The sequence below is a fragment of the Setaria viridis genome, chromosome 9, assembly GCF_005286985.2.
Source record: "Setaria viridis chromosome 9, Setaria_viridis_v4.0, whole genome shotgun sequence".
Taxonomy (NCBI): domain Eukaryota; kingdom Viridiplantae; phylum Streptophyta; class Magnoliopsida; order Poales; family Poaceae; genus Setaria; species Setaria viridis.
In genome coordinates this window covers 24,384,396-24,456,001 of record NC_048271.2, presented here as the reverse complement: position 1 = coordinate 24,456,001, position 71,606 = coordinate 24,384,396, and the positions used below count along the sequence as shown (strand labels likewise).

Genomic DNA, 71,606 nt, shown 5'->3' with positions numbered 1-71,606 from the left:
TGAAGAACCAAGACAATATAGGGGCATACTCGAAGCTCCAAGATGAAACAGGGATGCAGCCGAAGGTAGTCGTACAGCCTCTGCGGAAGGCCCACATCACCGCAGAGCTCATCCAAAACCCTCGCACATCAATGATCTTAGAGAAACATTAAATCACAACCGTGATGCTCGAAATATAATTTACAATCACCACCATGAACGTGAAGTGGAGGGAGATGACAATGACCACTTCCCCGCTTTCACAAGACGAATCATGAAGACTACTCTTCCGGAGAAATTCAAACCAATGGGCATCACTAAGTATGATGGCAAACAAGACCCAGTTCAGTGGCACCACTGCTACTCACTAGTAGTCCAAGCTACAGGTGGAAACGATGATACAAAGGTCATCCACTTTCCCGTATGCATGGAACCCGTGCCACTAACTTGGCTCGAATATTTGAAGCCTAACTCCATTGACTCATGGTCTGATCTAAAGAAAGCTTTTACAAGCAACTACATCGGAGCTACGTAGCGCCCTGGAACCAGAATTGACTCAGCTCAGGTTAAGCAGCAAAAGGATGAATTCCTACGCAACTACCTACGCCATTTTTTCGACAAAAAGGCTACAATTGTCGACATCTCAAAAGTAGACGCGATAGAATGTTTTCAAAATGGCCTCTAGGACCAACGCATGTTCCAAGACTTTGGCAGACGCCGTCCAGCGGATATCAAAGAACTCAAAATTATGGCTCAAACATGGGCAGACGAAGAAGATAAGGAACGCGAAAGGTTCAAGTCACATCGCAATTGTGGACGTGACAACAATAACCAAGGTAACAATCAAGAACAAGACAGAAACCGCAGCAGCGATCAAAACTACTCGGGCAATCAGAATCGCAAGCTTAAACCAGACAATACCGTTGTAGCAATGTCAAACTCAAGCAAGAAAGGACCAAACAGATGAAATGATGGCCCTTCATTCAATGAACTACAATGTCCATGGCACCCACACAGCAAGCACACTGCAATAGACCGCTACAGCCTTCGTAGAGTTATGCAAGAGTTGCCAGAACCTCCCTCCAACAACAATAACAATAACAACAATAAGGACAAAGGCAAGGGCAATAAAGACAAGTTCCACACAACGTCTAAAACTGTTGTTGACGCAAGATTTTGACACGTATGGAATAAGCGTCAAGGAAGGAGAAGACTGGATGATGTGGCAGATTAAAAAGGTCACGACTAGGAATCGGCCGATTGGTGCTACAGTTGGAGATCGGCCGATTGGTGCTACAGTATTTTGGCAGATGGAGTTGGTGGAGATCGGCCGATTGGAAGGCTGGAGCGATTGGGCCAATATGAGCTTAAAAGTGGGTCAGAGGAAGAAGATAGAGATTGGCCCACAGGAGTATAGTAACAAACTCCGATACGAGTTGTGTTTGTAAATATTCATTTTCGTTTAAAATTAGAGATAGATCCTAGTCGGTTAAGAAATTGGTTGTAACAGGCTATAAATAGCCATCTTTAGAGATTTGTAGAACAACACATAAATCAATACAACAAATCTACTTTTTCATTGCACTTTACTTTCAAGTCAGCGACTTCGCCAATACTTTTCTTCTTTCACGAGTTCCTACGGGTTGGCAGGGCTGCATCGACACGACCTCCGGCCGATTCTGTAAGTTCCGCTTATCGAGTAATATCTAAGCTTTAACTTCAGGCGCATCGCTGTCGTTTCGTTTAGATTTATTCACCAGTTATCGATATTTACTAGAATTATAGGTTTTATCTGTTGTTCTAGTTTTATCATCAGTTATCCAGATCACCATCGCTGAGAACTCGAGCAAGATGTCCGATATGGTTCAGCAGTCCGTCTAGCAGGCCTTCATTGATCAATCCCTGGTGATGGCTAACACGGTATACAATGCCGTCATCAGCTCCCTAGCCAATGGTGTATCTCAAGGATATCAGGGGCCAGCATACGCCCCGTCCATTACGGCCCCGGTCAGGAGCTCTGCAAGCACATCTCACTCGGCTCCTCAGCTGATGCCAACTCAACATGAAGGACACAATGCTTCACTGCCTTCAATCCATCCAGGATACAACGGTGCACTATGCTTTCAATCACAAGCGTCACCGCAGCCTGCTCAAGTTTCCTCCGTGCAATCATTGCCATCAAACTCAGTGCCTTGGGGGGGCACCATAGACAACGGCCGTTCTGAATCAATCGACCGGCTATGGAGGATCGCCGATCTAGGCACCATTCCAATCGGCCGTCCGGCCGACGGTTCCACATTATCAACCTGCGACGTCAGAAATCGGCAGGGGGGCAGACGCTGCTGAGGGGCTCCGAGGTGCGGCGCCGATGATACTGTATGTTGAGACGGTCGGTTCGCTGCGCCACCAAATGTCAACCACTCAGCCGGCCACGTTACCGCAGAATCCGCCGCACGCTTTGATTCATCACCCGGTCATCCCGCCGCCGATCCACTAACACGTGCCAATTCCCCAACCAGTAATTCATCAATAGTAAGTAGACTGGGCGGCAAGGATAGCGGAGGTGATTCAAGATCAGTTCGAGTTGAAGCCGAAAGTACAAACTTACACGTACAAAATGCCATACCCGCCTGCCTACGATTTACTGCCGTTTCCCCATCGGTACAAAGTTTCTGACTTCACCAAGTTTTCGGGGCTAGATGACACCTCAACTGTCAAGCATGTAAACAGATTCATCATCCAATGCGGGGAGGCGGCTACACAGGATGCTCTGCGGGTGCGTCTGTTCTCATCGTCCCTGTCCGGGTCGGCTTTCCAGTGGTTCACTACGCTACCGCCCAATTCCATAGTTACCTAAGCTAACCTGGAGAAGCAGTTCCATAAATACTTCTACGGGGGAGTCCATGAGATGAAGCTCTCAGATCTGACCAGCCTCAGGCAAAGGAGCGACAAGCCAGTGTCCAATTATGTGCAGAGGTTCAAAGAGGTCAGAAACAAGTGCTACACCCTAGTCCTGACCGACGCGCAGCTGGCCGATATTGCCTACCAAGGCCTCCTGCCGCACATCAAAGAGAAGTATGCTTCCCAGGAGTTCGAGAGCCTGAGTCAAATCGTTCACCGATTGGCCGGACAAGAAGTACGCCCTTTTGATCAGCGGAGAAATTTTCAGAAGGTGACGTATTGAGAGGGATCTGAGTCTGAGGAGGAAGCGGAAATCGGCCTAGCAGAATGGGTTAAAGGAAAGAAGCCGATATCGTGTCCTTTCGAGAAAAAGGAACCGGAGGCATTCGGTTTTGACACATCAAAGTCCGACAAAATTTTTGACCTACTTCTCCAAGAAGGGCAAATCAAACTATCACCCTATCATACGATCCCATCAGCCGAGCAGCTAAAAAGATGAAGTATTGCAAGTGGCACAATGCCACGTCCCATGACACAAACGAGTGCAAGATCTTCCGTCAGCAGATACAATCGGCCATTGAGCAAGGTAGGCTCAAGTTCGAGGTCCCGACAAAGCCAGCAAAGCCGATGAAGATTGATCAACATCCTTTTCCCACTAACATGGTTGATACAGGAAGAAACGCGCTTCAAACCAAGGTGCTGACGTCAGAATCGGCTAAAAGGAGTGGAGCTGTGAACCCCAGAAATCTGGCTTCTGTGGAAGATGTCAAGGGGAAGCGACGAGTTGACGATGAGGGTGAAGGATCAGAAAGGTCGCGCAAGCCTATTACTTCCCAATTTCTACTCGACAAATATCAGCGGCAAAAGGAAAGTTTGAGATATCGCGAAGAAATGATACGACGACACGAAAATCATTGGTGATGCCTGTTCTTCATCCATTGCTGGGAAAATAACCTCAGGTTGCCATCGGCCGATAATTGCCCGGAGTGCAGCGGTCCATATCGCAATAACCGCCCGTCCAAGAGGTCTCGCTCTAGGGACAGAGGATTAGAGCCAATCAGCAGAAACTTGCACGAGCAAGAGGATCGGCGCCTTTCAGTGCGTGATCAGCTGGGGGGCAAAGTTGATCGATATGATCGGCCAAGGGACAGACGCGAGCAATATGATAGGCCGGGGGGCAGATCTGACCAGCACGACCGACCAGGGGGCAGAGTCAGCGCGCACGATCGGCTGGAAGAGATGGACGATGCCTGGGTGTCAGATGAAAATCCCCTGGGACGGGAACCAGACTGGGAACGCACCAGACCGCCGGCCAAACTGGTGAACCCCAGGTGGTGCGCTGACGGATTGACCAAATCCCAAAAATGAAGAATCCAACCCTTGCGCCAATGGGAACAACAGGAAGAAGAGCAGAATCAGATGGTGGATAAGAAGGATGACAGGTCTCGAGTCTGGCACCCTAAAAGAAACAACAATGAGGAAGATGGCAGCCATGAATCGACAGCTGACGTCAGCATGGTGTTCATCTTGCCGATGGAGTTCATGGCTCCCACCGATCGGTATGACACGACGAAGATGGAGGAACAAATGGCGCAATTGGCTTTGGAGCTGATGACGACCACTTTTGAGAAACCCGAAGATGAAAAGTGACAACACCTCAAGGCACTGTTCCTCAAAGGACACATCAACGGTCGACCCGTTACCCGGCTACTAGTAGATGGAGGCGCTCCAGTCAACATCATGCCGTACGCCATGTTCTGAAAGCTGGGTAAAAGTGATGAGGATCTAACTAAGATAGACATGATGCTCAAGGACTTCGAGGGCAACGTGTCTCCCGCGCGCGGGCGCTCTGTGTCGACCTCACCATCGGCAGTAAGACCCTTCCCACTACCTTCTTTATTATTAATGGCAAAGGGTCCTACAATATGTTGCCCGTCTACAATGCATCAATGCCTCATACAATGGGTTGGAGACAATATCGAAATAGTCACCACCGATTCTGCCTACAGTGTTGCTGCGGCCAATACGCAACAGTGGAGCTACGAACACATCAAGTGCATATCCGGAAGAACTTGGGACACCGACTTTCTAAAAGTGTCTGATTTTGGCCTACAGCCGATCCGAGCAGTCGACTCTGAAGATTCAGATTAGATGGATCAGTTCGTCTGAGAAGATGTGAAGCTGGGGCACGGGTTTACATCGGCCGATTCATTAGAGATGATAGATCTGGGTGATGGTACCAAACCGAGGCCGACGTACATTAGTGCTAACTTGGATCAAGAATATAAGTGTAAATTGACAAATTTATTGAAAGAATATAAAGGTTGTTTTGCTTGGGAATATCATGAGATGCCTGGTTTAGACCGGTCCATTGTTGAACACCGATTGCCTATAAAGCCGAGATATCGGCCATATCAGCAGCCCGCGCGACGATGCAATCCTAAAATTCTACCTGACATAAAGGCCGAAATTACAAGACTGATTGAAGCAAAATTTATTCAGTAGTGCCGTTACGCCGAGTGGATCTTTAACATTGTACCCGTATACAAGAAAAATGGAAAGCTGCGCGTATGCATTGATTTCAGGAACCTTAATCAGGCCACGTCGATGGATGGGCATCCAATGCCGATAGCAGACGTGTTGATAGATGCCGCCGCAGGACATAAAGTCATCAGTTTTATGGATGGAAATGCTGGGTACAATTAGGTATTAATGGCCGAAGAAGACATTTTGAAAACGGCTTTCAGGTGTCCGGGCCACCTCGGTTTATTTGAGTGGGTAGTAATGACCTTCGGATTGAAGAACGCCGGTGCTACATATCAACAGGCTATGAATTACATCTTCCACAAGCTCATCGGCGTCCTAGTAGAAATCTACATCGACGATGTCATGGTCAAATCAAAAGGGCATCAAGAACATCTGGCCGATATGCGAGAAGTATTGGAATGCACGAGGAAGCATGGGTTGAAAATGAACCTGAACAAGTATGCATTCGGCATATCGGCCGGGCAGTTCCTGGAATTCATGGTTCACGAGCGCAGGATAGAAGTCAACCGAAAAATCATAGCGGCCATCAATAAGGTTGTAGCCTCGCAGAAGAAGACTGAGTTGCAATCCCTAATCGGCAAGGTTAACTTTATCAGGAGATTCATATCCAATTTGTCCGGGCATATTCAAGCCTTCACGCTATTATTGAAATTAAAGCCCGACCAGGAATTGGTGTGGGGAGAGGAGCAGCGGAAAGCACTGGAAGACATCAAGAAATACCTGATTTCGCCACCTATATTGGTCCCACCACAAGCTGACAAGCCGTTCAAACTTTACTTATCGGCCGATGAACAGGCTATTGGATCGGCGCTGGTGCAGGAGTTCGAATGAAAGGAACGGGTAATATATTATGTTAGCAGAAGACTTCTGGACGCTGAAACAAGATATTCACCGGTAGAACGGCTATGCCTGTGTCTTTATTTCTCATGCACCAAGCTTAGGCACTACCTTTTGTCGGCAGAGTGCATAGTCGTATGCAAGGATGATGTGGTAAAGTACATGCTGTCATTGCCGATTTTGAAAGGATGAATTGGAAAATGGATCCTAGCCCTGTCAGAGTTTGACCTAAGGTACAAATTGGCCAAAGCTGTCAAGGGTCAAGTCATGGCCGATTTCGTGGCCCAGCACTGTGGACCAGAAATTACCATTGTTGAGCCAGCTCCGTGGACTCTATACTTTGATGGTTCGTCATGTGGCACCGGATCGGGAATCGGCATCGTTCTCATATCACCTCGGGGGGCAAGTTATGATTTCTCTCTGCCGATAGAAGCTTCCGCGACCAATAATCAGGTGGAATATCGAGCTGTCCTAAAAGGCATTCAATTATTGAGAGAGATCAAAGTCGACACTGTGGAGATTTTTGGGACTTCCATGCTCATTGTAGACCAGCTAACATGAAGATCGAAATGTAAAGATGATGTCCTGAGGATTTACTGCGAAGATTGTCTCCAACTTTTAAAAGAATTCAAGACTGCAGTTATTGAGCATATTCCCAGAAATTATAATGAAGAGGCCAATAGGCTCGCCCAACATGTGTCCGAGTATCGGCCGATTCAGGGCGCCATGACTTTGGAACTCTCGGTCGATGATTTGCGAAAGGAGATCGCTGATTACTTAAGGGATCCGTCCAAGAAAGTGGATCGGCGAGTACGTTTTCAAGCCACAAAGTATGTACTACTCGATGATGATTTGTTTTACCGAACGATTGACGGAGTTCTGCTCAAATGCCTGGGGACGGAAGAAGCAAAGATCCTAATGGGAGAAATCCACGAAGGCATGTGCGGAGCTCACCAATCGGCTCATAAAATGAAGTGGATGATTAGGAATAACGGATATTATTGGTCGACGGTACTCGAAGACTGCTTCAAATATTATAAAGGATGTCAGGACTATCAGAAGTTTGGTAATGTATAACGTGCGCCGGCATCGGCTATGAATCTGATAATCAAGCCATGGCTGTTCAGGGGTTGGGGAATAGACCTCATCGGACAGATTTATCCTCCGTCAAGTAAGGGACACAAATTCATATTGGTAGCCACTGACTACTTTAGCAAGTGGGTAGAGGCACTTCCATTGAAGGCCGTGACATCGGCCGCTATGGTCGATTTTGTGAGGGATCACATTGTTTATCGTTTCGGTATTCCTCAAACCATCACAACAGACCAAGGGACGATGTTCACTTCGGGAGAATTCGAGGAATTCACGATCGATATGGGAATCAAGTTGCTGAATTCTTCTCCATATAATGCTCAAGCTCACGACCAAGCTGAATCATCCAATAAGGGGATAATTAAGTTGATTAAAAGGAAGATTGAGGAACAACCTAAGAAGTGGCACTTATGCTTGACCGAGGCTCTATGGGCTTACAGGATAGCCTGTCACGGGGCTACTAAAATATCTCCTTATCAGTTGGTGTATGGTCACGAGGCAGTGTTGCCTTGGGAATTAAGGACAGGGTCAAGACGCACATCGCTTCAAGACCAGTTGATAGCCGATGACTATTCCCTCCTCATGAAAAGAGAGCTCGATGATTTGGCAGGACAACGATTAAGGGCTCTGATCAGCATTGAAGAGAATAAAAAGAGGGTGGCCAGGTGGTACGACAAAAAGGTCAAAGTCAAGCAATTCTCCCAAGGAGATTTGGTATGGAAGTTAGTGCTGCCGATAGGATCCAAGGATCCCAAGTTCGGTAAATGGTCGCCCACTTGGGAAGGGCCGTATAAAATCGGCCGATGCGCTCCGGGAAACGCATACATACTGGAGACGATCGAAGGAGAAGAATTCACAAGGGCCTTGAATGGGAGGTACCTGAAGAGATATTATCCTAGTATATGGGTTGACGCATAACTAAGTTGTGAAGCATATCAAGACGGCATGGCCAATTCCTATTAAATCTTATAGCTGATGCAAAGATAAAATCGCCTTGAGAACAAAACATTCGTTCGAGTTGGCCGATTATTGTTCAATGTGAACGATGGGGTACACGGCCGAAACGGTACAAGTCACCCTTAGAACAAAAGTACCAACACATCTATTAACCATGCTTTTTCTTAAGCTCCCTCTCTACCCGACCTAATTCTATCAAGAGGCAGGTGCTCCTTTCCTCCAGATCCTTCATCGCGGCTTCAGCCTCAACTTGGCGTGGAAGAGGATGGCTCCGATCTAACGGGGGTTGAGACGTTCCCGCCGCGGTGTCTTCAAGGGTGACTGGGCAAGGGAGTGGATGACTCCTTTTGACTGATGGCCGCCTGTAGCAGTTGGCGTCGTTGTGGTCGCAGATATGCCGGACTTCAGCGAGGATGTGGTCCCTAAGTTCTTCGCAATGGGCTCTTATCAAGTCCTTGTCCTCCTGCGACAACGGTTCATTGAAGTGCATGATCTCGATCGCTCATTCCAGTTCGGGACTAAGGCGTCTCGGCTGAAAATTGACAAGCAACCTCTCGACGTCAGACTGATCAAAATGTCAAGTCAGGGAATAAAGGGTGAAGGAAGGATCCAGTACCTGGTTGACGGAAGAGGAGGAGAAGGAAGAAGACAAAGAAGACATCTTGGTGAATAGTCCGATGGTATGAACTACTAGACAAGAAGAGGACGAGCGAGGCGAATGACTCGGGAAGTAATATGGGGTCTCGTACTTATAGAAAGAAAATGGGCAAGAGTTTGGTAAGATGCGTCCCATCGGAGTAAAAGGGGTAGTAAATGAAAGGCCGCCACGAAGGATGGGTCAGAATTGGATTCATGTGTCAAGCGGTCAAAAGACTTTAATATTTTTACAGAGCAGCCAGCACTTTTACAGTTCATCCAAGGAGAGCATTGATGGCCGCAATCGCTCGTTGCCTAACTTGATTGGTCGAGTCTAATATTCGCTGGTCGTCATCGGCCGATCCTGGGACTTCTGGCATATGGAGATGGAGTCTGATTGCTTCATGGGCCAGGTTTTGTCTCAACAGTTCGGCGATGACAGAGGGGAGGTCTTGGAGTCTCTTCTCTTCAACGGCTATGTCCTTGGTCACCTACTCCATCTCCTTGGCGAGCTCTGCCCTTCGGCGCTTGAGGCGGTCTATAGCAACAACGATACCCGGGTGGGAACTTTCAAGAAAGTTGATCTGGTGATGTACGTCTTGGGCTCGGTGCTTGTAAGAGTCTTCCTCCTCACGAGCTTTAGCTAGCTTGGCACGATCGGACATGTGACGCAAAGCCCTGAACACTGGGATCCGCATTGATTCAATGTATGCAGCTGGCGCTAGAGCTTCTTCTGCCTCTTCTGGGACTTAGCCACTGATATCACTGAAGAGCTGCCGAATCGGCGAAGCGTCCTCCACCAATCGGCCAATGTCTTCCTGAAGGAGGGTCCGTATGCTCTCAAGTTTGGCGCGGACGTCATCAGGGGTTGAGCTCTAGGTGACCTGACGTGAAGCAACCTCCTCGTCATCAGAAAGTGCGAGCGCGAAGGAGAAGAGACTATTGTTGGGAGTATCTTGTTCCTGCAGGAAAGAAAAATAATAAGCATCGATTAGCTGACGGTAATAGGAAAATCGACCGATTCGGGTGACAAGTCTCTTACCTCTTTGAAGCGGATTTCTTCTGTTTGAGTCAATGAGAGTGCTGCTCTTGGTTCAGGAACAGGTGCGACTGACTCATTAGAAGAGGAGGACTCAAGAATTATTGGCGTCCTGCTCAGACCGGCCTCCTGGAAAGGTACGAGGAGCAAGTTCTTATGAGTATGATACAAATGTTTAGATCTGATGACATGTGGTGATTGCCGTACCTCTGTGGTTTCCCTGGCCGATGGCTATTGAGAAGGTACATTTGACGTACCAAGGGTAGCCTGCATCAGAATCGGTCAAGCTTTTGGTTAAGTATCAAAAAATTGAATGAAGGGATTCTTTAACTCAGTGGGAGGAGTTACTGTTGCTCCGATTTTTGCTTGGGGCATTGTCGATTGCTGCGGAGGCACCGGGGCGTTTTGGGCGGCCTAATGTAAAGAAGTTAGTATAGGAAGAATACTCAAGAGGATGTGGACACAAGGTTACCTGAATGGCTTCTAATAGCAGTGACGCAGCGGCCGCTCCAGCCTCTGTAGTAGCTTGGGGATCGACCTCCTCGATAACCGGGAGGATCGGTGCAGCCAAAGTTTCCGCCGATGCCACATCAGACTGATCGGCTGATTTCGTGCGGGCATGCACTCGGCGGCTTGTCTTCTTGATGGTTTTCTTTGGTGTTTTCTTCAATCGGCCAGTGGTGATATCATCAATGGATGGGGCGTTATGGCCGATGAGTGGGAATTCCGTATACGGGTAACGGTTCTCTATCGGCCTGCCACTCCAGCTGCGTTTTGGGGGAAGTTGACTCCCAGACTATAAAAGAAAGCAAGAGTTAGTGACAAATTTGTAGCATAACAAAGAAAATAACATCAAAATCGGCTGAAGAAAAAGCAATACCTCTGCACTCGGGTCGATGTTCTCAAGATCTAGATCATTGCAGTATGTCGCGGGGGATGCACAAAATAGATGTTGCTTCCATTCTGCCCACTATAATTTGAATGGTTGGACAGCAAAAGGAGCTACTATCTAGTCGTTCAGATCAATGGTGCTGGAATCAGGCACTCGGTCGCACAGCCGACTATAGTCAAGGCCCTTGGTGAGCCCGTCTCGGAATTTCACGCGACCGGCAAAATAGACTCGAATCGGCAGCTGACCTAGGCCGAACTGCCGTGCCGCAACTAATGGGTTATTAAATTCATAAGTAAGGGCATCCTTCCCCGAGAAAACGTTCGCCGGTAAGATCCCCAGCTTAATCAAGACGTCCATGAGATCATTATCAAAGGTGTTGGACGTCGAATCGTAACAGAAGGGGAGCTCAAAAAGCGGCTCTGTCCTCTGATATGGGTACCAACTGGTGGTTTCCTCACTGAAGCCATTGTAGAAACATCTGAAGTACTAGGTACTTTAGTGGCAATGAGCTGGCAACCAGGGAGGACTGATGCTGCTTCGCCGAAAGAAGTGCATCGGCGCCGTACGGTGGAGTTTTCTTCCGATTCAATGTTCGGGAAGGTCATGTGCTCCACCCGATGCTGAGAGATCTTGCTCATATACAAGTTGAGCCAGAGATTGATGAACCACTAGGGGCCACCTGGGTTTCCAATCGGCTCTCCCTTGGATAGTTTGACACCGATTTGGTGCATCATGTGATAGGCCGATCCCAGCAGATGTTTCCCGAGGGGGATAGAGGCTCCTCTTGATAATGCTTTGGCCAAAGCTTGTATGTTGGAAGACGGACCAACTGCCCTACCACAGAAAAGATGTTTTTCCAACCACATCAACAGGAAGGCCGCGTATTCTCTCTCTTAAATGGCCCCGGTCTTCATGTTGTTCTTGATGTACCCCTTCCACCCACCGATTGCTTTTGTCTCCAGCCGATGGGTCAGCTTGACCAGATAATGGAAGGGGGTATCGGGAGAAGAAATGTCAAGGCCGGTCAACATTACAACATCGGCCAAAGTGGGGGTCATAGGCCCATGGCCGAAAAGGAAAGCGTTGAGGGCGTCAGACCAGAAATAGGAGGCCGTCATCACCAAGGGCTCATTTCTCTTCATTTGAGACAGAGAGAGATTGATACATTGGCCGATTTTTCGTTCATCCCATTGAACTCTCTTGGAGTTGGCTATCCTTTGGTACCATTCTTTCCATCCGGGGGTTTCATTCGGCCAACATCTAAAGGTGCCTGACCACTAATCCAATTCCATTGGGGATTGTTTAAATGGGATTCTATGAGTTTCTAAGTTTATCAGATTGGTTGGGTCTGGATTCCCCATAGGACCTAGACAGATGAGGCCGGGGGCTTCGGAAAGGCGAATGGTGATTTGATGTCTAACTGCCTAAAAAAAAGGTAAAAAGGGAAGAACTAACAATGGATCTAAAACAAATGCTTGGATGGTAAAACAAAAAAGAAAAGTTCTGGGTAGATACCTCCGGGATGAAAGTCATCGTCGCCGATGAGGCTGCTGGTGGAGCTACCGCCGCTGAAGCCGCCGGTGGAACCTCTATCGCCGATGGACCTGTTGCTGCCGCCGCTGCCGTTGGAGCTACCGCCGGGGTTTCCGTTGCTGGTGAGGTTGCTGATGGTGCCACCGTTGGGAAGATGGAGCAGAATGCGGATGAAAAGGGGGTCACCGAAAGATGTGGTTGGAAACCAAAAGGGTGCCGGGAGAAGATGGAAACTAGTGCGTCAAGAAAGGAAGTTACTGGCTTGTGAAGAAGAAGTGCGGAACATGCCAGTATTTAAAGACGGTCCGAGAAGGGGTAAAGGCGGGATTTTTACAGCGTCGTTTACACGAATTTTGAGGGAGTGGTTGTCTCAGGCGCCTGTTTCGAAACGATTGCAATCATCAGGTAGGAGATCACGAAACGGGAGGATATTTGTAATGCGTTTGTTTCAGAGGAGATGTTGAAAAGAAATTTCGAAGTAAAAGCTATGTTTTACTCCGAAACTGGGGGGCATGTGTTGACGCCAGATTTTGACACGTATGGAATCGGCGTCAAGGAAGGAGAAGACTGGTTGATGCGGCAGATTAAAAAGGTCACGATTGGGAATCGGCCGATTGGTGCTACAGTTGGAGATTGGCCGATTGGCGCTACAGTATTTTGGCGGATGGAGTTGGTGGAGATCGGCCGATTGGAAGGCTAGAGAGATTGAGCCAATATGGGCTTAAAAGTGGGTCAGAGGAAGAAGATAGAGATTGGCCCACAGGAGTATAGTAACCAACTCCGATACGAGTTGTGTTTGTAAATATTCATTTTGATTTAAAATTAGAGATAGATCCTAGTCGGTTAAGAAATTGGTTGTAACAGGCTATAAATAGCCATCTTTAGAGATTTGTAGAACAACACATCAATCAATACAACAAATCTACTTTTTCATTGCACTTTACTTTCAAGTCGGCGACTTCACCAATACTTTTCTTCTTTCACGAGTTCGTACGGGTTGGCAGGGCTGCATCGACACGACCTCCGGCCGATTTTGTAAGTTCCACTTATCGAGTAATATCTAAGCTTTAACTTCGGGCGCATCGCTGTCGTTTCATTTAGATTTATTCACCAATTATCGATATTTACTAGAATTATAGGTTTTATCTGTTGTTCTAGTTTTATCATCAGTTATCCAGCTTGGGATTTGAACTGTTGGCTTTGTTACTGTTATTTTCATTCATCATTATCAAATAGCCAATTAGATCTATTTCAAGTGTTGTTTTCGTAGCTTTGTCTAGTCTACTCTAAGTAGTTTTCTTTACAATCGCTACGTGGTTGTCGGCTGTATTATAGACAATTATCTTTTTATAGCAAATTGGCCGATTCACTGATACGCTCCTCGAGATCGGAACTCTAGCCGATCGGAACCCCTAGAATTTGACACATTTTCTTCCTTGCCAATCAACAGGTCAGATTGGCTGGCACGCCGCGCGAACCGCACCAGGGTGATCACCCGAATAGGAGCTAAGCAGATTCTCATGGGTTGTGTGTCCGACGCTGAGGGTCAATGAGCTGACTTTTAGTGCCAACAACTGTCAATGTCATTTTTGGCGGAATTCCAGGCACTACCTCTAAGCGATCCAACAAATTAGTACTCAGGGAAATCATGGCTATCGAACCAGCCACTCCCACTCCTCTCAAATGGTCTGAGGTACCCATTACCTTCCTTCAGCAGAAAGGATCAATGGACCAACTTCTTAGAATCAGGACGTTTCCCTCTAGTACTAGACCCAGTTGTTGCAGGCTCAAGACTAACCAAAGTACTCATCGATGGCGGCAGTGGACTCAACGTCATTTTCGCTAAGACTCTAAGAAAGATGGGCCTCGACATCACTGAAATGCTTACCCCAATGGATTCTCCCTTCTATGGAATCGTCCTAGGTGATGCAGCTATCCCACTAGGACAAGTCGTCTTACCTGTCACCTTCAGCACCAAAGAGCATTACCACACAGAGTAAATCAAGTTTGAGGTGGCTGACTTCGAGACTTTTTACCATGCCATCCTTGGAAGACCAGCCCTGGCCAAGTTCATGGCCATCCCATACTACGTGTACTTGCTAATGAAAATGCCTGGACCGAAAGGAGAACTATCTCTTCATGGAGACCTGCGATGATCATATGAATGTGACATGGAAGTTGTTGAGATAGCTACAACTACTCAAGTTCCCAGCTCCATGCAACAAGTTTTCACTACGTCAATGAAGCTCATCCTGGCAGAACTCAAAATTCCAGAGAACAAGTCGGGAGCTACAAATCAAGCTAGCAAATGACAAGGACTTCAAAGCCATTGACCTCAAGACTGATGACTCATCCAAAACAGCCCTAATTGGAACAGAGCTCGATCCTAAATAGGAAAGTGCACTCGTCAATTTTCTTCAGGCAAACCAAGACATTTTTGCGTGGAAACCAGCCGACATGCTAAGTGTACCCAAGGAACTGATCAAGCACTCACTTAATGTTGATCCTAAAGGTACTCCCAAAAGACAGCGCCTACAAAGATTCGCCCAAAACAGAAGAGATGCAATTAAGAAAGAGCTAGCTAAATTACTTGCGGCAGGCTTCATAAAAGAAGTTTTCCACCCTGATTGGCTAGCCAACCCAGCTTTAGTTTGAAAGAAGAATAACAATGAGTGGAGGATGTGTGTCAACTACACCGACCTTAACAAACATTTCCCCAAAGATCACTTTGGACTTCCTAGAATCAACCAAGTAGTCGACTCCACAGCTAAATGCGCACTACTCTATTTCCTCAATTGTTACTCGGGATATCACCAGATAGCACTTAAGGAAGAAGACCAAGCTAAGACTTCGTTCATCACCCCTTTCAGAGCATTCTGCTACTAGACAATGTCCTTTGGGCTGAAGAACGCAGGTGTGACTTATCAATACGCAATTCAAATGTGCTTTAAGAAACAACTACACCGCAACGTAGAAGCCTACATGGATGATGTAGTAGTCAAAACCAGAAATCTAGATGATCTGATCGCAGACTTAGAAGAAACTTTGACAAACCTGCGAGCATTCTGATGGAAATTCAATCATACCAAATGAATTTTTGGCGTACCATCAGGGAAACTACTCGGGTTCATCATCAGCCATCTAGGCATCAAAGCAAACCCTGAGAAAATCTCTACCATTACTAATATGCAAGCCCCATCCAGCATAAAAGATGTGCAGAAGCTCACAGGCTGCATGGCGGCCCTAAAGAGATTCATATCAAGACTTGGAGAACGAAGTCTACCCTTTTTCAAATTACTCAAGAGACAAGATAAGTTTCAATGGACATAGGAGGCGGATAAGGCTCTGTTATAGCTGAAAGATTTCCTATCAAAGTCATCGATCCTCACAGCTCCAACACCAAACGAAGACTTGCTCTTGTACATCGCTGCAACCACTCATGTTGTCAGCACAGCAATAGTAGTCGAAAGGTCTAAACCAGGCCACGTCTACAAAGTCAAGAGACCAATATACTTTGTCAGTGAAGTACTCTCAGACTCCAAGACACGATAACCGTCAGTCCAGAAGCTACTCTACGCCATACTACTCACTTCCAGGAACACAGCATATCCGTCATCATTGATTTCCTGCTCGACAAGATCCTCCACAATCGGGACGCCATGGGTAGAATATCAAAATGGGCAGTAGAACTCGGAGCATTGTCCTTGAAATTTCAACCCAGAATAGCAATTAAGTCCCAAGCTCTAGTCGACTTCATGGCTGAGTGGAGGGAAAACCAATTGCCTACACCGGTGGAACGCCCTGAACATTGGGTCATGTACTTTGATGGATCACTCAAGCTTGAAGGAGCTCGTGCAGGAGTACTCTTAATATCCTCAATAGGCGAACAACTCAAGTACGTTCCTCAAATCTTTTGGGAAGCATCAAATAATGAAGCCAAGTACGAAGCACTACTACACGGTCTTCGCCTAGAAATTTCAATACGTATCAAAAGATTATTAGTCTACGGTGATTCATCAGTACTCATCAATCAAGTCAATGACAAGTGGGACCACAACAAGGAAAAACATGGACGCATATTGCAAGGAAGTCCGTAAACTAGAGAACAAGTTCTCAGGCCTCAAATTTCACCATATGGTTCACAACAACAATGTTGCTGCCGACATCTTATCCAAAATGGGTTCAACATGTGCGGAAGTCCTAGCAGGCATCGTTGTTCATGAACTTCGCAAGCCATCCATAACAGAACAAATAGATCCAGCAACCACCAGTAAGGGTCCACCAGAACTTGACCGGGAGATCATGATGATCGAGATAGACTAGAGGACTTCTTTTATCGACTACATTAAGGAGCACAAGCTACCTTCCACAAGATGCAGGTAGAACAAGTCTCACAGCAAGGGAAAAGCTACATTCTAGTCAGAGATAAACTCTACAGAAGAGGAGCATCCTCGGGAGTACTCATGAAGTGCATCACTCGCGAAGATGGCAAGAATATCTTGGAGGAAATATATAAAGGAATCTGCGGGAATCACGCATCATCAAGAACAATAGTAGGCGAAGCTTTCAGAGCAGGATTTTATTGGCCAATTGTGCTGGAAGATGCAGAGGAACTTGTCCGCATATGTCAAGGCTGCCAGTTTTTTGCCAAGCAACAACATGTCCCTGCCTACAAACTCATCACCATACCTCCAATATGGCCTTTCTCATGCTGGGGGCTCAACATCATTGGTCCGCTCCCAATAGCCCCAGGAGGATTCAATCAAGTACTCATCACCATTAATAAGTTCACCAAATGGATTGAGGTAAAACCAGTCACCTGCTCCAAGGTTGACAGGGTTCTCGACTTCCTGGATGAAATAGTTCACCGCTATGGTTTTCCAAACAGAATTATCACAGACCTGGGCTCAAATTTCAACAATCATGAGTTCTAGGAGTACTGCGAGAATAGTGGAATCAACGTTTGCTACGTCTCTGTCACTCACCCAAGAGCCAATGGCCAGGTTGAGCGTGCCAACAGCATGTTACTTGAAGCTCTCAAGAAAAGGCCGCACGACATTGGTAACACCAAAGGAGGCAAGTGGCTCAAAGAACTACCCAACATTCTCTGGGGGCTACGTACTCAATCGTGCAAGCCTACTGGGCAGTCACCCTACTTCCTTGTCCACGGGTCAGAAGCCATACTCCCTACTGACGTCATGTGGAGGTCCCCTGCGGTCGAGCAATACGATGGAGGGGCAACAGAGGAAACAAGGCGCTTAGACCTCGATAGCTTGGAAGAATCACGCTGTGCAGCACTCGTACAGTCAGCAAGATACCTTGAAGGACTACGAAGTTACCACGATCGCAACATCAAAGAACCTTGTTTCAACATTGGCGACATGGTCCTCAAGTGCATTGAAGACACAATGGGGCTACACAAACTCAACTCACCATGGGAAGGGCCTTACGTTGTGTCCAAAGTCACAAGACCAGGATTGTACCAGCTACAACAACTATCCGGCGAAGAAGTAGCAAACTCCTGGAACATTGAGCACTTATGTCGCTACTATCCATAGTCAGCAGACTAAGCGGCACTATACTCAAGCCACCAGCCTCAATCTTTCATTTTTTATTATTAAATTTCCTTTTGGCAACTACCGACTACTCGTCTTTGCCTACAACTAGCGGCTCGCAAAGGCGGGTCAGTTGCAACTTGAGCTACTCAGCTCTACGAGCCTCTGCACTCTGATTCCGACTTGTTTCAACAAGTTTAGCGGCTTGCAAAGTTGGGTCAGCTGCAACTTGAGCTACTCAGCTCTACGAGCCTCTGCGCTCTGATTTCGACTTGTTTCAACAAGTATAGCGGCTCACAAAGGCGGGTCAGCTGCAACTTGAGCTATTCAGCTCTACGAGCCTCTGCGCTCTGACTTTAACTTGTTTCAACAAGTCTAGCAATTCACAAAGGTGAGACAGCTGCATCTTGAGCTATTTAGCTCCATGAGCCCTAGCACTCTGCTTTTGACTTGTCCACACATGTCTATATGAGTTCTCTACAACTCATACAGTGGCTTACAACTGCAATTTGAGCTATTTTTGGCTAACATGTCTGCACGAATTACTCAGTTCCACAGGCATCAATTTGTCACAACAGATAGATAAAGAGTACACAAAACTACTCATCTCATTTCTCACATGCAATCTTCGTATTAACGAAATTTTGCAGGATTACAATAGCTAACTCCACTTTAAGAAGTCGTAGTGTTCAGAGTACAACATAAGTGCACAACAATGACTGCAAGCAACTGCCTACTAGCAGTTATAATAGAAGTCCCAGGCTTTTATTATATCACAAGGATACACTTGAGCCTGGTGACTACCCACAGATCATGAGGAAGAGACACCAAGAGGCGGGGAGTGCACGCAAGGAAGCTGCGCCTAGGCAGTTGTGCCCTTCTCCTCCCCTTGGCGGGCACATAGATAGAGACTGGGGCTCCACGCACTCTAGTCTTGCTGCCCTCCATTAACACCCTTTCCCCTCTACAAGTACTCGGAACTGGACTTCAAGTACACATCGTGTACTTGAGTCCCATCCTAAGACGTTGCAGAGAGAGTGAGCAGTCGGCACCACGCCTCCATCCTCGACCAGACAACTGGATAAAGACCGTGAAGCTCATCATCCTTCACTCATGAGCTTCAGCATGGTTACTACCAGAGAGCAGGGGGAAAGACCAAGCACACAGCAAATCCTCCTATTAGGATTCCTCTAGCATCACAGTCATCTCTCCTAGCATGAAGATTTGTGGAGGGAATGTTGAACCTCACTACGAGGAATCTTCTAGCACGGGGGAACTCATTGGAAATTTGCTATTGTAAAAAAGAAGGAACCTAAGGCCAACCATCGCTATAATAGGATCCATGTTTCAGCAACGGCAGCTTGGAGGATTATTTATAGCTGGAAGGCAGGAAACATAGCGCACCCGTGACTACACAGTAACTCGACTTGTCCTTCACAAGGACAAGACCCACGTGAAAGCCTGCATGAGCAGAATCAAAGCTTGCATGTGAATCATTCAGGACACAAACCGACAAGTCCTTCACAATACACTCGTGTGTCCTTGCAACTTCACAACAATAATGCAATGATTACTACGATCACATGCATGCTCTCCGCAACCATCTCCAACAATTGGGGTCTACACGGAAGACTAGTCGCCAACTCAATGACTACTCGCAAGATTACCCATTGGAGATCTGCAAGCAAGTACTCATTGCATATACAATCATCAAAAGAGAAACAATAGATACTTATTCAGATACATCAAGTCAATACAAACTACTCCAAACTGATAAAGCTCGCTACACGCTCAGCGATCGGCTCCAGATCCTCCAAATATTGCATGTACGCATCATCGCTACAATCTTCAGCGATACCATATGCGACCAGAGCCAAGTTTTCCTTCGGATAAAATGACTTTACGATCGCCATCACCTGCTTGCAAATGGACTTCGCCATATTGGTGATCTGGGCCGGTGATGAGGAAATCACCTGTTTGGATACAACCACATTAGTAAATTTTGATTCACAGGTGAAACAATTCTTTACCATGATTGTATTTAATACATTTGATGAATTGATGTTGCACCATGATGTGTGTTCGTTGTCAATTTCAGAAATACATACATGGATCACAAATAGTGTTAAACACACATGGAAGGTATGGAGGACCAAAGAAGTAGATTGGGGGACAACTGTAAGTATTTCCAACGTCCTCCACCAGGCCACCACGTCACTTTTGTCCCAAGGAAAGAAAGAGATCCAATCCAACATGTTTTGGGGCTGGATTCAGACTGCAACTCTGTGCCAACTTGCAACAGCTGCCACGACCACATCCGGACTCCGTTTTGAGCGTTCAAGTACTCCTTGGAATCCTTATGAAGTCTATTTTCATATGGATCTGGACTCATGTCTATATCTATTTTCAGGAGGCCGCAATCATCGAAATACTACCGATAGGTTTTCTGTCCAAAGGTGCTGCGTCGCCTTATTTTGGCCCAATGGGCTGTGTATCAAGTTGGGTCCATTAGGAATATGTCCTAGGGTTGGAGCACAACCCCAACACCCCCCTGGTTGTCCTCTTATATATTGATAAGGGTTAGAGCCGCCACAAACAGATTGGGTTTTGTTTTGTTGAAAGTTTAGCCATTGCTACTTCCTTGTAGACGCGTGTGTCGACTAGACCATCCGTTCTACTCGATTCAGAACCCCAACATTGTGAGTTCAGATTGGTTTCCATCTCTATATTTGCAATTGAGTTGCTTGTTATACTTGTTCTTGCTTGTTCCTCGATTGCTTGCAGGAATTACCCTAGTGGTTTGATTGATCGCGCTCCACAAGATCGCGGCGACCATTGGAGGTGGTGTATCGGTTGCTAAGGCGCAGCTTGGAAGGCTGTAGTCGGGCCGTGAATGTCGTCTCCATCGACCAATCGAGTTATCCCACGCCTCTCATCGAAAGATCGGGAATCAACCCTAACGGGTTTATATAGTCAGTGCATCCCATAATCTTGCAATTAATGGATGGGACTCCACTCCTTCCTCGGGAGGCTCCATCACGTCAACCAGGGCCTGCGCTGCATCAGATAACTCTTTGAGATCTTGCTCTTTCCTCTACAAAGAGCCCACATGACTTCTGACAGCAAGCATAGCCTCAGCCAACATAATCCTGAAGTCTCGTCGCCTACTCCTCTCTTTTCCACAGTCCTCCCTTGCCTCCACCAGCTAGGCCTTAAGCTGCTCAACCTCGACGGCGACACAACTATGAGCATTCTTCTAGTCAAGCACTTGACTGCTGAGTTTGGCTTCATGACCCTTTAGCTCTATAAAGAACAACGACAATGCGGTTAGAGAGGCTGATAGAATACAACATTATGATCAACAAGATACGACAAGTACTCACCCTCTTGTTTTTGCTGCAAGGACTTGTTGCGCGCCATCATACGGCTCCTCTCCACTTCAAATTCTTGCATTTCAATTCGAAAGGACTCAACGTCATCTTCATAGTTCTTCAGGAAGTCGGCAGTACAGCGACGCTCCTCAGTAATGTCCTTCTCCAACTGCGCCACATGGCACACAGCCTCACCCCGCTCCTAGACAACTTGGATATTCTTGCAAGATTTTTCATATAAATCCTACACAATCAAAAAATTAGTACTCTTCACGAGTGCAATTGGTGTCAGGCCACAAAATTAAGTACTCAAACGCAATACTCACCTGAGTATAAGCCATCAATTGTTCATTCAAGTTCACAAAAATCTAATATTGGCGACAGCTCTTCCAGGGGGCTCTCAAAAGTTTCAACTTCTGCAACAACCCTAGAGCCTCGGCCACCACACTAGTCCTCACACTCGGTGTAAGGACTAGCTGTTGAGAAAAGGAAGCTCCAGCCTTAGAAACATTCTTGCCCGCCACTTGCTCAAGCACAACAGTTGGCACAACCTCCTCCCTAGATGCCCTGACACTCTGTGAGACTACTATAGCCCCGTCTTTGATACTCGCCACTTGTCAAAACGACAACGGGTGCCACAGCAAAGTCCATGCCCGACGAATTTTCAACTTGTTCCGTGCTCACCCCTTTGAGAAGAATATCCTCGAAAGTCCTGATATCAAACACGATTCAAGATTAAGAAAGCAACTACTAATCGTGAAGTCGGTAATCAAACCATTACAACAGAGTACTTTCTTGGCGGACTGGGGAGGAACTCAACGACGTTTCTTCGCCACGGGAACTGGCTGTACACTCGAAGCTGGCTCACTAGCCAGTACAGGTGGCAACTCCTCGGTGTTTTTGCCAAGACTTGAAAGAACCAACTCAGAGACAATGTAGGCACGAGTACTACCAGTACTCGCATACTCACCGCTAGCGTGGACTTCAGGCAAAGTGGCATCAGAAACTGCTTCGGGCGTTTTCACAGTTCCACCTATGGAAGTCTCTAACGGATCGCCTGCTCCACCACTCACAACTTCAAGATTAATGGCTACTTGAGTAGTAGCCGTCTCGGGCATCATGGCTGCATCTTCAGCAGATGTCTCTAAAGAAACCACACTAGCAGCCGCATCCTTAGCTATCACGACTACATCATCAGAAGTAGTCTCGACAGCTCCATACATTGCATCCGCGACATCCTCAATGTCTTCACCTGTGTCATCAACAACCTGCAAACACAAACGTCAAAACAAGTCAATTTGACTACTCAAGGAAGCTACATAAGTACTCATACTTCAATACATTGCTCTTCTGCAAAGGTAATTACCGACGGTGGAGCTTTGAACATCTCCAAGTGCTTGCTGACCAATCGCTTATGCACTATGGTCCATCTTTTCTTCAGCATTGGAGCCTGAACCTCTTTATCACCAACATCTCCCGCTGGACGCTTCGAGGTGTTGGTTCCAAATTTATACCCTTTGAGAACCCGAGACTGCACAGAAACATGATCAGACAACTCAGAATCAGGCGACGCAATGTCTGAATCGCCATGCACCTCATAGTCCCCATCCTCCTCCTCTGAGGGATCATCAGGCAAGTGCACGTAGTGCACAAATTTTGCATTTTTTGCGCCATCAGCATCAGGGGGAGGAGGAGAAAAGTATGAAAAGACATCCTCCTGCATAAGGAATTACTGGTTGGCAAACATAACAACTACTAATTATGGGTACTCAAAAATAGAGCAAGTTACCTCTCTGGGTTTATACCATTTGTCAAACTCCTGGATGGATTCATCGACTTTGGGCACTCCTTGGAAATTGTTGAAAAATTTGCCCAACAAGTCCTCAACTACATCATCAGATATATCCTCAACCGACATCAGTGATGGATCATCAAAGCCTGAGTACTCATAGCCCCAAGTCTGGCGCAGCTGCAATGGTTGCACTCTTCTCTTCAAGAAGCTAGCTGCCATGTTTATCCCAGTCAGCCCTGCTTTCTTCAACGCTACGATCTTCTTCAACAACTCAGCTACCTAATGACTATCTTCAATGCTAGGCTCTTCAGGCCACTTGCTCGATACCCGGTGATCACTGGTATTGGAGGCCCATGGTTCTCGATATAAAACCACTTCTCTTTCCAGGCGCCATGGGACAGCAGAGTCTCATACTCTAGATACACATCGAAGTCCCTCAGCTGAAATCCTGCACCTCTGAGTACTGCCATTCTATCTTGACTAGGCTAGGGCTTGCAGTGGAAAAGCTTGCGAAACAATTGAAAATAGGGCTGTATCCCCAAATATGCTTCACAGAGATGCACAAAGATTGCAATGTGCAATATCCCGTTGGGATTCAGATGAACAAGCTGAATGTTGTAAAAGTTGAGGATACCTCTAAAGAACTCCAACGTAGGAACAGCAAGTCCTCTCTCCACAAAATGAGCCCAAATCACTATCTTTTGGATGGGCCTCAAAGTTCCAAGCATTGGCATAGGCGCACCTCCAATTTACAACGGCCTCCTCCTGCGGCAATTTTGCATCCACCAACTCTTGGATTCCTTCCTTCTTCATGGTGGACATCTTCCAAGCGGATGCTTGATTTGGTAGACCGGCCTGCTCGGTAGGCCCACATTTGGGTGGAGGATGCTGTGGCTCCTTCCCCTTCATGGAATCTTTCATCAATTCTTTCGCGGCTTTTCCCTTGGACTTGTCGGTCTTCTTCCCCATCTTCTTCACATGCATCACCTTGTGTCACCATCGACTCCTTGATTCTCAACGACACCCACTGCCCAAAAGACCACCTAGGGTACTCCCTAGGCGGGTTGCCGGTCTAAAACACCGACAGCTGGCGTGCCAAGTCGGGGAAGTCGCCAAGTTTCTCTACGCACGATCGATGGCACCAGTCATCATCAAGCCTGCTTCACCTTTGAGGCGGGCGCAACCTTCATCTTCGGCTCCTGGCTTTGCATCGCTGACGGCGCTGGATCCTTTCAATGCTGCATCATCAGCAACTAGGAAAAGAAGCATCTCGACAAAAAACTTTCTTCATCAAGAAGCAGAGAATCTCGTCCAAAAAATCTAAAATTTCAACATCAACAACATTGAGTTTGACTACGGCTCGAACTCGACCTCGATTCGGACTAGCCCACACAGGCTTGCGTCCAAGTCATCCCACAAGTCAACTTCAACTCGAAGTTGATTCCCGCAAGGACTCCGCAACGCAGCCATGGTCCACCAAGAATCCCTTACTTGAGTCCAATCTGGACTAGAGTCGACTAAGGACTACGACTACGATTCAGACTCCACCCAAGAGATCCCTTTGTCAGGCCCAGCTCAAGGCTTGGTCATTACTTCGTTTATTGGCCTAGGATGAAGCCATCGTTCCTTGCCTAAAATTACAAGTTGCGCCTTGTCGCTCACATAGACAACCTCCCGTATCAAGAGGGTATCCCACTTACTTCAACCTGTGAAGAAGGAAGCACTACAGAGATTGCAAAATCAAGCTCTAGAAGCTACCACCCGAATAGAGAAATCTTCGTCATCACGTCACCAAACAATGACGCGGGTGCTAGCCACCAAAAAACTCCTTGACGAGTCGCACAACTAGACGATGTTTCATAAGATGAATCGTCAGTTAACGCCCCACAAGATGAAAACTCTAAATAGAAAAATCAAAGAAGGGCACGCAATGCTGCTCGAGCAGATCGTCGCCGACTACTAGCTACAAACATTCCTATCGTAAACCTTGAAAGAGCATTCGATGCAGTGCAAGCTCAAGAACACAACACTCCACTCGCAGCAATTGCCTCGATCAATCTCATATCAACTCTCATACCTCATGACAGAGACAATGAGTTAACATCACAACTCGCGGAAAGGGGCAACGTGTTAATAGCACAACTCACAAAACAAGCTTACAAACTACTCGACAAGGAATTGCCAATCCCATCTATCCCTCGCAACTCAGCCCACCAGGATGGCAGCAGAGACGTTGCAGTCTACGGTGGCAATCACGAGGCTCCAAGAAATAGTAACGAAGTAGTCAACCAGCCAAGTCAACATAGCCAAAGGCAAAATAGAGATGAACGTGAAGCCCCAAGGCGACACATGGACGCGGGGGAGGCTAGCTACACCAATTCTGCAAAGAGCCCTTGCCACCGCAGAGCTGATCGTGAAGCCTCAATTTTCAGCGACCTAATAGAGGTAATCAATAACAACCATTACCGCGAACGCGAATGCGAAGCTAATGACCATGATCACTTCCCCGCCTTCACCGCATGGGTAATGAAGACTACACTACCCGAGAAGTTCAAGCCGACAGGGATCACCAAGTACGATGGCAAGCAAGATCCAGTCCAATGGCTACGATGTTACTCACTAGCAGTTCAAGCAGCTGAGGGTAATGATGATACAAAGGTCATTCACTTCCCTATATGCAAGGAACCCGCGCCATTGACATGGCTCGAGTCACTCAAGCCCAAGTCAATCGATTCCTGGGAAAGACTTAACGAAGGCTTTCACTAATAATTACACGGGCTCCATGTCTCACCCAGGCAACAAATTTGACCTGAGCCAAGTCAAGTAGAAGGAAAGTGAGATACTTCACAACTACCTATGTTGTTTCTTGAAAAGAAGGCTACAATAGTCGACATTTCTGAAGCAGACGTCATCAAGTGCTTTGAAAAGGCCTCTATGATCGTCGAACATACCAAGACTTTGGCAGACGTTGTCACGCCACCGTCAAAGATCTCAAAATCATGGTGCAACAATGGGCAGATGAAGAAGACAAAGAGCGTGAGAGATTCACTCTCATCGCAACCGCGATCGCAACAACAATAAGAACAACAATGAACAAGACAAAAACCACAACAATAATACTCGAAACAATTACTCGGGCAATTAGAACCGCAAGCGCAAACCTGACAACACTGTCGCGGCTATGTCCAACTCAGGCAAGAAAGGGTCACACAAATGCAATGACGGGCCCTCCTTAACCGAGTTACTCAAGAAACAATGCCCATGGCATCCAAACAGCAAACACTCGGTGATTGATTGCTATAGCATTTGCCGAGTAATGCAGAAATTACACGCACCACCTCCTCCTGAAGACATTGGTCAAAAAAAGAATAAGAGTAAAGGCAAGGTCAACGAAGCTGACGAAGGAGAAGGCGAGTTCCAAACTGCCTCTAAAACGGTCAATGTCATTTTTGGTGGAATCCCGAGTACCGCGTCCAAGCGGTCCAATAAGCTAGTACTCAGAGAGATTATGTAGTAGCTCCTACACCACTCAAATGGTCTGAGGTACCCATAACTTTCAGCAGAAAGGACCAATGGACAAGTTTCCCAGAGCCAGGCCGATTCCCTCTGGTACTCAATCCTGTCATCGTAGGCTCAAGACTTACCAAAGTACTCATCGATGGCGGAAGCGGACTCAACATCATTTTCGCCAAGACACTAAGGAAAATGTGCCTCGACATCATAGACATGCTTACTCCAACGGACTCACCATTTTATGGAATTGTCCTAGGAAATGCTGCCATACCTTTAGGACAGTTGTCCTACCAGTCACTTTCGGCACCAAGGAACATTACCGAACCAAGTACATCAGGTTTGAGGTTGCTGACTTCAAAACTTCTTACCATGCCATACTCGGAATACCAGCCCTGGCCAGGTTTATGGCTATACCACGCTACGTATACTTGGTACTCAAGATGCTAGGACCTAAGGACGAGTTAACACTACATGGAGACTTGAGCTGATCATACGAGTGCGACACGGAAGCTGTCGAGATTGCAGCGACTTCTCAAGAACCCAATCCCATGCAACAAGTCTTCACAGCTTCAACGAAACTCAGCCCCACTGAACTCGAGATCCCAGAAAACAAGTTGGGATCAACTAAGGTGAAATCAGCAAGCGAGAAGGACTTCCAAACCGTTGATCTCCATACTGGTGACTCATCCAAGATAGCCCTAATTGGAACAGGGCTAGACCCTAAATAGGAAAGCGCGCTCATCAGTTTTCTTCGGGCTAACCATGACATCTTTGCCTGGAAGCCAGCTGACATGCCCAGTGTGCCCAAGGAGCTGATTGAGCATTCATTAAATGTCGACCCCTAAGCTACCCCAAAAAGACAACAACTACAAAGGTTCGCCCAAGATAGAAGAGATGCAATCAAAAAATAGCTGGCCAAACTACTCGTAGCAGGGTTTATAAAAGAGGTTTTCCACCCTGATTGGCTAGCCAACCCTATACTCGTTCGCAAGAAGAACAATGAGTGGAGGATGTGCGTCGACTACACAGGCCTCAACAAGCATTGCCCAAAGAACCCCTTTAAACTACCCAGGATCGACCAAGTAGTCGACTCCATAGCTGGGTGTGCTTTGCCCTACTTTCTTGACTGCTACTCAGGCTATCATCAAATAGCCCTCAAAGAAGAAGATCAAGCCAAAACAGCTTTCATCACCCCATTTGGAGTATTTTGCTATAGAACAATGTCTTTCGGGCTAAAAAAACACAAGTGCGACCTATCAACGTGCCATCCAGATGTGTTTTGAGAAGCAACTACACCGCAACGTAGAAGCTTATGTAGACGACGTAGTCGTCAAAAAAAGAAATCCAGATGATCTAGTCGCAGACTTAGAAGAAACATTTGCAAGCCTACGAGCATTCCGGTGGAAACTCAACCCTACAAAATGCATTTTTGGTGTACCTTCGGGAAAATTACACGGATTCATCATTAGCCACTGTGGCATTGAGGCCAACCCGGAGAAAATCTCTGCCATCACAAATATGCAAGCTCCAGCCGGCATCAAGGACATGCATAAGCTTACAGGCTGCATGGTAGTCCTCAATCGATTCATCTTAAGACTTGGAGAACGCGGATTACCCTTCTTCAAGCTACTCAAATGACAAGACAAGTTTTAATGGATAGAGGAGGCAGACAAAGCATTGACACAGCTCAAGGACTTTCTGTCAAAACCACCAATCCTCACAGCTCCATCTCCAAATGAGGACTTGCTCCTATACATAGCTGCTGCTACTCATGTTGTCAGCACAGCGGTAGTAGTCGAAAGGTCTGAACCAGGCAACGTATACAAAGTCCAGAGACCCGTCTACTTCATTAGTGAAGTACTCTCGGACTCCAAGACTCGGTACCCACGGTACAGAAGATACTCTACACAATCCTACTTACCTCACGAAAATTGCGACACTACTTTCAAGAACACAGGATATCCGTCATCACCGAATTCCCGCTCGGTGAAATCCTTCATAATAGGGATGCAAGTGGGCAGTAGAACTCGGAGCTCTTTCTCTAGACTTCAAACCCAAAACAACTATCAAATCCTAAGCTTTGGTTGACTTCATGGCGGCGGAGTAGAGGGAAAACCAAGTACCAACACCAGTTGAAAGGCTAGAACATTGGGTTATGTACTTTGACGGTTCCCTCAAGCTTGAAGGTGCTGGCGCAGAAGTACTCTTGATTTCCCCAAAAGGTGAACAACTCAAATACATTCTCAAGATCTTTTGGAAGTCTCAAACAAAGAAGCTGAGTACGAAGCACTTTTACATGGCCTTCGACTCGCAATATCACTCAGTATCAAACGACTACTGGTATACGGTGACTCGCTAGTCATTATTAACCAAGTCAGTGATGAGTGGGATCGCAACAAGGAAATCATGGACGCCTACTGCAAGGAAGTCCGCAAGCTAGAGAACAAGTTCTTGGGCCTTGAGTTTCACCATGTCGTCCGCGACAACAACGTAGTAGCTGATGTGTTATCAAAAATGGGCTCAACTCGTGCAGAAGTTCCAGCAGGCATTTTTGTACACAAGCTGCAAAAGCCCTCTATACCAGAACAAGCTAATCCAGCAACTACCAACACCAAACCTCCAGAACCCAACCGAGAGATCATGATGATCGAAGTTGACTAGAGATCACCGTTCATCGAGTACATCAAAGAACAAAAGCTACCCTCGGACAAGGTTCGAGCTGAACAAGTTCACGATGAGGCAAGAGCTATGTTCTAGTCGGAGACAAGCTCTACAGAAAGAGCACATCTTCAGGAATACTCATGAAATGTGTCACCCGAGAAGAAGGTCAAGAAATCTTGAAAGAAATACACAAAGGAATATGTGGGAATCATGCCTCTTCGCGAATGATCGTAGGCAAAGCTTTCAGAGCAGACTTCTACTGGTCTATGGCACTGGCCGATGAAAAATAGCTAGTCCGCAGATGCCAAGGGTGCCAATTCTTCGCCAAGCAATAGCATGTCCCCGCCTACGAGCTCATCACAATACCTCCAACATGGCCCTTCGAATGCTGGGGGCTTGACATGATTGGTCCACTCCCAACTGCGCCAAGCGGTTTCAATCGAGTACTCGTAGCCATTGACAAGACAACCAAGTGGATTGAAGTCAAACCCATCACTTGCCCCAAGGCAGACCGAGTCCTCGACTTCCTGGATGAGATCGTACATCGCTACGGCTTCCCCAACAGGATAATCACTGATTTAGGATCCAACTTCAACAATCACGACTTCTAGGAATACTGCGAGAATAACGGAATTGAATACACCTCCGTCACTCACCCGAGGGCCAACAGCCAAGTCGAGCGTGCCAACGGCATGTTACTTAAAACTTTGAAGAAAAGACTGCATGACATCGGTAACACAAAAGGAGGCAAATGGCTCAAAGAACTACCCAACGTTCTTTGGGGACTACGCACTCAACCATGCAAGCCCACCAGGTGCTCTCCCTACTTCCTCGTATATGAGTCAGAAGCTATCCTCCCCGCAGACGTCATGTGGCAATCTCCCGCAGTTGAGCAATATGACAAAGGAGTATCAGAGGAAACAAGGCGCCTAGACCTTTACAGTCTGGAAGAAATAAGATGTGCAGCACTGGTTCAGTCAGCCAGATATCTCAATGGGCTACGACGCTATCATGACCGTAATGTCAAGGAACGTTCCCTTAACATGGGTGACATGGTCCTCAAATGCATTCAAGACACATCAGGGCTGCACAAACTCAACTCACCATAGGAAGGCCCCTACATCATATCCAAGGTCACAGGGCCTGGATCGTACCGACTACAGGAACTCTCGGGCGAAGAAGTACCAAACTCTTGGAACATAGAGCATTTGTGTCTCTACTACCCGTAGTAGACTACAGGACATGTACTCGGGTCTTTACCCACAGTTTATTAAACAACAAAGTTGTTTGGCAAATACTATCCTTGCCTCCGCTCGGCTATTCACAGCCACCCGAGCTCTTCAGCTCTGCGAGCCCTAGCGCTCCACCTTCGACTTGATTCCATCAAGTCTCTTCGAGTTATCACAACTCGTCAGCTATTTACAGCCACTCGAGCTCTTCAGCTCTGCGAGCCCTAGCGCTCCGCCTTCGACTTGATTCCATCAAGTCTCTTTGAGTTATCACAACTCATCGGCTATTCACAGCCACTCAAGCTCTCCAGCTCTACAGAGTTTCAACAAGTCCCTCGCCAACTCGTCTCTACAAGACTAAGCGGCTTCACAAAGCTGTGACTCGTCATTTCACTTACTGGGCTACAAAGCTTATGGCAACAAGCCACGACTACAATGCTAGTCATTTGTTCTTCGAAGGCACAAGACTGCCACAACCATCAATCAAAGAGTACTCAAACTCACTTCATACTTGCATTTTTTGCATTAACGAAACTCCACAGGATTACATTCTACTACCCAATGAAGTTGGGGTATACAAAATACAACACAATTGCGCAACAACGACTGCAAGCAACTACCTACTGGCAGTTAGAACAGAAGTCCTAGGCTTTTACTATATCACAATGATACACGAGCCTGGCGACTGCTCGACTACCAAGGTGCAAGCAGTGTCAAAAGGCAGGACCGGCACACGAGGAAGCTACGCAAATAGGCAGCTGTACCCTGGTCCCTTCCCCTGACAACTGGAACACCAGGTACTCCTTCACCGCCACTCCCTCGACGGTGATAGGATGAATACCCAATGCAGGATCAGGAAGAAAAGCACTAGGAAGACGAAGTACACTCCCCGAAGCTGCTCCCTAGATAGTTTTAGTGCATAGGTCCTAACCGTATGCCACACCTCCACCTCTCATCAGGGAGCCAAATAAAGACCACGGAGTTCATCATCCTTCACCCGCGAGTTCCAATGTGGACTGAGCTAGATCGCGAGTTGCAAGATGAGGCACGCGGCAAACCCTCCTACAAGAATTCTTCTAGCATCACGGCTATCCCTACAAGCGTAAGAGTCTGTGGAGGGAAGGAGGCTCTAATCTACGAGAAATCTTCTAGCACCGGGGAGCTCATTGGAAGCTCTCTACTATCAAACAACAGCAAACTGAAGCAAACCATCCCTATACTGAAGGGCATGATCCTGGTTGAGTACCTAGGGGCTCATTTATAGCCGAAGCGCTATACTGCCAACTACTCGCAGTTACTGCTCGCTCATGACGAGCAGCCTGAGACGCTGACAAAGGCCAGACAGATGACTCCACGCATGTGACCACACCGAGCACAACGAACAAAAGTAAACAGTTTACCAGTGCACCCTCTCAAGTACAAGGCAATAATAGCTATAGTACCCTCACCAGCAATAATTGAAGACCACACCGGATACTACGACTACTCGGTTACTCGGATTTGTTTTCCCGACTATGAGGTCAAACAACAGATCATTTGATCATAATTAGAATTTCTCGAGAGAGCAAGATTTACAAGACAATTGTTTGAGTACAGCCACAAGTGTTCGGCAAAAAATGCAACATGAGTTCAAATGACTAGGGTTCCTTCAAAGATATGAACTCGGTCATCCTTCCCACAATGGGCTCAGCCTCCTCAAGATACTGCGAATAGCCATCCTCTATGCAGTTCTAGGCAATTCCATCTCCAACCGCCGACAAGTTTGCCCTCGGGTAATACGACTTGACCACTGCAAGGACTTACTTGCAGACAGTCTTACATAGTCCAGCAACTCTACCTGGGGTAGCTCTTAGTCTCTCAACTAGCGAGCGAGGCTCAGCATCATCTTTGAGTGGAGCAATAGCGTTGACTACGTCCTGAGCAGCACTAGTCAACTCTTGGAGATCACCTTCTAACTTCTCCACAGTTCTAGCATGGCCTCTACAGGACACCATAGCCAATGCCAGCATCACTCCCGTCTGATCCTTTCTATCCCTCTCACGCTCATAGGCCACCTGAGTTTCATCCAGTGACGCCTTAAGGCGGGCAGCCTCATCGGCTACCCGGTCGTTAGCATTTCTCTAGTCAATCAGTTGGCTACTCGTAGTGGCCTCCTTACCTTTGAGCTCTGCGCCAAACAACACACAGATCAGAATCTACGACTATGATTAAACATACTCAACAACTATGAGTACTCACCTTGATATCTCTGGTTCATAGATATATAGCGACTCTCCAGTCGCTCCTGAAGGACATCATAGTCACTCCTTTCAATTGCAAAAGATTTAGCGGTCTCCTCATGAACTCTCAAGGAATCCATAAGACAGCGACACTCTTGCTCCAGTTGCGCTACCCACTATGTGGCTTCACTACGCTCCTGAAGAGCTCGAGTATTTTTTTGGGCCTTATCATACAGATCCTACAACAACACAACACAAGCATCAAGACTTGTCAAAATATAATTAGTCAAAGAAAAAGGGTTATACGCATCTGAAAGCTCTGGATAGCTCTCTTGATCTCCGACTCTGGTGGCAGCTCGAGTACCAAACCCCCATTGCTCTTGGCGACTTGAGGCTCCGGCTCTTTACTCACAACAGACCCTGACACGAAAAGATCAAGGTTAGCTACTGGGTACAAGGGAACTCCCCTTCAAAAAACATCTCTACTCCAGTAACATACCTGTTGCGCAGACTTCGCCTACTCCTATCGCAACAACTAATGCCAAGGCATCAGCACCAGTCGCGCTCACAGTCGACACAACTTCAGCCGTTGTAGGCAGCACACCTCCAGAACTCTCGGGGACTACAGGGTCCTCCACCAAGTGGATGACCTCCTGCAGCATAGATATAGTGGCACCTACGAGACTTGCGTCTTCGATCTCAGGTGCATCCTCCATAGTCAAGTCGACTATGGACCCAGAAATGGTAGTCAACGGACCAGCCTCAACCTCCGCCTCCACCTCGACGGGAATAATGTCTTCGACATCCTTGGATCAATCAAGTCACAAGATTATCATCCAGCTATAGAATACAAAAATCATCAAACAAAGGAAAAAGACTACACAAGTCTTTACTGAGCTGATCACGGTGGCAAACGAACACGCCTCTTTTCGACTACCACCGGTCGGATACTCGGCACCGGCTCCACAGGGACCACAAGAGGAAAGTCCTCCACTCTTTCACCAAGTCCTGAAAGAACTAAGTTGAGACTACGTACGCACGACTACCAGAACAAATCGCATACTTACCACTGGTAATATCCTTAGGCAACAAGGTGTCAGTAGCCACTTTCGGCATCTTCACAGCATCCACCACCTCAAAAGCCATGGCCTCATCATCTGATGGGTTAGTAGCCTACCCGGGGGCTCCCAGCTCGGGGGCTACCTGCTCAGGGGCTACTGATCCTGAGTTTAATGCCGCCTCCTCCACGGGCGGCTCTTCAACGGCCATGACACTTGCAGTTGCATCTCTGGCAATCGTGACTACTTCGGTAGAAGTAGCCTCATCATTGCCAAAAGTCAAGTCGGCGGCCTTTTCAACACACAGACTAATATCGTTAGTATTCTGCGAATAACACGACTAAGTCAACAAGAAACTCAAAAGTACTCAAACAATTGTGACGCGTGACTACGCACATTGGTACCCTGTGACCCCTCGGGGGTCAAACCCGAAGCAGTCGTAGCATGCTGAGTAGCGGGTTTCTTCCACACTACTCAGCGTCTCTTAACTGGAGGAGCGGAAGGCGCATCTTCAGTTTTACCCTCGACCACCTCCTTATCTTCGAAAGGCGCGGGAAAGAAACCAACCAACACCCTTGACTACAAACCACAAGACAACATCGTTACTCGAAAAATACTACTTCTCAACAAAATCAACGGACTACATCTTTGACTACACAAAATGAACAAAGAGAAGCAAAAATACCTTTGTTGGTCTATACCAACCGTCGAACTGCCGAAGAACTCCCAGGAGTATTGGCACTCCTTTTTAGCTCCTGAATAACTTACCCAACAACGCCTCCACATTTTCGTCGGATATGTCTTTAGAGGACATACACAACGGGTCATCAAAACCCGTATACTCGAAGCCCCAGTGAGCACGCTACTGCAGGGGCTAAACTCTACGCTTGAGGAAACTAGCGGCCACATGGATCCTAGTTAACCCCAAAGTTCTCAACTCGATAATCTGTGTAATCAAATCGGTGATCTCATGGGTATCCTCAGGCTTAGTCACCTGTTGTCTGCATGTTTTGGAGCATGGCCAGTGACTACTGGCAAGACAGGATCATGGTTGCCAATATAAAATCATCTCTTCTTCCAATCGCCATGGGAATCAGGTAGATCGTACTCGAGATACGCACCCGAGTTCCTCAACTTAAACCCAGCTCCTCCAAAGACTTCTGTCCTAGTTGCGCTGGGTTGTGGTTTACACCGGAACAATTTCCTAAACAAGTCCAGACTACGAAAAACACCTAGGTACACTTCGCACAAGTGTACAAAGATAGCCATATGCAGCACACCATTCGGATTCAAATGGACTACTTGAAGATTATAATACTCGAGAATACCTCTGAAGAAGTTAGAGGTAGGCACTACCAGACCTCTCTCGACAAAGGGAGCCAGCATCACCATTTCCTTGGGGTGTTCTTTGAATTGCCACACATTTCCATATGCAGGCCTCCACTCAAGCTCCACCTTTAGTTGGAGAAGCTTTGCATCAACCAAGGCCTAAACTGCCAGCTCCTTCATCACAGAATGCTGCCAGGTGGCCCCAGGAGACAGCGGCGCAGTCTGGTTCGTCAGGCCACACTTGGGCGCCGGCAACTCAGGCTCCTTGCCCTTCTTGGATATGGACCTCAACTTGCTGGTGGTCGTGGCCTCCCCCTGGATCTTCTCAGGTTTCTTACCCATCTTCTTGGTACGCATCAACTAATCTTGAGGAGAAAAGGAGGTGAAAAAGGTCGTAGCGATCTCTCTTCAAAAGATCGGTCTGGGCAACAATGGCAGTGGCGGCACAAACAGGAGCAGCAGCGCTAGGGTTGCAAAAAGGGCGCAAATTGCAGATCTGCTACAACAGTCGTGGCAATAATTAGCGCTGGGCCCCCCTATTATATCAGCAAAATTTTTGGATTCCACCCGTTAATCAAGCAACGGTCAGATACGACTCAGATTTACCACCATAATGTCCAACGGCTACTCTGACCAAGAGATTGATCCCTTCACCGACTATAAGTAGTCATCCAAGTGCTCGAGGGCTGCGAATACCATACCCGTTGGATATAGTTTTCTTTTTCTAAAGACTAAGATAAGTCAAAGCGAAATTACAAGTTTGACCCTTAGCCTAATTCTTCGATTCGACCTAAGGCTCGGGGGCTACTCCATATAGAGTGCGATTGTCATCGCACTATCATATAAAAAAAATTTCAAGACAAAGATTACTCGAAGCAAACATCAAAAACTGCTAAGAGTACCTTCCAGTCACGCGACAACTCCGGTACTCGAAGGATTGGCTGCATCAAGAAGTACTCGAGGAGCACCAGGAGGAACTCGGGCGACATCTTCAAGCACTCGGAGTTGTTCCTCTCGACTACAAAGTCCTAGGGGCTTGTCGGCTAGGCACCCCTTGGCCCACCAGAAGACTTGTACGGACCCACTCAATGGAACGTACCGGAAATCTACTCGGACATGAAGACTACTCTGCAGGGCGCGTAGGCTTCATGAACTCCCTGAAGACTAGTCGGGTCAAAAGGAAACTACTCTACCGAGTGAGAGTAGGACTCTGTAACGTACTCGACTAGGACTCATACACAATCCGCCCTGTAACCCTGCTCCCCCGACTATATAAGTGCGGGCAGGGACCCCCTCCAAACAACTCGACACAAGTTTAATAAAACCAACACACATGATGTAGGGTGTTACACGATCTAGCGGCGCAAACCTGTCTAAATCATGTTCCTTGCGTCACCATCGACTCCTTGATTCTCGACGACACCCACCGCATAAAAGACCACCTAGGGTACTCCCTAGGCAGGTTGCCAGTCTAAAACACCGATAGGAGGAGAAGAAGGGTGGAGGGGAGGGAGGTCCTCGCGAGCATTGATGCTACGCCGACGAGGCGGAGGACGACAGTGTGGGTGGTCAGGGGGTGGCTGTGGGGGTGGATGGAGGAAGGCAGAGGTGAGCGATTTTTTTCGTGGACGCAAGTGGATAACGATGGGGTGAGGAGCTCTGTACCAATTGATATTGGGGGACCCCTCTCCCACTAGCAGCCTCCTTAGGGAAAATGTGTGTATATGCCTCCCAATAGGGGGTTGGTTGTTTATGCCTGCCACATGAAAAATCAAGGCAGCGAATAATCATATCTTCATGTACCACCACTAATCTTCTATTCTTCTTATAACCACAATTATCTCTTAACAAGCCATGGACTTCCTTCCACCAGCCATCAATACTAGCATGATGCACATTGCTATCTATCCTAAATGGTGTGTGTGCTATAATGATGAGCTGGACCCAGATTATCTATCTTACACGTTATCCACAAATTCAACGCTACATTAATTTTTTAATTAGAAATAAAATATATGGGTCAAACATGGACATTATACAGACATTTAGTACAATTTCTTTTAGAATTTGAGTTAACCAAATAAAGTATCAGTCAACAAATGAATATCCATCAAACAAAAAGGTCCTTTAACAATATGATTTTGGGCACAGAAAAGTACATGATCAGCTCGCTCGTGTATATATGTTATTGTTGGAAGTCCTGATTCCTCATAGTTGCATAATTTAAACTTCAAGCTCCTAATCGCTTTGCAAAACTAGCAAGCAAGTCTTACCAATTCAAGCAACATGGCGATATGGTTCAAGTTTGACATAGCAATCAGACAATTAGACCAATGCTGACAAACATAAAATTAGAAACCATAAGTACCTTTTTCCTTCACTCATCTTTATCTCTTTCTTCCTTCCTTCCATCTTCCAGGAAGAAGTTTTTACTCGATAATTTGCACCGGTTTCTTCCCAAAGTTCAGTTGAAACTTTCAGGGCAACAAAGTTATGCACATAGCCTTAGTAAAATTTGGCACAATAATGAAAGAGCGTCGACTTTCTCATGAAGTTGCAAGTGAAAACAATAGTGGACTTCAACATAAAGGGAAAAGGAGAAGAAATACATTATTGAGTTGCTGGTGAGAATATAGTAGATGGCTCTTCTACAATGTCACCAATCTTGTGCTGGTAAAGTCAAGAGAAAGGAAGTATACTTAATTATATGATAAAAAACTAGTATAAGTGTATAACTGAAAAGTTAGCCGCCCAATTGCATTGGAAATTTGTCTAGTCGGCTAAATAACAAGCATATTAAAGCATGTGCGATTGGAGAACGAAACATAGTAATCGAATGGTGAACAATGCGACAAGCAAGAGTAGTGGGCTCAACGTCATGCTCCAACGGCCCATGAGCCCCAGCGCGAAGGGGTAGAGATGCACCACCACCCACGCGTTGAACGCCACCGCGAGCACCGCCGCAGGGCCATTCCTCCACCGCCCCCTTTCTATTGCCGCTGCCATGGACGCCGCGTTCACCGCTAGAACCACCGCCGGTGGGACCATCAGCACCGTCCACCTCACGGCGTACAGCTCCGCGAACCTTTCCTTGACGCTGACGCCAGAGCTCGTCGTCGCCGTCTTCTTAGACGTCAGCTTGAACGATATCTCCTTCCCGGCCACGACCTTGAGCGCCACCTGCAACACTGCAGCCAGGTAGGCGCTCGTGGCGGACACCATCCAGAACTGCTCGTTCCTCCACCACTCGCCCAGCGTGATGCCTGACCACCTCACCTCCAGGACCGCCACCATTGCGAGCGTCAGCATCAGCGCCGTGAGGAAGGCGACGTACGTGGCCGACGGCGGCGTGCCCAGGGACAATAAGGCGCCGGCCGTGGCATTCCCGGACGACAGAAGAGGGATCGCCGGGAAGACGCAGTAGAGTATGAGGAACATGGAGGTGAGCGGGTACAGCGTCGTGTTGAGGTACGCCACGCGCTGCAGCGGGTGGAGCCGGCCTGCGCGGAGCGCGTTGTTGCGGGAGAGGAATATCTCGAGGGAACCCGCCGCCCAGCGCAGGACCTGGTGCAGCCGGTCGGCGAGATTGATCGGCGCCGTGCCGCGGAACGCGTCCGGCGCGGTGGCGCAGTAGGCGGAGCGCCAGCCTCGCCGGTGCAGGCAGAAGCCGGTGGCCACGTCCTCCGTCACGGTGCCGTACATCCAGCCGATGTCCCTGCCCCACGCCGTCCCGTCCTCGTAGCCGCACGAGACAAGCGCGGTTGCCTCGCCAATGGCAGCGCCGTCGAACGAGCACGGCGGAGGAGTGGCGTTGCGTTGGTCGGACGACCTATTCAAGTTCAAGACCGCACGTACCGAGCGAAGGAATGGCGTCGACACGCCGAACGTGTCAGCCTCGGTGGCGACGACGTCCTTGCCGGCGTCGCTGTGCGGTCTCCAGCGCGGCGGATCGACGCCGTATAGCGCCGAGCGGCGGAACATGCACCCGGTGCCGACGTAGATGGGTCCCTGGAGGCCATCGAGGCCGAGCTCCGTGCAGTCGAAGAAGACGCGGTTGTGGTTTGCGTAGCGGTCGGCGGGGTCGACGCCGTCGAAGCGCTGCGGGAACTGGACGAACGCCACGCTGCTGCCGCCGCGGTCGAGCATGTGGCAGACGCCGGCGCGGAGGGCCTGCGAGTTGTTGACGTAGTGGTCGCAGTCGAGGTTGAGGACGAAGGGCGCATTGGAGAGCACGGCCGAGGCGCGGAGAAGCGCGTTCATGGCGCCGGCCTTCCGGTGGTGCGCCCGGCCATGGCGCTTCTCCCGGCACATGTACACGACCGCTGGGACCCTCACATCGACGGAGCTGAAGTCCAGAAGATTAGTGGCGCCGAGCTGCGGCGTACGGCTGGGAGGACTGACTAGCACTTCGACAACTCCGGCATGGTCTTCCGCCGTCCCATGTCGCCAGCAGCTTCCATCGGCCAGGGACCACCGCTGGTGCCGCATGTCTCCGGCCTGCAGCGCGTCGATCCGCAGCCGCAGCTCCTCGTACTCCCGGCGCACACGCCTCCGATCCCTTGCCAGCTCCGCCCACGCCCTTCCCTTATAGTCACCCCTCGCCACCGCCCTCGCCTTCACACCGCCATGAACGCTGGCGGCGCCGCCGGGGCTGAAGTAGGCCTCTGGGTTCCTCGGCTCGACCCCGTGCTTCCGGCAGAATGGCACCCACAGTCCGGCGAACCGGGCAGCCTCCGCGACCGCCTCGCGCGTGAGCAGCGAGCCGCCGTCGTCGGAGACGTAGCACGTGACCTTGTCTGCGGGGTAGTCCGCGGCGAGGATGGAGAGGATGGTGTTCGCCGTCACCAGCGGCGGCTCCTTCTCGGGATCGGCAGTGGTGACGAACACATCCATGGACGGAAGCAGCGACCCGTCGAGCGCGGTGATGGCGACATCGCGCCGGACAGGCTGCATCTTGGGCACCTGGTCGAGCACCCACATCAGTGCGAACCAGAGCTCCCCGGCGATGGACACCGTCCACATTGCACGAACTGTACCTGTGGCATCGGTGGCAGGGGAGCTCATTATCGCACGGGCTGTGCTGATTCGCCACTTGAAAAACAGAACGAAGATGCCCATCCGAACAATGATCACGAGCCTACAAACACCATGGTTTTCACCACTTAATTGGATATGATTGTCACATAACTTTTAATCATTTTTCGAAGTAATTTATAGTACACTGTCCATGGATACTCCTATTTACATGATAAAAGTTGTGATTTTGACATTTTATAACTTGTAAAATCTCACTTTACACACTAATTTTCGTGACGTGACTAGAAACTATTGAAGTGCAAGATTTCTAAGTATTTTCTAGAACAAACTTATATCAAATTCATATATCCAAAGTGGGGTCAAAACTAATTTCTTTTTTCAATGAGTTTTTCAATTTGAGGGGAGTGGGGATAATATTTTCCTGAAAATCCAGTCACATGATCATATCAAATTATATCTACCAAATGTTTTAATAGTTGCATTTGCACATTTATACCAACCGGTCGGAACATTGTGTAGTATATATTCATAATTTAAATCATGAGTGACGACTAAAGGGGCTCTAGGCCCGGTACTAGAAGTCACTTGTCCAGTAGTATGAGATATCAATAAACTTTCTTGACAATTATTTCCAAATCTGATCTAAATCATTGTTCACGAGTCCAACCGCTCTTTCCCTTGCGCCTCCTGCTTCCTCATCATTAGAAGATGTTGCTGCGCTCGCCTAGTGTCACTACCACCGGATCTACCTCCAATCAATAACCTTCCCTCCTGCTATGTAGAAAATGTGGATGGCCATATCAATAACCTTCCCTCCTCATCATTAAAAGGCTTCCGAGATCATTATGCTTTTGTACAAAGATTATAACTGTGTGGTAGGCAGCTGCATTGGGTTATTGAACATATTTTGCTTCTCTTATTATTTGCATGCCATATCAATATATGAAGGTGAAGGTGGTCACATGAAACCATTTGTAGCCCTTGGTGTGGATGCTCTTTATTTGTAACATAGTTTTTAAAATCCAATATTAATTTTCCCAATTCTCGTCATCTCTAATAATAAATTCTGAAAAGTGTCCCCTCTGTTTCGAATTACAGAAAAATAGATTCAAGTTGATGGAAACAGAACCATGTTTGGATAACTACTTACCTGTATAGCTTGATGGTGATTGTTGAAAGTTTTGCTGTCCGGACAAGCTGTCTCTCGACACTGGCTGACATCTTCTCATCTTCTGGTGACTCCTTGTCATTGGAGGCAGCACAAAATTTCTTCTTGGCTACATATGTCGTCGACATACTCCCACTAATCAAGACTTATATTGTTCCTGACAAGAAGTCTTCTGTGTGAAATAATCACCCATATATAGGAGGATAGATCACTCACCCACAGTTGCCAATCTCTTTGTGCTTCAACTTTGTCTTTGGCCGGTTTTTGCACTTATCCTAGCTGTAGTTTTGATAACTGGTGGCTATTTTTTGCTCTTATCCCACCAAACTGTGAGACAACTTTTTAAATGCTTAGTTGTACGTCCACTAAATCGGATCAACAATTAGTTTCACGTGCTTCCGTGAGTGGCGGCGTTGAGTTAATTTGTTTTCATACCCCCACTGGATATTAGTCGTCGGAGCTGCTGGTTGTTCACTTGTTATTGATGTGTACATGGGATCCATGTTGTCATTGTACTCAGTTGCTCTTTACCCACTAGTCGTTTTGTGCATGATGTCGCCTGATTTGGTCATGAGAAAAGTTTTGTTTGAGGAAGCTGACAGTGCTAGCATAGCAGCCGATATACACCAGATGCAGTATGCATATTGCGTGACACACACGTGCCTGCTTGGAACCCACTATTCACAACCTTGATCTGCATTATCTACTCATAAGGATGACGCATGCTCGCAATTCATCACTTAGCAATCCTCCGTCATTTCAACTACAGCCCCTGTACCAAATTGTAGGTCGTTTTCGCTTTTCTAGATGCATAAATGTTTGTATGTATTTAGTGTATGTCTAGATGTATACAAACATCTATGAACCTAGAAAAGGTCAAAACGACCAACCATTTAAAATGGAGGGAGTAGCTAGTTAGCTAAGGAACTCGCACTAGGTAACCTAGTTGTGAAGTAAATCATCACTTTGATGACAAAAATTTTGAGTGCATGGTGATGTGTGTGTGGTGACTTTATGCATCTTAGTGATGGACAGTGGTCCAATTAAATAGCAGGTTGTAGTACCTTTATAACTCTGCTAAGAGTTTTCAATGGTCGGACAATGCGTTATCGTCAATTATTCCGCTATTATAGATAATGAAACGCTTTAACACCGCAAAAACATGCTATTTGACTTAACCGAGAAGTTTTTTTAGTGTCACAGTATGATTTTTTCCATCTGCAAGCCGAGGCTGCTTCATTCCTTCCACACTGGGCACAAAAAAACCATCCATGGAGGCTAAAAAGAATGTTAGCAGCTCGAAGACCTAACCATAATCCTTATAATGAAGGGAGTTGGAGGTATGTACTAGTCCTGGACATGTATATGAGTATTTGAGATATGGAACTAAGAAAATTTCATGAACAAAAAAATTACTTTGGAGAATATATTTTATAGGTAGAGGTACGTAATTTAAATTTATATTTGGGGTTACTCAGGTTATTTTAAATAATAGCATATGTGAATTTAGATGCACATATGGAACTAAGCAACATGTATTTGAGTATTTGAGATATGGAACTAAGGGTTTCTTTAAGTTATTTTGTACAATAGCATACTCTCTATCCAAAAATAAGTACACTTCTAGCATTCAAAGTTTGTTTCATAATTAAAGAGTGCATTTTTAACTTTTGGATCAATCTGCAGGGGCCATCTTATTAAAGCAACACCTGCACCAACAACAAAAACCATGTGGAGAAATGCTTGGCGCCAATCAAATAGTTACTTAACTAGTTCCAGTGTGCATTATTTGTTTGCGATTTAGAGAACCTAATAAACAGTGTGACTTTTGGTCACAACCATGGGTAATTAGGGGTAATAAGATCTTTTCTCAAGACTAGTAATCACTACGGGACACAGGAACATTGCCGAGTGCCTGGAGCACTCGGCAAAGCTCCAAAAACATTCGGCGAACTCTTTGCCGAGTGTAACACTCGGCAATGGGCACACAGCAAAAAACCTACCGGCAAACAAACTTTGCCGAGTGTTTTTTGCCGGGCAACCCGCAAAAGCTTTGCCGAGTGCCAAAAAAACACTCAGCAACAATTTCAAAAAAATAAAAAAAACAGTCGCTAGCCGCCGCCGCCGCCACTGCCAGCCACCACCGCCGCCGCTGCCGTCACTGGCCCAAGCCCTCCCTAGATCTTGCCGCCATCTCCCTCCCCTTGGCTAGCGACGCCGCCATCTCCCTCCACCTAGCCCGCGCCGCCATCCCCTTCCCCCTCCATGGATCTCGCCGCGCCACCACCGTCTCCCTCCCCCGGCCCGCGCCGCCACTGTCCCCTCCGCCCCTGCCCACGCGCGCCGCCGTCTCCCTCCCCCTCCCTGGATCTCACCGTTGGGGGAGGGAGGGAGGGAGGGGCGGCCCCGGCCGCCGGATGTCGCCGATGGGGAGGGGGCGGCCGGAGAGGGAGGGGGCCTCTGCCGCCCGGATCTCGCCGGTGAGAGGGAGAAGGAGGGGGCCGGCGCCCGGATCTCGCCGGTGAGAGGGAGAAGGAGGGGGCCGGCGCCCGGATCTCGCCGGTGAGAGGGAGAAGGAGGGGGCCGCCGCCTGGATCTCGACAAGGAGGGGCGCGGGGAGAGGGCGGCCGTCGGGGGAAGGAGTGGCGGCCAGCCACCACCGGATCCGGCCCCGGGGGGCCACCACGGCCCCCGCCCACCATGGCCTCCGCCGGGGGAAGGAATGGCAGCCAGCCACCGCCGGATCGGCCCCGAGGGGCCACCACGGCCCCCGCCCACCATGGCCTCCGCCGGATCCGGCCTCGAGGGGCAGTGCGGCGGAGGAGAGGGAGGGGAAGGGCCCGCCGGAGGAGAGGCAGGGGAGGGGGCTGGGGGGGCGGGGGCGTGCTGGGTCGCGGAGGAGAAGGGGCGCGCGGGGGTGGTCTCGGGCGCTGGGGCTGGGGGAGGGGGTGGGGTTAAGTAGATATTTTATTTGCCGAAGGTCCCAACGTGGACACTCGGCAAAATTTTGATTTGCCGAGTGCAATAAATAAAACACTCGGCAAATTTTTTTCTCATTTTCCTTCATTTTATAACACTTTTTTCTCCATTTATTTCAATATATTTTAAAATACTCCATCAAATTACCTCAACAATATATATTCAATTGTTCTACTCATATTATTTCATTATTTTATACGGTTATAGTTCAAATTCAATTTATATCAATTAAAATTCTATAATTGCACTTAATACATTAAAATTATCTAACAGTTCCAAAAAATTACAGAAATTTCACATGAAACAATATATGTTCTCTGCTGCCTATACAAAAAGTTTTGTAGTCAAAACAAAACTCGACAGTCACTCTAACTCCAATTCTTATCGAATCCTTCTCAATGTTACTATTCTTCTTCTGAGATGCTTCGATTTGTAAACATTGTACGTGACGAAATTTGCGAAACCTTCTCAATTTTTTTCCACAACCTCCACGTCTGATATCATCACATCATGACAAATCTCATGATTTTCAGACTTCACTTGCTTTTTTTACAATTTAAAAATCATTCGGCCACACGTTCGGGGTCGTGTTTCCTGAACAAAATGTTTGAAATTTCTTTTCATTTCGTGGATCATGTCACAAATTTGGCTAAATAACATGAATATCATTTTTCTACTCATTTTATTCTATAATTTGAATCACTTGCAGTTCAAATTTGACTTATACCAAATTTTTCCTTGAAATACAATTTAATTAAATAAATATAGAAAATAAATCCAAAAATGTACCAAATTTTAACATGGAGTACCACATGTTGTATGTGGGGAGTAGAAAAAATTTCAAGGTGAAAAGAGAAAAAAACTTATTTTTTTTTTGCCGAGTGTCAAAAAAACACTCGGCATTGCCGAGTGTTTTTTTTGACACTCGGCAAAACCCCGATTTGCCAAGTGTTTTTTCTTTGCTGAGTGTTTTTAGCTTGGAACTCGACAAAGAGCTTGTTTGCCGAGTGCTCGGAAAAGAACACTCGGCAATTTTTAGCTTTCCCTAATGAATAATCTGTCTGAATATTGTTTGAAGTACACTTATATATGTGGTTATTTTCGTAATGATTTATGTAGGAAAGGTAGATATAGATTTAGGGTTTTGCTTTAGAATATTTTAGTAGGGGCAATATTTTATTAAAAAATAATTCAAATTGCTATTATTATCATGTTTTTTTATTGACTTGATGGCTAAATGTTTCTGATTTTTATGAGATATTTAAGGTTTTTTTTCTCGTGAGGATTAAATGTGCATCCTCCAAAACATTCTCCAATTATTAATTGTAAGATGCTTCATGTCTAATCTGCTCCTACAAATTACATCAGGTAACGCCCATAGCAATCCAAGTCCTTTGATTGATAAGTGAACCTCCACCCAAGTGATCTTAACCTGGAATGATCTTAGGCGCCATATTGATATACCTTGTTTGCTGTGTATAGCAGTATATGCCATTAGCCCATTACTGATTCTAATAGTTGCAGTACACACAGCTACACTCGAACGACATTCTTCTCGATGAGTTCATGCAGACCTCAACATGTAGAGAAGCATATCGTTCCAGGTATCGAGGGCCCCGGGCAGGCACCAGTGGACGCAGTCGTTGGACAAGGTGAAGTGCTTCTCCGGCGTCCAGCCCCGGTACTTGCTCGGGTGCGCGTCTGCGCGCAGTATCATCGCCTCCGTCGTGTCCATCAGCATCATCCTTACCTTGCCGCCTCCGTCCGTCGCCGCCTTCTCCGCCACCGCAAATTCTTCCAGCTGCGCACATGCAGGGCAGAAACATTCCACATTGTCGTTAGCCTTGTGCTATAGTTTGAGTGCTAACAGATAGAAACAATGGATCAAAGTGAGAACCTGCAGGTTGCGGAAATCGAGCTCGAAGCCCTCGACCTTCTTCTCCCCGCGCCGGTACGGCCTGGTCCGGACGCAGTTCCCGTCCTTGTTCCACTCCCCGCCCTCGTACTGCGATGGGTCCACGGTGCGCAGCACGGCCGTGCCGCGGAACCGGCCGTCGGCGCCGGACAGCGCCCGCAGCGCGGCGCGCGTGGCCATGCGCAGCGCGTACCTTGGCGTGAGGTCGGTAACGTTGGGCAGGAGGCAGTAGTGGCACCCGACGAGGCCCCCGGCCTCGTACAGCATGGACGGGCGGTAGAACCAGCTCGACGCTGACACGACGGCGTAGTCGAACTCCGCGACGTGCGCCGCCCACACGGCGTCCGGCTCGTCGAGGAAGAGGTTCCAGAGGCCCGTGTGCGCCGGCCCGTCCTCGTCGATCTGCTCGTGCCGGACCAGGTACGGCGCCCAGAAGTTGGCCACGGTGAAGTTGTACTCGCCGTAGTAGTACACCGTGTGCTTGCTGCTCGGCCAGCTCGGCGTAGGCTCCGCGGCCTGTATGCACAGGAATCCGTGTTATTAATACATTATTTGCAGAAAAAAGTTACCACAGTTACGTAGATGGACCAAGAATATATTTTACTCTGGTCAGGAGGCAGATGAGCGAGTCCTTGTGATTCCTGGCTAGGGAGTCGCCCACGAAGGCTATGGACTTGCCCTTCATCATGTCGAGGAAGCGCCATGGATTGAAGCGGGGCAGGTCGCAGCCGTCGGGACGCCACCTCCACTTGACGAAGCCGAGGTCCGGCTTGCCGTACCTCATGCAGTTGTAGTGCTCGTGGATCACCGAGCAGGTGTCGTTGGTGTAGTAGGGCGCGTCCGGGTCGGGCACCCAGTCGCCTCTGAAGATGTCACAGCCCTCGCCTCGGCGCGTGATGCGAGAGGAGAACGGCCTGGGAAATGGAACGCGTACTCGGCTCGGGAAGGTGAAGTACACATTGGAAGTTGCAAGAGCGGCGGCGAGGAGAAGGAGAAGCACGGCAGGGACGATGCATCTGCTGGTGCTGCAGTGCTTCCTGGCAGCGGGATTGGAAATGTGAAGGAGAGACCTCATGGCTCAGGGGAATTTATCAGAGGTTTTGGAGAGTGTATATACATTTGAGTTAGTTTTCACTTGCGCGTGCTGTTACATACTCTCCTATATAGCCACCCATGGCCATCTTGCTACTAGTTTAATTCGGCATGAGAATGGCGGGGCGATTGCTGTGCTCCTGGTGTGGTATATCCTGCTCGATCCACGCTCCGATCGAGGATGATTGGCTCCTTAAATGTTCTTCTATGACGATATAGAGGATTACTATAAAGTTTATCCGCGTATGTTCAGAAGTGGGCTGCACACTAGTGTACGATGGATCCAAATCATTTTAAAAAAATTCTATACGATTTCCATGCGGAATGCGCGCATGTCAGCAAGCACCAAACCAAGGCGCTCCAGGCCGTGCAGCAGCGGCAGCATAGGAGGCGGATGCCTATTTCTTTTGATCCCTGCTGTCGTTCAAAATTCCATGTGCACAGGGGAAACGTTGATCCAAAAGATGGGCCTTTTCTAACGGAACGCAATGACCCTATTCGGTAATAATGCTATATTTAATTGCAAAAAAAATAGCTGGCTAGTCTTTTCCGAATCCTAATATTTTGAGTATTCTCAAGAAGTTTAGGATCGAGTACAATGAACTCAAACATATATGTAAAATGCAATTTTGAGCGGGAGCAAAAGGTGACAAATTTTCTATACCAAATATATATGTTCGTTGAAAATTTCACCTATTGTTTGGAAATTTAGATAATTGTATTGGAAAACTTTTCAACTAGAAACTAACATATATCTTCACGAGCTATGATTTCCGGTTAGCGTTAGAGAGCTGGTCCAAAACTACGATATAAAATAACGCTATCTATGATTGATGATACCGAGAAGGGGGCTAATAGACAGTTTCAATTAAAATTACAACACTAAAGAATTTAAATTAGTAACACAAGAGAAATCCTATTTTTACCTTCTTAATCCAGGTGAGGTTTTGCAACCTAAGTTGACAAGATATAATTCAATCTTAAAAAAATTAATTGCTCAAAGTAAATTTCAAGAATGAAAATAAGCAAGATAATAACCAAATACGAGAGACGAACTTATCTCGTGGTATCGATGACTTGCCGGTCACCCTTAGCTCATGTTGAGGTGGATTCAATGTTTCAACCGCTCCTCTATCGAAGCATCGATTGATGTTTGCGCCGGCTTGGATCAAAGAACCTCTCGACATGTTGACTCTGCTAGAGCTGCTCTTCATCACTCAAGTGAAGGGAGCACAAGAATCTTTCACAAGAATGACCGGGGCTCCTTCACAATCTTCTTGAAGAGCTCAATGGTTCCACAACCTCCGAGCCGTCTAGGAGGTGGCAAACTCCAAGAGTAAAAAATCAATGACGCTTGCTTAAAGACTCCCTTGTTCCACCAAGCTCGAACACTTAATGCATTGCACTAGGATTCTCTCAATCTCACCAAGATGCAACCTCTAAGCAAAGTGAGTGTGTGCGAGAGAAAAGGATGGCTGGGCAAGAGTTAGAAAGCCTTTCAAAGTGTCGAGAGATCTCCCCCACGGATAGCAAGAGCTATATATAGAGCCAACCTCACGAGGAGATGGTTCATTATTTACGGCGGTTGATGTTTTTTTAGTTGAGGATCATATAGTCCTATACTACTATACTATTAGTTTATTAAAACTGCTTGTTAGTTTTGAAATTTGATAGGTATCTTTAGTCAGAGGGATGATATGTAAAAATTAAATATTAGTATACTGAACTTCAAACTTCAACTTGCACGTCTCGACCCATTACTATCCCCTTCAAACCACGTGCCCCACAAAAAATATTAAACTTCTCAATTACCTACAGTGCCGCAAAAAGGTCAAAGGCACTAACCACCGCCTGCTCTTGTGTATTGACTAAAAAAATCATGTAAAATAACTATGGTTCCAAATTGGGAGTGGCAAAGTTTGCATTTTACTATAAATGCGCAACTGTAGCATTTTGTTTGTATTTGTGAATTATTGTCCATGCATGTATGCATGTTTCCCCCCTTTTCCCAACTTTGTCACTATGAAAAAAGAAGATCCCCATCATATCAAACTTGTGGTACATGCATGGAGTACTAAATGTAGATGAAATCAAAAACTAATTGCACAGTTTTCTTGTACTTTGCGAGACGAATCTTTTGAGCCTAATTAGTTAATGTTTGGACAATAATTTACAAATACAACGAAATACTACAGTTATGTATTTATGACAAAATATAAATTTTACCACTCTTAATTTGGAAACTAAACAAGGCCTAAACAAGACCTACGAAACGTAGGCGCGCAGCAGCATGTGTCGTGTAAACAGAACGGAACGCGGCTGCAGCTGGGCTCTCTGGATAGCTAGTGGGCTTAAACATCTTCCGGAATACACTAGTATAATAGGAGTCACCTAACCAAGGGCCAGTTTCATTGCATTTAGAAGTACTCAATTTCATGTATATTAACATGTAGAACCCTTTCCTGGTGTTTAATTTGCAAAAAAGTGTGGGAGAAGCTGTCAATTACTTTTGTTTGTCATACTTGGGATCGATTATATATCGCTATGTTACTACCTCTTCGGTACTTATCCTGGCACAGAATATGTGACAGGGTTCCAAGACTCGAGAGGATCAAAACCAGCTGGCCTTGCCCCATACATGTATCTACAACTAAAGAACTGACAAATGGCACACATTCATGTGACAAATGATATATTTACGTGACATGGTAGCAACTCCCATCATTTTGTTTGCACCGACGAGCTGAGAACCCTTTCCTTGGCCTTGATAGCCTAAATTTGGGATCACGAAAGCACGTCAAATAAGCTGTTACACATCATAAAAAAAACCTTGTACTAGATGAAAATTGTCACTTACTTCATTCTCCCAGTTTGTGCGCATTGTAATCCACAGGAGCAACGCTAGCTTGCTGATGCTTCCACACACAATGCCAAGCCAAAGACCCTGTATGTGAAGAAACAGAACAAATTCAGACCAGGAGGTTTCAGTAAGACAACCATCTCTTACATGTGCATCACTTGAGTAAGAAAGAGAAAGAAGTTACAACAATTTGTGGGGGCAGAGAAGAAAGGGACTTCAGACATCATACCATTCCATTTAGACGGAACACAAACGCAAGAAACACCCCCATTGGAAAGCCAACCAGGTAAAACGCGCCGAGATTAACGCGAGCGCCAATTGTCTGCTTGCCACATCCGGTGATTACCCCTGGAAAGTTACAAAGCACACTTATCAAAGTCCAGAATACTACAATGTACATATCATCAGTTGATGTATGTCTCCAAATTAAGAGATCAACCTATTCGTTTTCAGACAGAACTTTACCTGAAAGAGAACCATTAATGCCATCGACGATGAACGATACCGCAAGAATGGGAATCATTCTTGCAATGTATGCCACTACTTGCTTCTCGCTACTGTATGCATATCCCCAAATGCTACGCAGAAGAATCATGATCGTTGCCAGCACCACGCCTTGCGACAAGGTCATACACACCACAACTCGCGCGGCTAGCATTGCTGCGTGCGGCTGCCCAGCACCGAGTTCGTTGGAAACGCGTGTACTAGACAGGAGGAAACAAGCCAGTTAGCAAAAGAAAAGAAAACTGCAGTACTGAAATAATAGGACGACAAATGTGAACATCTTGTTATTTAGAGAGGACGCTAACCTTGTAGAACTGCCAAGGCCAAGTGGTACCATGTACAGCAGAGTAGCAGTATTAATGCTACAAAACCCAGCAATATTCTTCAAATTGATAACATGCAAAAATAAAAACAATTGATTTCTAAATCAACTATTTGTTCCATTACCATATTGACAGGACTGAAGTCTCCAGTTTAGGATTTGGCAAAATCCCAGAAAGCAGCACGAGCAGTTCAAACGACCACCACTCCAGGCTGCAGAGAAAGAGGCAGTTAAAAGTGCAAACTGCAAACTAACGATTCAAAACCATCATTATCAGAACATATGTAATCACTAAAAACCCAAATCTCCTTACCATATCATCATCGCCGATGGCACGGCGAGCTTTGCAAACTCCCGCAGCCCAGTGAACGCCTCCCCGGAGAACCCTGTCAATGTTTTCTTGCAAGAGCAGGAGAGCCTCACGTAGAGAGCAAGAATGGTCAGGTTGGTACCGTAAGAGACTGCAGCGCTCAGGGCGGCGCCTTTGCTCCCCATGCCCAGCTTATACACCAGCGCGTAGCACACGAAGACGTGGGTCAGCGCCGTGACGCCGGAGCTGGCCATCATGGGCACGACGACGCTCTGCGCCTGCAGGAACCTCGTGAGGCAGGTGAGCGGCACGAACGCGGCGAGCGACGGGATCAGCCACCGCGCGTACGCGCCGGCCTCCGCGGCGATGTCCGGGTCCTGGCCAATGGTGAGCAGGATCCGCTCGGCGCACGCCCACACGAGCGCGATGGGGACGCACGCCACCGCGAGCACCACCATGGCGCGCTGCTTGTAGACTCCGAGGAGGCCGTACTGCCGCGCCCCGAAGGCCTGCCCGCACAGCGTGTTGAGCGCGCCCGCCATGCCGGAGAGGAAGCTGAAGCCGGTGACGTTGGCGAGCGACGAGGCCAGGGAAGCGCCAGCGAGGGGGAGCTCGCCGAGGTGGCCGACGAACATGACGGACACCATCTGGACGGCGTTCCGGAGGATGAAGCTGACGACCAGCGGGCCCGCGAGCCGCAGCAGCCTCTTGGCCTCGGTCGCCGCCGAGCCGCTAACGGTGGGGCGTGGCACGAGCAGCGGCTCCTCCATGCTTGGCTCCTCCATCTCACTCGATCACTATAGCAATAGCATCTCTGAGCCGAGTTTCTAGTGTCAAGCTACTTATATGGTGTTCGGAAGGATTCAATGGAAGCAATTTATCTCGTGCTTAGTTGTTATGTTTGTTTATGTCGTACAAAGCGTGGCTGCCAAGAATCACTAGTTTTTCAAGTTCTAACTTGGTCAGAAGCGAGACAGCAATTTTAATTTAATTTGACTCAGGAAATATAAATTAGTCTCTGTACCTTGGACTGCAAATCCAGACACCAAGTCCGGCCCCAATGGTGACGTCGATGTGGTTGGGAAACAACGGAAGCGGCCTAGCAACTTACCGGTTTATATTCTCGTGTTTAATTATCCCGTGTTGATGCAGTGCTTTTGTTTTGTTTATGCCGCCCTAAGCTGGCTGCGATGTCACAAAGAAATACAACTGGAAGGTACCTAATTCAGACTGTCAAGAGAACAATGAAATTTTTTTATGGTAGACACCAAATTCTAACAGTGCGTTTGTTTTGCACAAGGTAAATTCAGATTTGTTTCAAATACATCAAAAAAAATATATGAGAGGCAAAACGCACTCTACCCATCAAGAGTACAGGTGGAAGACAATCTTGAAATTTGATTTTTTTTTTGCAGCAAACAATCTCGAAATTTGATTTTTTTTTCAAAAAGAGACTAACCAAAATTTGTTAAAATTATATGCCACCATATCTAAAATTAGTTTATCAAAGCATGTAAAAGACAAAAGCACTAGATATCAATATCATTATTGAGAACCGCGCAAATAGCACGGGCTAGATTGCTGTGACAAAAGCACTAGATATCAATATCACTCGGCTCCATGATGTGCACACCCCAATCTTGTTTGAATTTTGTGGGTTAACACGTTACCCTTAATCTAGTTTCCATGCATTTGAAGTTAATTAACCGCTTCATCTTATTTCCTCTAAAGTTTTGATCATATCACAGGGATGTAAAACTCTTGCTGATGCCTTTTTGTTCTCCCTCACGCACGCTTGCACTACCCACTATTTTCACTTAACAAATCCATCCTATTCAGACCTCCCCTCCGTGAGCTACAATGGCCGGTGGTTTTGGCTAATAATTTCAAGACCTCACGATTGTCAACCATACCTCGGCTTCTCTCGTTGTTATGTTCATCTCTGGCGCACCAAACCGAGTGTCTGGTTTGCTGAAGAGGCATTATGCCTGCATCTCCTTTTTTTTTTGCACAGTTGTATCTTTATTTTCTGATAGGATATCTAGGAGCTCCTCGCTCTATTCTCGGTCATCATCTCCTGCCCACCAGGAAAATTGATATCCTCCTATGTTTATGAAATTGTTGGATTTATATGCTATTTCTTGTTTAATGAAACTAATTAAAATATATGTAACATATTTATTTTGGGCTTGTTATTTAATTTATTTTCTGGTTGGGTCAACTAACTGAAAACTTAGTATACTCACGGCAACAATATGGTATCCGTGTACAAAGATAGTTTTACTTGAAGCTTTCAGTTAACAATGCTAATTTTGTGTTCGCTAAAGTGTTGGAGTGGAAGTTGAACATGGACAGCTAGGAGGAACCTCTTTTCCCCTGATCCGTACATTGGAGAGTGAAGCTATTTTAAAAATCAATCTCACCTTGCGAGTTGCGACGGCAGCTACCTACACAAGCAGGCTTAGAATTTGACCCAGGCTTATCCTGCCGTTCCAGCAATCAAGCGTTCCTTGCGACTTTAATTTCTTTTACTACATGAAAACTGAACTTGGTTTCCTTCATGGAAAATACCGTACCTAGAAACAGTTCTTTTTAGAAAACCCATCAACCTGGGCTGAAACTAACACTTTTTCGCCTGTTCATTTTAGTGCGCTGACCACGCTTGCAGCCGGCCACTGGCGAGGATATTGTCAACACCAAACTTACAATCCGTTCTAGCTCCAAGCCGCTTGCCTACCATTGTAGACGGCCCCCCGTTCAAGCCTTGCCAATATAAAAGATGAGATGGCACTTTGCCCGATTGAAAGTTGAACCAAAACGGATTGTCACCGATAACTGTAGAAGCGGCTCCAATCGTGTGGACGTCGTTGAATCTAGCGACCTCCATTTGCGGGTGCTTGGAGACCTGCGAGATGTCTCCAATCAGCATCGTTTTTTTTTTTTGGGTTCAGACTGCTCTAGAAGATTTTGTGTTGTGGTTCTTGTATACACATGCCTATATATGGATAGATTAGTTTCGGAAACCATGTGTCCTAGAGATGAACTTGTTGGTTCTAACTTCCAACATGTCAAGGTCGGAAGAGCTGCTTTTATGTTAGCTTCCATATATACGTGCAGTGCCTAACTCACAGTTTATGATTACCGGAATATAATAGGGTTGATTCTATCCATGGTTATGATTCCATACATAGTTCATATTTTTTGATTTTGTGTACGTATTAATCGTGTTTGATATGGACTCTTTTGGTTGATATAGACCTTTAGATCATCATAAAATTTGACGGTATATATTTTTCTCTTTTTCGTGATGAATGTGGGAATTCCTAGACCCTCGACTCTTTTGGTTAATGTAGACAGTTAGATCATCATAAAATCCGACGATATATATTCTTTTTTTAATTAACGTGGGAATTTCTAGACTCTCTCGGCGAACGTGGTGGCTTCTTTTAACACTCACTACTAGAGAACTGACTTTAGATCCAACCCCCTATAGTCTCGGTTTAATTTCGACCCGAGAGAAAAGGGGGTGTGCCACAGTAGGCTAGAATGGGGCGCACCTTTACTCTCGGTTCTTTTTTTTGCAACCGAAACTACAGGCCACCCTTTAGTCTCGGTTAAAACGGCTAGTTTTCGGGCACCGACGGCACCACCCTTTACCCCCGGTTGGAGCCACCAACCGGGACAAAAGATCCAACCTTCTGTCCCGGTTGGAGTTACCAACCGGGATAACCGTTTTACTCCCGGTTGGTAATTCCAACCGAGATAAAAGGTTGGAGCTTTTGTCCCGGTTGGCGTTACCAACTGGGAGTAACCACCAACCCGGACAAAAGCTCTAATCTTTTGTCCCGGTTGGATTTACCAACCGGGATAAAATCTTATCTACAAGTACCCTTTCTTCCTCCTCCACTCCTCCAGCCCGAGCCACTCCACTCCACAAAGATAGAGAAGCTCATCCTCTCCATGGCGCTGAAGCAAGCCTAGGGGACGTGCTGCTGAAATTTTGTTTCCTCATTTCAGTGGGGATTTCACCCATCCTTCATGCTCTGTTCATTTATTGTTGTTAAGCTTTATTTTATACTTTAGAGAGGGAGAAAAATGAGTTTGTTGTTAAGCATGTAGAGGATTTGTATTTATACATGTTTTTGAGCTACAATGTGATGGATAGTTCGAATGTGAGGGAGAATTGAGATTATTTCAATTTTATCTATTAGGAAAAATTAGAGTAAATATTTTTTTAATACTTATAAATTAGCCATATAAATTGTAGATGTAATTTCATACTTTAGTACTTTTCAGATAGAGGTATGCAATTAGCTATTTTTAGAATAAGTACATTATGTGGGAAATATTAAATTGTTTAATAGTTAGTTATTTGTAATTAAATATGAGCTAAATAATTTGTGTATTTCTATGTAAACTTTCAGCAATATTTGAGTTTGTCATACTATATGATGTTGTTTGCTTCTGAACTTTTAAATTGTGTATTTCTATCTAAAATTTTAGCAATGTGATGGATAGTTTTATTATAATCCATTTTATTGATGCCTTGCGTAATACGATGCAGATGGACCGGCAATGGATGTATAATGCGGACAGGCGGAGCAAGGTGTTTATTGCTGGCATGAATAATTTTCTTGAAGTGGCCAAAGCGAACAAGCCAGAGAACGGGTTCATATCTTATCCATGCGTCCAATGCAGTAACCAGAAGTGCTATTCGAAGGCTTCCTGAGGGACTATTCACAGCCACTTGTTTAGATACGATTTCACGCCTAACTATTTGGTTTGGACCCGTCACGGCGAAAGAGGGGTTGCAATGGAAGACGGTGAAGAGTAGGAGGATGATGACAACATTCTAGACTACGCTATAGGCCAATCTTTTGCAGATACTACAATGGGTGAGGCTGATGAAGATGAGTTTGCAGAAGATGGCCATAATGATGACCTCGGTCAGGTGCTTACGGATGCACACAGAGATTGCGAAACTCAGAAGGAAGCATCAAGTTGCAGCGCATGATATATGATCTTAGGAAATTGCTATACCTAGATTGCCAGGGAGGTCATAAAAAGCTGGGTACCACACTAGAATTTATGCAATGGAAGGTCAAAAATGGTGTGTCCGATAAGGCATTTAGGGGATGTTGGAAATTTTCAAGAAGATTCTTCCCAAGAATAATGAATTGCCATCCACAATATATGAAGCTAAATAGATTGTTTGCCCTTTGGGATTGAAGGTTCAGAAGATACACGCATACCCTAATGATTGTATCCTCTATCACGGTGCTGAATACAAGGATCTGGATGCGTGTCTTGTATGCGAAGCGCTGCGGTATAAGATTAGGCAAGATGATCCTAGTGATGTCGAGGGGCAATCTCCTAGGAAGAGAGTTCCCACAAAAGTGATGTGGTATTTCCCTATAATACCACGCTTGAAGTGCTTGTTCAGGAACAAGGCGAATGCTAAGTTAATGCGATGGCACAAAGAAGAACGTAAGGAAGATAAGATGCTGAGATAACCCGCTGATTGGGCTCAGTGGAGATCAATTGATAGAGCATTCCCGGAGTTTGAAGGTGATCCAAGCAACATAAGGTTTGGTTTAAGTACTGATGGATTCAATTCGTTCGGTGAGTTGAGTAGTGGCCATAGTACTTGGACTGTGACCTTATGTATGTTTAACCTTCCTCCTTGGATGTGCACGAAACGGAAGTTCATTATGATGTCGGCGCTTATCCAAGGCCCAAAGCAACCCGGCAACGACATTGATGTGTACCTAAGACCATTGGTTGATGAACTTTTACAGCTCTAGAAGGAAGAAGCTGTATGTGTGTGGGATGAGGATAAACAAGAGATGTTTAACTTGCGAGCACTGTTGTTCGTAACCATCAATGATTGGCCTGTACTAAGTAACCTTTCGGGACAGACAAATAAGGTATATCGAGCCTGCACCCACTACTTAGACGATACAGATAGCATGTATTTGAAGCACTGTAAGAAGATAGTCTATATGGGTCATCGTCGATTTCTCCATGCTCACCACCAGCTGCGAGAAAGCATGATGCATTTCAAAGGGGCACCGGAAACTCGTAAAAAATCTTTACATCGTAATGGAAAATGTGTCTTTGAGATGATAAAGAATGTAAGGGTAGTAGTTGGAAAAGGTCTTGGTAGCCAACCTGTTCCGAACGACGATGACGGACGTGTAGCCATGTGGAAGAAGAAGTCAATATTTTGGGAGCTCTCTTATTGGGAAACCCTAGATGTCCGCAACACAATAGACGTGATGCACCTGACGAAAAACCTTTGTGTGAATATGCTAGGTTTCATGGGTGTTTATGGGCCCTCAAAAGATACACTAGAAGCACGACAGGACCTTAAAGAAATGGGGCAACGGGATGACCTACATCCGGAAAAGAGAGATAACGGACAGCACTACTTACGTCCTGCTAGTTACACTCTCAACAAGGAAGAGAAGGGTAGCATGTTTGAATGCTTGAATAGTCTGAAGGTCCCGTATGGGTACTCCTCGAATATAAAGAGAATAATAAATATGAAAGAAAAGAAGTTCACAAATCTCAAGGCCCATGATTGCCACATGTTGATGACTCAGTTGCTTCCGGTTGTACTGAGGGGTGTTCTACTAGAGAATATTTGATTGCCGCTCGTAAAGCTATGCACATTTCTCAATGCGATTTCACAGAAGGCAATCGATCCATCGAAGCTAACAAAGCTACAGAACGATGTGGTGCAATGTATTATCAGCTTTGAGTTGGTATTTCCACCATCTTTCTTCAATATTATGACTCACCTTCTGGTTCACATAGTAAAAGAGATTAATATTCTTGGACCAGTATACCTGCATAATATGTGGCCTTTCGAGAGGTTCATGTCAGTCCTAAAAGACTATGTTCTTAATCATGCCCATCTAGAAGGAAGCATCGCCAAGGGATATGGAACAGAGGAGGTGATTGAGTTTTGTGTTGATTTTATTGACTCAATTGACCCGATTGGGATTCCAACTTCACGCCACGAGGGGAGGCTGCGGGGAATGGGCACCCTTGGAAGGAAAGTATGTTTGAGAAATGATGCTGATTTGTTCAACAAGGCATACTACACTGTTCTATAGCAGTCAACCTTTGTGGCTCCATATATCGAGCAGCACAAGTAGATGTTAGTTTTCGAAAACCTAGCGAGATCCGATGCCTGGCTTACAAGAAGCCACGTGGAAACTTTTCCCTCCTGGTTGCGCAAACAACTTATGGGTAACTTTAAGATTCACCCACAGCTTGCTTGGTTAGCTAGGGGACCTTCTAGCACAATCATGAAATTCCAAGGCTACGAGATAAATAGTTATACATTTTACACAAGAGTCTAGGACCAGAAAAGCACGAACCAGAATAGTGGTGTCTTCATAGATGCCATAGGAAAAAATAGTAGCGTGGACTCTTATTATGGTTTTGTGGTGGATCCACCTCGGATTAGCTTGATTAAACATGGTTAAGTCGCCTAACACGCGACACCCATGCCTTAGCCAAGTTAACACAAAGTGTCGTCGGATTTCATCCGATTTAACCACTTGATCAGGACCGAGTTAGCAAACTCACACGAAGGTGAGCGGTTTCAGAGAATACAACAAGTCCACTGATTTAACCAACTTAACCATTTAGTTCGGCCATAAAACAAACATCAGAGTTTTACAAGGTTTAGAAGAAAACAACAGAAGGTAAACAAGTGGAAGCTAAATGCAGGGGTCGGACGTCCTTGGTGAGGCCAGCCAAGACGTCAGTGATCTCTCTCCTCGCCGTCCGAGGAAGGATCCCACTCAACCGTCCAACCCGGAGGGAGTTGAGGCGGCCAAGTGCCAACAGAAGAAGGCTCGGGAGTAGCAACTTCACCTAAAAAGAAAGCCACAACAAGGCTGAGCTGCTAAGCTCAACAAGACTTAACCGACCGGGAGTAACTACTCCACCGCTTCTAGACATGCAAGGCTCTTTGGCTGAGGGGTTTGTTTGCTAAGAAGCACTAAGTAGATCCTTATTTTCAAGTTTTAGCTCAGATTCTAGGTTCATTAACCGGTCTAAGTGAGCACTTACTCTAAGCAAACATAGAACCAACCAAAGGTATATATATATCATCATCAAGACCATGTCATCATCAGATTCCTTTATTACTCAGTGTAGCATAGCGATCAAGCAGTATCAAACTGTGAGAGGCAGACGAATCGATTCGAGTTCTTTAACCATGCATGGTGAACCTAACCTCACAACATCCGCGCACCACCGAGGGTCGCTTCCTGTGTCGGCCTTCCCCATCAATTCCCTAACCCGTGTCGGGCCCATTTCCTTTGGTGCAATGTTCCACAGACCCGGCCTCTGCCGTTTTGTGACCATACTTGCCACCACGTGCGGCCGCAGGGGAACTCCGTTCCAAGGACAATGGGGCGACCGCTCACGTCTAGGTTCAATCCGGTACTCAGCTTCCTCATCCCATAATAAGTATGAGGTTAGTACTTTCAAACACTTGATCACGAACACCACCACTGTCGGGCCTTAACAAGTTCCATAGACAGATGGGGCGATTAGCCAACCACCAAAGAGTTATCCACAACCCTGCCCCGTCCATCATCCTTATAGTTGTAACAGAAAGGAAACAACCAATTCCTACAACTCGCGAGTGACAGGAGATCACTCGGCTTTTACCGCTTCCTATTTAAGCATAGCAAATACTCGATCTAACAGCTAGTGTTCAGATCAGGGAGCTAAGTCATGCATCTACGGTTTCAAGCAACTCCTATACGTAAATGCACAAACAAGATGAAGAAGGCATGCGCAAGTTTGGGAAAAACTGGGTTCATGCTCCGGGGCTTGCCTTCAAACGAGGAGGAAGGGAAGGGGTCTTCTGCGGGGGCAGCTTCAGCTTCTGGAAGCGGGAGCTCGGCTACAGCTTCGTCTTCTGGCACCGGGTGCAGCTCGTAGAAGCCGTCGGCGAGACGCAGCTCTATATGAATGCAATGCAAGAGTTAGCATTTAGACGGTTATTCCAACAGCAACACTTGCAAGTTCTAGCTCAGAAACTTTGTAGCATAGCTGCGGAAAAAGGTGGGGAAGTTCGCTTGGGTTGGAGAAGAACGAGGTAAAAGGGTCGGATGGAAGGAAACTTATGATCTGTCCCTTAGACTAGAGGAATAGATGTGCTGGGGGTCCTCAGACTTAACGCAGAGAAGTCCCTGATTTTTACACATATACCCTCAGGTCAAGGAAAAAGATACAGCCGAGCCCTTGGGCGAGGCGGAGAAAGGGTCGGCGAAACAGACAGGGTCGGGCGAGACGGAACAGGGGTCGGGCGGATAGGAGGGGTCGGACGAGGCGGAAAAGGGGTCGGCAGCTTACCTTCGTCTTATAGGTGAAGCTTGGGGTCGGGAAGAAGCAGACTCGGTCGGAGGAACTGGAGCACTAAGACTGGGCAGACGATGATGTCTGGCGGTGCTCCGGCGGCGGTGGGGCTTCTTGTGGACTACAAGCAAGCTCTTGTGCAACGTGGAGGAGCAAGCGGCTGGGTGGATTGGAAGGGCGGGCGTGGAGCGGAGAGGAGAGTTCCTCAGGGACAAAGGCTGTAGCGCTTTGAGCACGAAGTAGAGGAATGGCAGCAAGGTAGCGATGGAGAAGGGAACTCCGGCGGAGCTCTGGCATTCCCTTTTATAGCTGCGCGGAAGAGAGAGAAGGTTGGAGCGGCGCGAAGACCGGGAAGAGGCGATCGAGTGCTCTGCCGGGGCGGAGATTGAGCAGCGGGGCTGCCGAGCAGGACTTCGGGGATGGCACCGGCGGTCATTGGGCACCAGCGACAGGGCGGCGTAGGCGCGGTTTTGCTGGTGGTTGAAATTTGGCGGAGGCGGGCGTCGTCGTTCGGTGGATCTGATGGAAGTGACCGGGGGAACGGCGCTAGAAGCAAGGGCGCACAGGTGAGAAGACAGGCGGGCTGTGGTCGTGCGGGCAAGCGCGAAGCAACAGATTGTCGGGGGCGTAGCTCTGACAGGGCAGAAAAAGGAGCTGTCGCGGCCGTGGTCTGGGTTGGCGGAGGAGGAATCATCGCGTAGCGCGGACCGGGGCGGCGCGACTGTGGAGGGGCGGCGGAAAAGACAGGCGGCATCAGGCTCTGCAGCGGGGGTCCGGTGAGGTGATGATGGGCACGAGCCGCGAGAGGCTGCAGAAAGGGTAACAGAGGAGCTTCCGCTGCGATTGGGGAAGGGGGCACGGATATCCATCCGGTCGTGGCCGGCGACAAGGCAGAGCGGCGGGTGTCGGAGAAGTTGAGCCACGCGGCGGAGAAGCTCTGAGGCGGGCATGCTACTCGAGTGCGTCTGTCGCGGGGGATCTGGGAAGAGATTTTTGTGGGTCCACCGGTCAGTCTCGGTTAGTCCACTGCTCAGATTGACAGAGATACTGTGGGAAGACTTAAAAGGATCCGGCGGTATGGGTTTAGGGTCGGCGGGGTCGGAACTGGGGGAGCAGTGGAGAGGGGTCGGATCTCAGGGGTCAGGACCGAACTGGGGGTTGAGCACTTCAACTCGGGGAGCTGAGGTAGGGGGATGGGGGACTCGGATTAAGATTAACTCCAGAGATTTGGGGTCGGTCGTCACATTTCATAGAGGAGATATGAGAAATAGAATACGGACCGCTGTGCATCCCTCTGTTTTGTTGCCAATGGGTGAAGCTAAATGGCGTAACCAAAGATCAGTATGGAATGACAATAGTGGACCTTAGCAAGACTGGATACAGTGATAAACCATTCATTCTCGCCAATGATGTGCATTAAGTTTTCTATGTGAAGGACATGTCTAGCAAACCTAAGAGAAATCTAGAAGATCCATGGGAGCCAAAGTGCCAGATAGTCCTTCCAAGTAAAAGAAAAATTGTGGGAGTCGAGCACAAAACAAACCAATCAGATGATTATGATCAGTTTGCAGGCATGCCTCCATTCGCTGTTGAAGTTGACCCTAGCATCGTGCTATCCAAAGAAGAGGCTCCGTACTTGCGCCGCGATCATGACCAAGGAACATTCGTGAAGAAGTTTTTTAATGTTACATTGTAATGCGTTAAATTTTCTTATAAATTTATGATTAATTTCATGTACTACTTGATACAATTTCATGTGTGCTTAAATTAGTTGTTTTTGCGCGTATCAATTATTTAATTGATAATTTCTTGATGATAGTGATGCAGTAAAATAATTATTTAAGAAGGTAATATAACTAGTGTAGAATTAATGAGTTATTCAAACTTATTGTAAATATAATTGCTAATTAAATATATTTTTGCATGTTCGAAATATGTAAAGTTTTAATTTTTGCTACATGAAATCCAGCAAAAACATAAAAATATATATTTCCAAAATAGAAGAGGGAGATGAGAAATGGGAGAGGGACATTTTATCCCAGTTTGTAAGGCCCTTTATCTCAGTTCGTAATTAGAACCGGGACAAAAGGGTAAATTTCAGTTCCCGCCAGGGCGTAACCTTTTATCCCGGTTCTATTTACGAACCGAGATAAAGGGTTGTCCTTTTATCCCAGGTGCGTCAAAACTGGGATAAAAGGGTAGGCCTTTTATCTCGGTTTGTAAGAAGAACCGAGATTAAAAGTCCATTTAATCTCGGTTCTTCTTATAAACCGAGATAAATGGTAGGGGGTGGATAAAAGTAACTGGCGTTTCTACTCCCTCCGCACCTGGTAACTTAGCAAAATTTTTACTCCTCTCTAGCCTCCGCATCATCTCCGTCGCTGGCTCCACGGGCGTCACACTGCTACCTCCGTCCCCGTCGCCACCGGTTGTCTTCATCCCCGTGCCGCCTCCCGTCATCCTTCGCCTCCATTCACGCCGCCATTCATCATCGTCCACGAGCCGTGTCCTCTCCTCCGTCCGGCGCCCCGTCCTCCCTCCTCCGTCCGTACACCTCGTCCTTCCTCCTTCGTCCGGCGGCCCTGTGGCGGAACCACCTCGGATTACCTTGATTTAAGCATGGTTAAGTCGCCTAACACGCGACACTTATGCCTTCATCAAGTTAACTCGAAGTGCCGTCGGATTTCCTCCGATTTAACCACTTACAGGACCGAGTTAGCAAAACTCACACGAAGGTGAGTGGTTCTAGAGAATACAACAGATCCACTGAGTTAAACAAGTTTGACAATTTAGTTCAACATCAAAACGAAAATCAGGGATTTACAAGATTCAAAAGTAGCGGAAAGGTAAATTAGCGGAAGCTAGCGCCGGGGTCGGATGTCCCTGATGAGGCCGATCAGGACATCAGTGATCCCTTTCCTCGCCGTTCGAGGAAGGATCCCACTCAACCGTCCAACCCGGAGGGAGCTGGGGCGGCCAAGTGCCAACAGAAGCAAACTCAGGAGCTGCGACTTCACCTGAAAAGACTTAACCGACCGGTGGTAAAACTACTCCACCACGTCTAGACATGCAAGGCTCTTTGGCTAAGGGGTTTATTTGCCAAAGGCGACTATGTTAGATCCTTGCCTTCAAGTTTTAGCTCAAATTCTAAGTTCATTAACCAGTCTACGTTGGCATCTTACTCTAAGCAAACATAGATCCAACTTTATGTATATAAGCTCATCATCAAGACCATGTCATCATCAGACTCTTTCATTACTCAGTGTAGCATAGCGATCAAGCAGTCTCAAACTGTGAGAGGCAGACGAATCGATTCGAGTTTCTTAACCATGCATGGCGAACCTAATCTCACGACATCCGCGCACCACAAGGGTTGCTTCCTGTGTCGGCCGTCCCCATCAATTCCCAGGCACGTGTCAGGTCCAAACTTCCCTTGGCATGCAATGCTCCACAGTCCCGGCCTCTACCGTACTGTGACCGCACTTGCACCCACATGATGCACCATGGGAACCTCGTTCCAGGGACAGCAGGGGTATAAGCCACGCCTTAGTTCAATCAGGTACTAGGCTTCCCCATCCCATACTAGGTATGAGATTAGTACTTTCAAACACTTGATCACGAACACCACCAGTGTCGGGCCTTAACAAAATTCCATAGACAGACGGGGCGATCAGCCGACCACCAAAAGAGTTAACCAAAACCTTGCCCCGTCCATCGTCCTTATAGTTGTAACAGAGGGAGAACAACCATTTCCTATAACTCGCGAGTGACAGGAAATCACTAGACTTTTACTGCTTCCTATTTAAGCATAGCAACTAGTCGGCCCAACAACTAGTGTTCAAATCAAAGGAACTATGTCATGCATCTAAGGTTGAAAACAACTCCTATACGTAAATGCACAAACATGAGAAAGAAGGCATGCTCAAGTTTGGGAAACTTTGGGGTTCATGCTCCGGGGCTTGCCTTCAAGCGGAGGGGAGGGAAGCTGGTCTTCAGCTAGGGCGACTTCGGCTTCTGGAACTGGTAGCTCCGCTACAACTCCATCTTCTGGCACCGGGTGCAGTTCGTAGATGCCGTCAGCAAGACGAAACTCTACATGAATGCAATGCAGGAGTTAGTGTTTAGACGGTTATTTCAACAGCAACACTCGCAAGTCGTAGCTCAGAAACTTGTAGCAAAGCTACGGAAAGAGTGTGGGGGTTCAAGCTTCCGTGGATAGAGAACAAGACCAAGGGTCGGATTGGAAGAAACTTATGATCTGACCCTTAAACCTTTAAGGGATAACTGTGTTTGGGGTCCTCAGATCTATTACAGAGAAGTCCCTGAAATCTTACACAGATATTCTCGGGTCAAGAAAAAAAAGTACAGCCGAGTCCTCGGGCGAAGCAGATAAGGGTCGGCTAACAGGCAGGGTCAGGCGAGACGGAAAGAGGGGTCGGGCGAACAGCTAGGGTCGGGCAAATCGGTGAGGGGTCGGCAGCTTACCTTCGGTTTATAGGTGAAGCCTTTTGGGGTCGGGAAGGAGTAGACTTGAGCGGAAGGTCTTAAGCACTAAGGCTTGGGTGGCGGCGATGTCCGGTGGTGCTCCGGCGGCGGCGGAGCTTCTTGCGAGCAACAAGGGAGCTCTAACACAACGCGGAGGAGCACGCGGCTGGGTGGATTGGGAGGGACTGGTGTTGAGCGGATATGAGAGTTCCTCAAGAACTTAGGTGGAGGCGCTCGAGCACAAAACGGAGGAACAAGGCGGCGAGGCAACGATGGTGAAGGGAACTCCAGTAGGACTCTGGCATTCCCTTTTATAGCTGCGCGGAAGAGAGAGAGAGTTGGAGTAGCACGAAGACCGGAAGAAAAGGATGGAGTGCGCTGCCATGGCGGTGATTGAGCGGCGATGGGCGACGGAACAGGACTTTGGAGATAGCGTCCTCGGCTATTGGGCACGGGAGACAAGGCGGTGCAGGCGCGGTTTTGCCGGGGTTGAGGTTTGGCGGAGGCGGGCGTCGTCGTGCGGCGGATCTGATTGGTGTGACAGGGAGAACGGCGCTGCAAGCGAGGTTGCAACAGGTGAAAAGACAGGCGGGCTGCGGCTATGTGGGCGAGCGCGATTGTGTAGAGGCGGCGGAAAAGCCGGAAGGCATCGGGCCTTGCAGCCGGGGATCCGGTGAGATGATGAGGGGCGCGAGCCGCGAGGCGGTTTTGACGCAGCAGGCGGCAAAGCTCTGCTACAGCGGCGTCGGAGCACCAAGGCGCAGCCGGCGAGGGCGCGAGCGAGACGAGGTACTGCAGAAAGGGTTGCAGAGGGGCTTCCGCTGCGATTGGGGAGGAGGGCGCGAGAATCCATCCTATCGCGGCTGGCGACTGGGCGAAGCGGCGGGCATCGAAGAAGTTGAGCCACGCGGCGGGGGAGCTCTGAAGCGGTGCAGGCCGCTCTAGTGCGTCTGCCTCGGGAGATCCGGGGAAAAGATTGCGGGTCCACCCGTCAGTCTTGGTTTTTCCTCTGTTCAAGATGGAAGGGACACTGTTGTTGAGACTTAGAAGGAACCGGCGGGGTGGGTTAGGGCCTTCAGGGGTCGGGACTAGGAACTGCGGTGGAGCACTCCTGCTCGGGAAGAGCTGAGACAGAGGAATTTGGGGACTAGGATTAAGATTAACTTGAATGATTTAACCGGGGTCGTTACAGCCCCGTCGTCCCCTCCTCTGTCTGGTGCCTGTCCTCCCTTGTCCTCCGTCCGGCCTCCGTCCGGCGCCCCGTCCTCCCTCCTCCGTCCGCGCACCGTCCTCCATCCGTGCCTCAAGCCCTGATCCGCCTCACGTGCATTGTCGCTGTGGCCACCCTCTATAACAACTCTACCTTAATTAGGTGTAATTAAACTTAAGCAAGTCATTAGTCACAAAGTAAAAGAGGTGAAAGGTCCAATTTGCCCCTAAAAAGCTCTTTTTGGAGTTAAATATAAAACTTGAGTTTTTATATACAAACATGAAATTTTGCCCAAACAAGAGTTGTAAAACTTTTAATTTCAAACAACTTTTGTTAATAACACTTTGTCTAATTCGGAGTGGGAGAGGATCAAAAATAAGAATCAAATCAGGAGTATATGAAAACCCTACAAATGACCTAAGTCCTGGAATTCAGGTTTTTCCTCAACTTTGCAACCTGTTATCTCACAAATTTATATCTAACCTCAAGTCAGACCTTTAATAAAACTTGTAGTCCTTTGAGTGTGTTCCAACTTTGTTACACTGACCCAGGTCCAAATCGAAACCGAACTTGGTTAAAAACTTGGTCAAAAGCATGTAAAATAGTCAACTCAGCGTTTTTGGCGTTCCAGCGCAAAGTCTATAGAACACTCAGAGCACGCACCTTGGTGAGCTTGTTCCTTCAAAAAATTGAACTAAACTCAAGAAAAGTCCTTAATATAAGTTGAAGTCCTAAGACCAAAGAACAATTCCTTCAATAGCACCTTGGTCTAATTCGACTCAGAAGCTAACCAAAATTCGTGGCAAAGAGCCAAATTCGTGAAATTCCACAAAATTGGTTGAAATGTTCTAAGTCCAGAATATCTAGTTTTTGGCAAACTTTAGCTCCAGTTATCTCCAAATCTGTTCAAAATCTGGGCAAACACCTTTAGTAAAGTTTGAACCCGAACCATAGGACTACAAGTTTGTTAAAGGGTTCTTTTTAAGTGTAGTTCAAAAATCGCAAGAAACTACACCCCAAAGACAGCCCCTTGCACTGCCTGTGTCACCCTCGCTCCAGAGCTCGGCTCGCTCGTGACGCCGCGAGCGCCGCCTGCCGCGTGGCTCTCGCCCACCGGCGACCAATCCGGCCACGACGCGACAAGACACCGTGCCTAGGCTACCCAATCCACCGCTGAGAACATCTCCTTTCCCCCTGCGTGCATCCTCGTCGCCCAACCGCGCACCGAGTCCCTCTCTCCCGCCGGCGCCACGGCATCGCCCGCCGATGGCCGTGCTTCACACGCCTACCGGTGCCCGAACAGCGACCCGACGCTGCTGTGCCCTCGCCAATCCCTCCGCCCGGCAAAACCGCGCCTGCCCAACCCTATCTCCCACGCCTAATGCGCTGAGGATCCTATCCCCGGAGCTCCGCTTCTCCAGCCAATGGTGCCCCCGGCCAATGGCTGCCTCGCCCGTGCACTCCCGCCCCCATTCTTATCCTAGCCGCGCCCCAAGTCCCGCTTCTTTGCCCACTTCTTTCCCGGCTATTTAAGGTCTCCATCACCCGGCCACGACCCTTCTCCGCTCGCCTGTACCACGCTGCCGCCCCCTTAGCCCTGCGCCACCATGGAGCTCCAGTGAACCCTCCGCCCTGCTGCTCCGTGCTCCTCGCCACCACCACCGTCGACTTCACCGCACCCACGCGGAGCTCCAGAGCCCGCTCGTGGGACTCCCAGAGCCGCTGGTGCACCGGGACGCCGCTCGCACCACCGCCACCGAAGCCCAAGCCTTCCCTGTCCGTGTTGCGCCCCGGCAAGACCTCCCCGAACGCCCAAGACCCCTCAGATCGAACTCCGGTGAGCACACGCTCCTCCCCGCCCAACCTTTGCCCCGGGACCGCCGGCGCACCATCGGGGATTTTCCACCCGCCACCACCGTGCGCACCACGGGGACGACTTTGAGTCTCCCCCGTTCTTTCTAGGGGCCTATGCGCAAAACCTAGGGACCCCTGCGCGAATAAACCTTAGACGTGAGGGGTGGCAAGTTTGCCATGGTTAATTGTTTTAAATCAGCAGGAAATAGGATAAACTTTAGAAATGCCCAGTAAATTGTAGAGAAATCAGAAAAATACAAGATCAATTTTGTTGGAATCCTTGTTCTGTCTAGTTTCCGATAAAAATAATTTTCACACCGGTTACTGTGGTTTTGTTGTAGTTATGATTTAATTTTGGCATGTGCTGTTTAAATCACTATAAATCACAGAAAAATACTAAAAAGGAAATTCCAACTCTGTGGTGTTTGTTTTAGTGAGTAGAAGCTCAGAAAAATACTTAGTGCTTTTGAATAGAACTTTAACTCACTGTTTTAACCTAATATTTGAAATCTAGGGTTAAATCTTCCTTTTTGCATAAGTTTTAATCCAGAGCTAGAAAAAATGAATCCACTTGGAGTAGCTTAGTTTTGAAGTGTAGTTTGTAGGGAAAATATGGGTTGTGTTCAGAATCAGAAAGAAACCCACCTACCCTTTAAGAACATGATAAATAGGAGAAAAATATGGGAAATAGTTGCCCTTCTCCAAAAATCATTAAAAATTCACCAAAGCATTTGTACCACACCTTCAACCTACTATTGAAATTTCACCCTCAGAATCACTGTAGGTTTTGAGATAAAAATAGTTAAGTACATGCTACCCTTGGTGGTAAAATGCGTTTAATTCTTTTTGTGGTAATCCAATGGCTCCCAAAGTTTTACAGTAACTTATTAATGACTTAAGTAAGGTGCTGTAATTTTCTCAGTGCCATTTGTTGCTAGCTGCTTGTGGAACCAAATTTTGGCTAAGAAATCAGTTTAAGGGAATAAAAGAAATATAAATCCTAATAAGCTAAATAGGTAATTTTTGGAAGAGATACAAAAAAAACATTCAGAAGTGAATAACTCTCCAAGCGAACCCTGAGCAACCCCAAAAATGACCCCACCTTCTTTATACAACTCTAAGTTGTAAGAATCTATATATGTACACAATCGCCATCAAAGTCAATCTCGAGTTTAAACCGCAACCCACCTTACTTTATGAAGTTAATGAAAGTTAAAACCCTGTTTAGGTGAATGTCACCTAAATACGACTTCCTTTCTAACGATAAGTCATGCCTTGCATCGTTCATGTAAAAACATGGATTAATCTAAACTCTTGCATGTGCATGTCGTGTAGAAGCTAATATCGCCGACGGAACCTACGAGCTCCACCCTACATTGGAAGAGGAAACCATCGCGGAGCTACATCACATTGAAGTTGAGCCTGAGCTAGATCAAGACCTCGAGGAACCACTAACTTTTCCTAAAGGCAAGCCCCGGAGCATAACCCACCTTTCGAAATTATGCAACATCTATGTTCTTATGATTGTGCATTAAGTTCATCGGAGTTGATTGAAAACTTAGTTTCATGATGTTAGGTACCTATGGTTGAATACTAGCATGATAGGCCGAGTAGTTGCTATGTTAAATAGGACTCGGTAAAAGTTGAGTCATTGCCTGTCACTCGTGAGTTATAGGAGTTGTTTGTTTACTTATGCTACAGCCATAAGGATGACGAACGGGACCGGGAATGGTTCCGATGTGGTGGTTTGCCCCGTCTGTCTAGCAATGAACTTGCTAAGGTCGAAACATGTCGGCGTTCGTGATCAAGTGTTTGAAAGTACTAATCTCATACCTAGTATGGGATAGGGAAGCCTAGTACCTGATTGAACTGGGGCGTGGCATACCTACCGGCTGTCCTTGGAACGTCGTTCCCATGGTGCATCATGTGGGTGCAAATGGAGCAATGCATGCCAAAGGAAGTTGGACCTGACACGTGCCTAAGGGAACGATGGGGACGGCTGACAAATGAAGCGACCCTTCATGGTGCGTGGATGTAGTAAGATTAGGTTCGCCATGCATGGTTAATAAATTCGAATCGATTCGTCTGCCTCTCACAATTTGGGACTACTTGATCGCTATTCTACACTGAGTAAGGATAAAACATGAGGATATTAATCTTGATGCTTGTTCTTTAATTGTTTGGAAACTATGCTTGCTTAGTATAAGTTGCTAATCTAGACTAGTTAATAAATTTAGAACTTGAGCTAAAATAGTGAAAGTAAGGACCAACTATAGTCGCTTTTGGCAAAACAACCCACAGCCAAAAGCCTTGCATGTCTAGGAGTTGGTGAAGTAGTTATCTCCTGTCGGGTTAGTCTTGCTAAGTATTAGTTGCTCAGCCTTGTTTGTGGCTTAACTTTTCAGGTAATGTCGATAGTGTGGTTGCTGCCACCACTTGGCGTACCAAGCTCCCTCCGGGCTGGACAGTCGAGTGGAATCCTTCCTCGAACGGTGAGGGCTGGGATCATTGATGTCATGATCGGCTTCGTCATGATATCGTGTATCAACGTTTAGCTTCCGCTTGTTTTAGTTCATCTTTGTTGAACCTTGCAAACTTGTTTGGATTTCGAAAATTCTGATGTAATAAATTGTTGAACTAAGTTAATGTGATGGGAATGTTGTAATCTCTGTGCTACTCACCTTCGTGTGAGCAATGCTTCTCGATCCTGAGTAAGTGGTTTATCGGATGAAATCTGACGGACGACCAAGTTGACTTGCTTAAAGTGCATGATCGCGTGTCAGGCGACTTAAGTGCATTTTAGTCAGGCTAATTTGGGCGGTTCCGCCACACCCTCGCGTGTCGTCGACCCCGTGACACGCCCGCGCGCGTAAAACCTGGTACCCGGCGCTCTAGTTAATACATTTGACAGTGATGATGCAAGGTAGTGATGCAAGCCTTTTTTATTTAATTTTTGCTAGTTATATAATTAATAGAAAATTATGGATTAGTAAAATTGTATAGGAAGTTAGAATAAATTTTGAAGTGATGCAAGCCTTTTTTATTTATTTTTTTCTAGTTATAAAATTAATAGAAAATTTTGGATTGGTAAAATTGTATAGGAAGTTAGAATAAATTTGGCAGTGATGCAAGACTTTTTGATTTACCTTTTTCTAGTTATAAAATTTGGTAGAAATTCTTAGTAATTGTACTAATTAGTACCACTACAAGGTTTTGTCACTAGCGTAACGGCACGAAATCGTTGCAATAGGGGTCATTTCGTTGCAATAGGGGTCTATTGCAACGATTTCGTGTCATGGTGCTAAAAATCATGTCATCATGTAAAATGGCATTGCAATATGCT

General features: G+C 47.0%; 3 protein-coding genes and 1 pseudogene across 7 annotated transcripts; 1 reads left to right on the top strand and 3 right to left on the bottom strand.

The window, feature by feature from the left end:
- Positions 1-37,654: 37,654 nt before the first annotated feature.
- On the bottom strand, positions 37,655-41,618 carry LOC117836199 (probable mixed-linked glucan synthase 7). 5 transcript variants are annotated; one of them, XM_034715578.2, is made up of 3 exons: positions 41,328-41,469; positions 40,845-40,951; positions 37,655-40,277 (listed from the first exon to the last, which is right to left on the bottom strand). In XM_034715578.2, the coding sequence occupies exons 2-3, from the start codon at positions 40,877-40,879 to the stop codon at positions 37,937-37,939; spliced, it is 2,376 nt and encodes a 791-aa protein (XP_034571469.1). In that variant the 5' UTR covers positions 40,880-40,951; positions 41,328-41,469; the 3' UTR covers positions 37,655-37,936. The 5 variants fall into 5 exon arrangements, with proteins under 5 accessions (XP_034571469.1, XP_034571468.1, XP_034571472.1 ...); XM_034715577.2 differs by having other exon boundaries at positions 40,845-40,948; positions 41,328-41,468; XM_034715581.2 differs by lacking the exon at positions 40,845-40,951 and having other exon boundaries at positions 37,655-40,102; positions 40,177-40,277; positions 41,328-41,348.
- A 4,075-nt stretch (positions 41,619-45,693) lies between these two features.
- LOC117836202 (protein trichome birefringence-like 19) lies at positions 45,694-47,460 on the bottom strand. Its single transcript, XM_034715584.2, has 3 exons — positions 46,844-47,460; positions 46,222-46,755; positions 45,694-46,125 (listed from the first exon to the last, which is right to left on the bottom strand). The coding sequence occupies exons 1-3, from the start codon at positions 47,312-47,314 to the stop codon at positions 45,889-45,891; spliced, it is 1,242 nt and encodes a 413-aa protein (XP_034571475.1). The 5' UTR covers positions 47,315-47,460; the 3' UTR covers positions 45,694-45,888.
- A 182-nt stretch (positions 47,461-47,642) lies between these two features.
- LOC117836201 (protein DETOXIFICATION 16) lies at positions 47,643-52,129 on the bottom strand. The gene is made up of 7 exons (XM_034715582.2): positions 51,331-52,129; positions 51,143-51,229; positions 51,001-51,057; positions 50,657-50,895; positions 50,421-50,539; positions 50,189-50,275; positions 47,643-50,103 (listed from the first exon to the last, which is right to left on the bottom strand). Exons 1-7 carry the CDS (start codon positions 52,110-52,112, stop codon positions 50,053-50,055), a joined length of 1,422 nt encoding a protein of 473 aa, XP_034571473.1. The 5' UTR covers positions 52,113-52,129; the 3' UTR covers positions 47,643-50,052.
- A 4,568-nt stretch (positions 52,130-56,697) lies between these two features.
- The window catches only part of LOC140221153 (uncharacterized), a 16,996-nt pseudogene continuing 2,087 nt past the window's right edge, over positions 56,698-71,606 (top strand).

Bases quoted from the DNA above. Each gene is read 5' to 3' on its own strand.
- LOC117836199 (XM_034715576.2), bottom strand. From the start codon at position 41,473: ATGTCGACGACATATGTAGCCAAGAAGAAATTTTGTGCTGCCTCCAAT. The intron at 40,278-41,327 runs GTAAGTAGTTAT...TGGTGTTTGTAG, and splicing joins ATCACCATCAAGCTATACAG to GCTCGTGATCATTGTTCGGA.
- LOC117836202 (XM_034715584.2), bottom strand. From the start codon at position 47,314: ATGAGGTCTCTCCTTCACATTTCCAATCCCGCTGCCAGGAAGCACTGC. The intron at 46,756-46,843 runs GTAAAATATATT...CTGTGCATACAG, and splicing joins TCATCTGCCTCCTGACCAGA to GCCGCGGAGCCTACGCCGAG. The intron at 46,126-46,221 runs GTTCTCACTTTG...GCATGTGCGCAG, and splicing joins TCGATTTCCGCAACCTGCAG to CTGGAAGAATTTGCGGTGGC.
- LOC117836201 (XM_034715582.2), bottom strand. From the start codon at position 52,112: ATGGAGGAGCCAAGCATGGAGGAGCCGCTGCTCGTGCCACGCCCCACC. The intron at 51,230-51,330 runs GTAAGGAGATTT...CTTTCTCTGCAG, and splicing joins CCATCGGCGATGATGATATG to CCTGGAGTGGTGGTCGTTTG. The intron at 50,896-51,000 runs GTTAGCGTCCTC...CCTCCTGTCTAG, and splicing joins GGCCTTGGCAGTTCTACAAG to TACACGCGTTTCCAACGAAC.